Below are 72,089 nucleotides of genomic sequence, written 5' to 3' on the forward strand. Positions count from 1 at the left end.
TGGCCCTGCCTAGTGGGGTCCAGACTGAGAAGGGGAGGCACGTGACTTCAAGACTGCAGCAGCAGGATCCTGGGGTGCTGAGTATTAGAATCAATTAGCAGCATATGATATTCAGGTTATCAAGTGGATGAAAGCTCATGTCTTGGAGTCTGGAAGAAACAACTCTCATAAGTAGATTAAAAATGCAGGAACCAAAACTGAGCAAAAAAACCTCCAAAAAACAAAAGTGGAGTTAGTATGGAGGTTACTAGAGACCCCATCCAGAATGAAGATTTTAGTGCTCAGGTGACCTAGGGTGCAAGCACCATAATGTTTAAAAGTGTTAAACATTAGGTAGAGAGTCACAGCTGGGTTATTTGAGAAGTGAAGGCTGGGCCAATGTGCCTCTGTAAAGAGCTAGCTGGAAGGCCAAAATGAAGTCTTTTCAGTCTCAAAAGGGAAAACTTATTAGTAAAGGTGTCAACAAAACCAAAAGTCCCTGCAAGGGGGCATATATGTAAAATCTTATCTGCCAATCCTCCCTGGGTATGTATCCCTACACTGGATGGGTTTCAGGAGAGGGGTTTAATAGTCCATTCAGGATTTTCCACAAGGGATTAAGGGGTCTTTCCCTCTTCCCTAAAGCTCTGATGAGGGCGATGAGTTTGGCCTTCTGACTAGAGTTTTCAAAGGAGAGTGGTTTAGCCTCCAAGATGCTATTGAGACTTACTTCAGAATAACCTGCTATCCTTTTCCTGTTTTCAAGAAAATTGGACCCATTAATAAAGCATTCATTGTCTAGGTTGTGAGAGGAATATCCCTCAAGTTAGGCCAACTGGGAGTAGAATCTAAAGCTTCCTCACAATTGTGAATGATACCCAATTGAGAGCTGTCAGAGAGCAGGGTGGCAGGGCTGAGAGTGTGGCACACCCAAAGTGTCAAATTGGGAATGTCTACAGGAGAGTCTAATACCTTGCAAGCCTCCTACTATTAGGTTACTTATGACCTTTAACTTAAAAAAATGCTCTGAACCTGGTGGGGAGTTAGAACCTCCAATGGTTGGCCTAGGGTGGGCTTGAAGGCTTTCTTAATTAGAATTAGGTAGCCACTACTCTAAGGGAGGAAGGTCACCTTAAACACACCAAGTTTCTACAAAATCTAGTCATGCCCAGGAAAGTATGAAGTTATTTCTTTGAAGCAGGTTCAGGGAGTGATAAGATTGTTTGCTTCCTCTCTGTGAGTGAAAGGGAATTGGAAATTAATTCATGGCCCAAATACTTAACAGACTGACAGGTAATGTCAGTTCTTAGACAAAGAAACTTGATAGCCCTGGGGGGCCAGAAAGTTAAGGAGTTTTATGGCTACAGCCAGAGAAGCCTCTCAGATTGGGCTGTAGATCAAGTTATTATCTACATATTTATATTGTGCTCATGGTTTCTACTGACTGTCTGGTTATAGAAATTTGCTATAAGAGGAAAAAGCAGGAGTGTGATTATAATAGCATCAAAGTGTCTGATAGCACTTACATGACAGGGGAAAGCATCCTTAGTTTATTAAACAACCAATCATGCAGTAACAATTCCAACTCATAGCCAGATTCAGGAATAATCAGGTGGGAAACAAAGAAACAGAATTGGGAAACTCAGTCAGAAGGATCCCACCTTAGCCAGAAACTAAGAGTGTTCTTCCAATTCTTGCCCAGATAAAACAATTGCCTGTGACAATTCAGGAAGGCATCCCTTTAAGTAACTTGTGGCATTTCTCTGGAATGGTGGGTTACTGACTTAATGATCCATCAGACAATCATATTCAAATTGAAAACTCAAAAAATATATGAATTACAGTCCCAAGAGATTTAACTCTAATAGAAAATTCTACATATCATAACTTGGGGCTAGATAAAAGTTTACCAGGACTCACACACACACATGATATTTTTACATGTTTTCCTTCCTTCTTCATGGTGCAAGGACCAATCATTAAACAAGCTTATTAATTCTTATTAAATACATGATTTATTTAGGAACTATACAACCTAAACAGGCTCATTTCTCAGGGCTGACAACCTTGCTTATACCCTGATGTTTTCAAGAAAACTGGCAAGTTTATAAATTAAGGAAAATTGACAACCCCCCAGAGAACAGGCTGAGTTTTCTGTTGCCCACCCCAACTAATTTGGATTTCATGGACTATGCTGTTTGATACTTCTCCCCTATTCTGTGAAGAGGGGAAAAGGTGCTACATACCGGCAGAAACTAGATATGGATCCACACTTAACACTATATATCAAGATAAGATCAAAATGGGTCCATGATTTAGGTATAGAATGAGATCATAAATAGATTAGAGAAACAGAAAATAGTCTACCTCTCAGACCTGTGGAGGAGGAAGGAATTTATGACCAGAGGAGAACTAGAGATCATTATTGATCACAAAATAGAAGATTTTGATTACATCAAACTAAAAAGTTTCTGTACAAACAATACTAATGCAAACAAGATTAGAAGGGAAGTAACAAATTGGGAAAATATTTTTAAAGTTAAAGGTTCTGACAAAGGTCTCATTTCCAAAATATATAGAGAACTGACCCTAATCTATAAGAAATCAAACCATTCTCCAATTGATAAATGGTCAAAGGATATGAACAGATAATTCTCAGATGATGAAATTGAAACTATATCCACTCATATGAAAGAGTGTTCCAAATCACTACTGATCAGAGAAATGCAAATTAAGACAACTCTGAGATACCACTACATACCTGTCAGATTGGCTAAGATGACAGGAACAAATAATGATGAATATTGGAGGGATGTGGGAAAACTGGGACACTGATAAATTGTTGGTGGAGTTGTGAAGGAATCTGGCCATTCTGGAGAGCAATTTGGAATTATGCCCCCAAAGTTATCAAACTGTGCATACCCTTTGACCCAGCAGTACTTCTACTGGGCTTATATCCCAAAAAAATACTAAAGAGCGGAAAGGGACATATATGTGCCAAAATGCTTGTGGCAGCTCTTTTTGTAGAAACTGGAAGATGAATAGATGTCCATCAATTAGAGAATGGTTGGGTAAATTATGGTATATGAAGGTTATGGAATATTATTGCTCTGTAAGAAATGACCAGCAGGAGGAATACAGAGAGGCCTGGAGAGACTTACATCAACTGATGCTGAGTGAAATGAGCAGAACCAGAATATCTCTGTACACTTCAATGTTGTATGAAGATGTATTCTGATGAAATTGGATATCTTCAACATAAAGAAGATCCAACTCACTTCCAGTTGATCAATGATGGACAGAAACAACTACACCCAGAGAAGGAACACTGGGAAGTGAATGTAAATTGTTAGCACTACTGTCTATCTACCCAGGTTACTTATACCTTCGGAATCTAATACTTAATGTGCAACAAGAAAATGGTATTTACACACATATATTGTATCTAGGTTATATTGTAACACATGTAAAATGTATGGGATTGCCTGTCATCGGGGGGAGGGAGTAGAGGGAGGGGGGATAATTTGGAAAAATGAATACAAGGGATAATATTATTAAAAAAAATTCTAAAAAAAAAAAAAAAGGTGCTACATACCCTCGTACTTGAAAGTAAACTAATAAGGCTTTCCACTTTATCCCTCTTTATTCCACACACAGTAATTACCAATTTTAGGTTTAACATGATGACAATAACTTCAAATAACTTAGTAACAATTTTAAAAGTTTCCTAATAGCCAAATAGTCTTAGCTGTAACTTCCTCTTAATTTTCTAGCAAAGATGGAAATAATGCATAGTTCCCTAAATTACATTTACAAAACAGGGTTAACAAGGCTAAAAAAAAAAACTTTCCATCTTCTTTTAGCTGTTTAGTTGATCCCAAAGCTGTTGTATCTTTGGAAATTCTCAGGGAGGGTTTCAGTTTTCCCTTGAATAAGTTTCCCTTTTGTTTTAGGGAGAAAACAAGACAATTCATAAAATTCAGATAGAAAGAATCTACTGTAAAAATAAATAGTCTCATATCATTTACAGCAAAGTTTCCAATTTTAACATACAAACCACTTTAAAAGTTACTGACTTAACTTTTGTATATGAGATTCCCTAAATTTTAATGAAATGTTCCAGAGTCAGGAAAGGATTAAGGACCAATTTTTATTAACAAGGTCCTCAGAATTCTGACTCAAAATTCATAATTCAAAAGCAGGCTGCTTGTTGGCAGAGGCTCACCACGAGGATGGTCAAAGATGGAGTCCGGAGTCTTCTTTGTGTCTGTGGCTGAGACTTTCAGTTCCCAGTCATCTTCAGACCTTAAATACCTCAGTATGATTACATCACTACAGCAACTGAGCATGTGCCAACTGCAGCCATTATATCACCATATCACACTATATGTCAACTAGAATGATTAACTAAAGAACCATCATTCCATTAATCACACTGAGTAGGTGCTTAACCATAAGCACCCTGCTGTCTTTGATTCTAGTATACCTTTCCACAGTTCTGGCCCTTAACAAACAGCCAACTGCTTTTGCTTTCTTAAAGTTCCCAGACCCTTAAATCTTCTATTAATGTAGAAGGCTAGTGGGTCTGCCCATATTGGCTCACCATCCCTAACAGATATAGTGGACTAGAAAGTCCATGCCCATGTTGGCTTGCCATTTCCCGAATAATTATAAAAACCTATTGGGTAAAAATCAGGAATCTTGATGGAGAATGCATGCAATAAGAACAAGGCATTTTTAAGTATACTAATTACCCCTTAAAATGAATTAAGGATATACTTGAGGTAAATACATTAGTATGACAATTTCTGTTATTTACTGCTCTGTTTCAATAAGTGCCTTAGTAATGATCAAAGATTGCAACTATTCATAATTCTGTTGATGTTCATGGGCATCACAACTAGGCTATTTACAGTTTTGGGTTGATAAGTATATTGGTATTGAAGGTTGGAGTGGGTATCAAAGTATAGAATGTACATTAACCCTGGAGGGATAATGATGTAAACTGAAGCTAGCTAGTAACATTGTTACACTAGCCTAAAAGATGTATTAAGCTGGCAGTCAGATGAACAAAATGAAGACTGCAAAGCAGACTTTTCACCTGGCCTCAGGTACCCACACTCTTGATTTTCACTGCAGCTGGATTCTATGATGTTAACATTGTCAGTGCAAATAAATTACAACTCACAAATTCCTTTAGTGGGTTTTAATTAGAACTCCTTTAAAAGTGCTTTTACTATCATATTTCAAATAACAAATCTCACTGAACTGAGTATATTTTCTTTCTCTGCATCTTACTCCTTCATCCCTGTATCCTTACTGCAGTCACAGAAGGAGGGAAGGGGGATGGGGAAGAAAGAGAGATGAGAGATTCTTTCCTCTCTGCACTATCCTTGTAGTCCTGGGAGTCTGACTTAATTTAGTTGAATTTGCTCCCAAATTACTTTACACACACACACACACACACACACACACACACACACACACACACACACAAACACAAAAATCATTTATCTGAAACCCCATGTAACATTATCAAATATGAAGCAACTATATCTAGTAAAGCAGTTAACATTCATATATCATATTTTATGCTAAGCATTTTTGCAATAATATGATATTCACAACAATTTTTAATTTTCTTTACAAATCAGAAAACTGGGAAGAGATAAAATAATTTGCCAGAAATCACACAGCTAAAACATATCTGCACCTTAAGCAGAGAATGGTGAGTTTACCAAATGCAGAGGCTGACTGTCTTTCTCACCTCACACTGCCATGCTTGGCACTGCTAGGGGCACCCAGATTCTTCCCAGGCAGTTGCTGGACAGCACCTGCTGAAAGATAGGCTGAGGTGACTAGTGCCAGGATCTCCCTTTGATGGTAGTTTCAGATGCCAGGGCTCAGGGAAGCTGACCCTAGTGCCTGACCCACACTCCATCCCCACTCCTTGAAGCTGGGTTGAGGAGGTATTTGGGCAAGGTTGTGTGAGGTCCCCATGGCTGTTACTGCTTCCAGCATTTCTACAGGTGAGGCCGAATTTGAGTTTCCCCACAATTCTTCAGCATTCTCTTTTCTTAATCTGCTCTGAGATGAGTGGGACTAAGAGAGGTACATGGGCTATATCAATATTGTTAGTAATTCTCACCACTAAAATACATTCAGGATTCCAGGTAGTAAAACATGCTAAGTGATTAGAGTTGTGGATAGGGCCCCTTAATACCTTCTGGAGTACTTTCCCAATGGAGCAGAAGGAGACTCTGTACAAGATAGGAGTCAAGGAAGAGTTAGCAAAAAGTTGCTCTTTGCCCCATTTGTTTTTTCTCCCCCCCCCCCCCCGTCCCCATTTCTTCCAGCATGGGGTAAACTCCTAGAATTATCCCCCAATTATCAGGAATTTTTTTCTTGCAGTCTCAAAATGATGAATTGCCAAACTCCTTAATCATCATTATCAAAACCCTTTGAATAGGCTAAGATGTTATTTTAGCAGATTTATAATTTTAATTAGCTAACTTAATTTTTGAAGCTCCCAGCTTGGCCAGAACTGGGGTCCTGCTGGCTGCATTTAAAATCTTTCCAGGTAACAAAATGCAGCTTACAGAAGAATCATGACAGACATTCTGCATATAGACATAGAAAAAAAAATGACATGGAAGAGAACTGTCCTATTTTACTAAAAGCCATAAAATTTCTCTTCTGTTGTGAAAAAAAGTGGCAAAGATTAGTTCTTTGCCAAAAGCCACATTGCCTCCTCCTCCAGAGTCCCAGAGAAGGTGAAAAAGTGGCAAAAGTTCCCTAGGAACTTTGCCAAAACTTGCAAGAATTTCCAATTCTGGGTGTCTCTAGTTAAGAAAAATTTGCTGAGCATGGAGCTGAAGATGACCTAGGCAAGTCTTTCAATTTCTTGGTGTGTCCCAGCTATAGAATTGAGGGAGAAAAGAATGAGGGGATTACCTTGACAGGGAGGGGATGAAGCTGGGGACACCAGACTCTCCCTGTAAGAGCCACCAAATTTTGAGGTTCAAAATGAGACTCCAGAAGATTGAAGTTGCAGATTGTGAAGTATCTCAAAAGAATTTGCAGGCTTGAACCCATCTCCAAGTGAAGGGGCAAAGTTTATTATAATTGTAATACCAATTGAAGTGGGCTACATTTCAAAAGGATTTAGCAAAGAACCAGGATCAAGAAGATAAATTTGTGGGAAAAGACAGAAAGATCCAATTTTTCTTGTTACTTACATGCTAATTTTATGACTTAGAAGTAGAACTGAGGAGTGGTTTGGTATGTATCTCAATATTGAATTTTATGACTTAGAGGTGGGGTTGAAATAGTAGTCTGGTATGCATCTCACCAGTTGTCTCAGAAACCATGTTATCTGGCAACTATAGCACTTCTAACAATTACTGCTATAGTCCTCCTAGAAGCTGTACCCATCATGACAGGTACTGTCCAAATATAAACATGAGACAGTCCCTGCCCTCAAAGAACTTTTAAGTGTACTAGTGACTACATCACAGTGAAGGAGAGTGCCCTTCAGGGAAAAGGGTCTTAGGACAGGCAAAGGGATTATGAATAGAGCCATAAATAGAAAAGCACATTCTTTCCAGTTGCATTGGAAGTACTGATTTGACTTCCTTAAGAAGTAGGTGTTTAGCAGAGGAACTGATCCCTGGAGTCAGACAGGGAGAAGGCTCTGATAGAAATTAGTTTAACTCCATAGTCGTACACTCTAGGGTGGTTGTCCAGTCTGAAATCCAAATTATATCAACTCCTGAGACCCATCCTCTGTAGAGTTCTGGAGCAGTCTCACCTTGCCATGCCCTGTCAGAAATTCCAGTCAATTTTCCTTATAAAATCAGGAGGGCTACTGCCCTCCTTTGAGTCAGCCTGCCATAGCACTCTGCTTCGTGGTATTTTTCCCCTTTTCTTCTCCCCATGCCTTCATTTTGTCTGTAATCTCTTCCTTAAATAAATCCACATTTTGCCAAAAAGACTGGACATTCTGAATTCTCCTCATGACTGAACCCCAACTTTTGGTGCCTATCATCATCTGGTGTCTACATCACTCACAATAATTTTGGTCTTCAAATCACATCATTTATCACATTGATGCAGTTTGAATGATCTCAATTCCTGGTGGTCAAGAGGTTAGTGGAAATAAGAGAGTTGTTAATAATGCCCTTTAAATCGGCCCCAGGTTTAGGAGGGAAAGAATTCACTCATTCCCGAATTATTATTTGCAAAATGAAAGTTTATTGTTGGATAGAAATCAGTTTCCCAAGAGACTGACTTCTATAGTGGCAGATCTATGGAAAATGGAGTTTTGGCACTGAGACAATGCTTTCTCAGTGAACAGAATGGTCCTGGCCAATTGCTTAGTCCATCTCCAAAGACCTTGGTTGAGAAAGGCTGTTATATTGGGTATATTGGTGAGAGCTGGGACAGCCTGAGCAGATCAGATCAGGTGGGGGCTGGAACAGAGCAGATCAGGATTCCTCAATTGAATGAGAATTTAAAATTTCTATTGGAGTTGATTCTCTCATCCTGAAAGGTTTGGGCTCTGTCTCCACTCTTTGGAGCCTGGGAGATTCTGATCAAAGGGGACACAATCTTAGAGTGATAATCTTAAAGGGAACATTTCCCCTCTCCCTTCAACATCACCATGATTCATTCACTTTCTGTTTCTCCTAATTATTTTGTCTTTATGTTGAGGAGACTCTAACAAGATTAGAGTCAGTGTCATGGTTTGGTGAAAGAATTTGCACACTCAGTCTTCAAGTTAAGGGGCAAAGAGTTATTATATTGCTTAACAATGGGCTAACTTTCAAAGGAGTTTGGAAAAGGGAATCTAACATAAAGGCAGAATCAAGGAGAAAATTTTGTAGGAAAGAGTGTTGTGTCACAGTTCTCTTTTATTGTCCTGACTCAGTTTCCCTAATTGTCCTGACCCAGTTTCCCTAATTGTCTTGACTCAATTTCCCTAAATTAGTTCTGCCTCAATCCCCTTAGTTGCAAACCCCCATTTTGGTTCATTAAGATTGGTATAACTCAGAGGTAATAAATTGTCAATGTGTAAACTCAAGATAAGACTATCTCAGATACCTGACACCTTTACTTCTGTTTTTTCAGACATCCTGTCTCTAGCTAGACACTTTTTTACCTCCCAATTAGTAAGAATTTATGGTTCTGCTCCCTTCTTTATGTCTGGTGTCTCCCCCCATCCTGTGGGAACCAGATTGATAGTCCAGCCCATTCCTGCTCTCAGTGCTGACTCTGCCCCTGCCTCAGTCTTTAGCTGAGCCATGTGTGTATATATATATGTCATTGAGAACTCACATTGGCTGCTGGATTCTTGGTGTTAGTCTCATTCAACCCTGGGACCAAACCATGGATCCATTTGGTCCCAGTAAATCTCTCCCTTTCAAATAAAATATTAAAAACTCTCTAATCTTTATCTTGCCTCAGTTTCTCTGGCATTACAAGAGAAACAAAGTTTAGATTGATATGTTAATAGTATAGTTTAGAGGTACAATTTCAGAGTGGTAGGGGTGGGGTAGTTTCCAACATTGAGTTCTCTAGCTTACTAACCAATAGAATCAGTATTAAATTACTGCTATTGGCCAGCATTGTTTGTGTCACTCCTGAGGACTGGTAGCCTTAGGATTTCTCAGGAATTGTTACTTTCTCATGGCTTGTCATTTATACTCCCTCATTTTATCTCTTCCGAACCCTTTATCCAAGTATGTTTCCTAACTTTCTTATTCTATCATCTTTTTCTTTGATTATAGGGTGTTTTTGTTTCCTGGATCACCCTTCACCTTATTTCAGCCATCTAAGAACCTTAGATTTTTGAGGAAGTGGCAGTTTACCCAGGAGGATTTTGTTCCTCTAAAAGCAGGAGGGGCTCTTACCCTTTTCTGTGTCATGGACTCTATGGGCAATCTGGTGAAACTTATAAATCCCTTCTTAGCATAATGTTTTTAAATGCATAAAACATAAGAGTATTACAATGAAAACCAATTACATAGAAATACTTTTATTAAAATATTAATGTTTTTAGTTCATGGACTCCAATCCAAGTTAAATGTCCTTGTTCAACAGGAGTGTCATGTGTTAGACATAGAGGAACCTGTTTTCTTTTAGTGAGATGACTGAATTTCCCAATAGCAAGTTCTTTATGATCTCAAGATATGACATTCATGTTTTCTCTTCAAGCATAGTACAAAGCTAGGTTCCCTTAACTACTCAGGTCAGTCATTAAGTGTAACCTGCCTTTGGAGCAGAGAGTTCAGGGAGAAACTTGACTATCAGACAGAAAATATTTTTGATTCCCATGTTAAACCCCATCTTTGGAAAAAGGATATGTAGCCAGAAGTAAAAGGACAGAGGCTTGAAGAACAGAGCAAGAAGCAAGGAGACACAGAGGCCTCAAAGATGAATGAGATTGCAGGGAGGAGGCAAAGGGTTGGAGCACTTGCTGAGAGAGAAACCATAAGAACCTATCAGAAAGTGTGCATTAATCCTGGGCTGAAATCACACTGTTCTCAGTAGTCAAGACTGGCAGTATCAGCCATTTGTAGCTCAGGGTAATGAGAATAGTTGAAACAAATCAGGTTACTTCTTTCACCTCCTGTAAAACTGTTTATCCAAGCTTCAGTGAGTATGTAAACTGGTTTATTTTTTATCTGTTATTTTCAATTTAGATTTCATTTGCTAAGAAATCTTGATGGCCAGCAGAAAAATCAATCCATGTATACTTTATCTAAGATTTTGAAATAATGGATACGATAAATAGCATTCCTTATTTTAGGGATATGGAAAGTTTGGTTTGGACTGAGTGTGGACTTAGGAGCTAATTTTGGACAGCAATATTGGCAGCAAAGGGGTATATGAAATCCAAATTTATTTGTTAGTCTTATAGCAGGTCAATATTGTTCTGTCACTTTGTTCTAAATTAGTTCCTATGCTCCCAATGTAAGCCAAACTTGACATCCCCCTAAAATAAGAGATGTTCTCTCTTATGTTATATTTGCATAAAGCTTTAAATACACTGTTTAGCACTTCTGCTGGGCAACAGAGTTGGTAAATCAAATCTAAATTAAAAATAACAGATAAGAGATGAATAAACTGGTACTTCATGCTAGTGAAGAAAAGTGGCCTTGCTAGGATGTAGAAGGTCATTAGATCAGCCATCATTCTTTGGCTGGTATGCATAACCCCAAGCTGTGGATCCCTGGCACTGCAGCTTTCTCTCTTGCAATTGAAGTAAAGGCTCATGGCTTTTCTCTCAACAACTGGCCTTGTCCTGCCTTAGCATTGTGTTTCCAACCCATGATTACATTTCTCTCTAGCTTCTAAGTTTCTTGCTTTCTCAGTTCTTATGTCCAGCTCACAAATTCTTTTTTGGGGGGAATCAAAGTCCATCCAGGAGTCAGGTTCCTTTTCCAAGTCTTTCAAATCCAAATGTAGTTTTTGTAAGGAAGAACACCATGGCAATAAAGACCAAGGATCCATGGCACTAAGTGCCAACAGATATTGTGGGATATCTCCTTTTAAAGGATTGATAGAACATCTGCTTTGAATAGATTGGGTGAAGGCCAGGGATTGTGGCTTTCAAAGCTCTGTGATTCAACAATATTGGTTAGTCATTGTTTGTGTCATTCAAAATATAAGTGTTTGATGACATTCAAACAAAGCATTAGATATACATTTCTTAAATCTTAAAAAAAATCACACATTCCTATTGGGGAAGGAGGAAAATTTTGAAAATTGAAAAGTTGTCATATAGTAGCTTAGAAGTATAAGATGAAAGATTTTGTAAGACAAATTGATTTTGTAAGACAAAGAAAAAAATCAATATATATTAAGGGATGAATTGGAATGATTGAAAATCTGGGGATATTTCTTGAAAGTGAGTTTGGAACTATGCTGAGGATATAAAGAATGGATAGCATACCCAAAATGGCAGTCAAGTTGGAGAAAAGGGTCAAGAAGAGGACAGAGAAGGAAGAATCATAAGTGAAGGAAAGGCAAAGAAAATAAGGGGAGTGATAGAAATGGAAAGAAAAAGGAAACTGCAGAAAGAAACAAGATAGAGAAGGATAGAACAAAAAAAGAGAGTTAGGAGTAAAAATAGAGAACAGAAAGAAGAAAGAATCCTTCTTGTTTTGGACCTGAGATCCAGAAAGGACTCCACAAATGTCAATGTGAATGTCTTCTGTCTTCAGTAACTGGGTATGGAATCTTGAGGAAGAAGAGTGCTAGAGGGAGCATCTCTCTTATAGAGCAGCCAGTGACCTGCCCTCCAAGTGAAGAATCAAGCTGGTCATCCTCTTCACTAGTGCTTCAAAGGGAGGCCAACATCACTCAAAAGGGGTATTCTAAAAGAAGAAGAAAACTTCTTTTGGACATAATGAATTAGATGTTCCATGGACATATCAAACTCCATAAAATAGATCTCAATAACTTTCCTCTCAAATACTCCTTATTCCTAACTTCCCTGTCACTGTAGAGTACCACCACCATATTCCTAGTTATTCAGGCTCATAAACTGGCTAAATTCTCAATTCCTCACTTGCACTCAACACCTCATATTAAATTTGTTGTTTCATCTTGTCATTACTACCTTTATGACACCGCTTCTCTTATAGCTACCATCCTAGTGAAGCCTTGTAATGTCTGGACTGCTGCAAATCTTCATATCCCAGTCTTTCCCCACTGAGATATAGCCTCTCTTCAGATGCCACAGTGAACTTCTTAAAGTACAAGTCCCACCATGTCATTTCCTTGTTACCTCCCTCATTTATTCAAGCTCCAATGGCTTCTTATCTCAAGGATCAAATATAAAGTTCTTTGGCTCCTTCCTATCTTCCTATACTTATTTCACAATATTTCCTTCCATATATCCTATGATACAGTAACATTGGCCTTGTTGTCTCCTCAAACATGACATCGCCTATCTCATTACCTTTTCACTGGCTGTTCTCCATATCTAGAATTCTTTTTCCCTTTTCACCTCTCTCTCCTGACTTCTCTGGGTTCTTTCAAGACTCAACTCAAATATCACTTTCTCTCTACATCCTTGAGGGTATTTGCCTTTCTTTGACTCCCTAGTGCTTAACACAGTGCTTCACATATAGCAATAAATACTATAATAAATAAATAGTAATAAAAATAAAATAAATGCTGTAATAAAAATTAATTATATAAATATATAAGTAGAAAAATAATATAATACATTTTTGAAAGTTTAATGAATGCTTTTTGAGTGATTTACTCTTTTTCAGTGGCATTGATTACAGAACCAGAGAGAATTTTGCATATTAGACTTTGCATATTATGTTCATCTATCTATCTATAGGAGGATTGCTTTAATCTAGAGTAGGATCTCTTTTCTAATGTGCTGATTGTTTTTAGGACTCCATGCCTGCTTGTCCTTTTGGGTTCCTTCTTCTCTCCTGAGAATGTCAGGAAAAATAGGGCAGTTGTAAGAATTTGGTAATTTATGAATTGTGTAGAAATGAAACATTATAATTTTAGATCCAGGAGAGACCTTCACTAGTAATAACTTAGTTCATTGGGATTATGTAACTTGTCCAAGGACACACACAGCTAGTTATGCATAGAATGGTAAAAGAAGCAACCAATTATTTTTCTAAGGGTTTTGTCTCTAATGAGAAATATGCTTACTACCTTTGTGACATTGGGTAAGTCACTTATTTGAGCTTCTGTTTTCTCATGTATAAAATGAGGGAGTCTGTGCTAGCTCTAAATCTATAACCCTAAATTGAATGAAATTTGCTACTATTACAAAAAGAGACCTAAGTAATAGATTCCTAAAATAGAGGAATTAAGGGAAAGGGAGTCTGGGTCTTCACCTCCCCTAGAAATGTCTCCTTACTCTTTTCTTTCTGGTTTTGTGAGGAGTCATCTAAAGTGAAGGAAAGGAAAATAGACAGTCATTAATTTTATGACTCTGGCCAAGTTAATTAATTTCTCTCAGTCTCAGTTTCCTCATCTAGAAAATGGGAGTAATAATAGCACCTACCTCACAAGATTATTGTGATGATCAAATGATACAATATATAAAGATCTTTGTAAATCTTAAAGCATCATGTAAATCTTAGCTATTATTAAGTAAAAAACAAAAAAACCCAAAAAAACAACCCTGCTGTATTGTTATTGTACTGCACTGAAAAAGTTATACTAGAAAAATCCCTGTTGTAGATATTAGGATTCCTCTGGGAACTAGAACTCCAAGCTTCAGGAGAATGAACTGGAGGAGAGGAGATGTGGATGGGAAAATGTAAAATCAAAACTCATTGAGACACATAGATGGGAAGGAACATGGAACTTACTTAGCTCTTCAAGGAATTGTCCTAAAACAGAAAGAGAAACAAACAGGTCACTGTCAAATGTCTTGTTTAGATAATTCTTAGGTTGGGCTGACTTTTCTAAAAGCCTCCCTGACTTCTGTCTTTTTGGAATAGTCAAAGATCAAGCTTTGCTATCTTTCCACTCAAGAATCTAGAAATGTTTGCCCTTTTATTTTTCACAAGTATTTCCCAGGACCCTTAGGGAATCACATGTATATATTGTGTGCATTTCTGAGAATCCAATATTCTTTAATCTTGGCCCCAAGTCCCAGCTTTCCTCTGCACCTCATTTAAAGAGATTCTACTTTTGATTGCCACTAAGTTCCCCACTTTGACAGTCTACCTGCTAATCTTCGATGCAGCCAGTTGTAACAGATGATCATGGCAATGAGGGGTCCCAGAACTGGCACTATCACAAAAAGAGTTATCTTCCAGCAAGGCACTCTCAGGAAATGGGGATCTAAATACAGAATCACAGGATAAGAATGACAGAATCTCAGTGAGGGAAGAGACTTTGGAAACTATCCTGTGACTCTGTAACTCCACCTTAATTCTTCCCCCCCCAAAAAAAATTCAAATTTTTGTGAAGGGATTCAATTAAGATAACTGGAACTTTCTTCAGTGACCTATTCCACATTTCTAAGCATGATTATAATAACCATATCAAATGTAAATTCTTTCCCAACCTATTTATCAATTAATTAAAATTTATCAAATTATCAAAATCTTACCTAGCCTTCAAAGTTTAGCTCAGGTACCATTTCAATTCTTTTTTCATCTACTCGGCCCACAGTTATGCTTCTGTCTTTTGAATTCAGAAGGGACCTTAGCAACAATTAGTACAGATAAGAGTTTTCAAACTCTCTGCCTATGAACAGCATTGAGACCTACAAAAATCCCCCAAATCAGATTCAAATGTAATTCAGTAGTGGTAGTGGTGGTGGTATTTTTCAGTCACATCTGACTCTCATGAACCCATTTGTGGTTTTCTTGACAAAGATACGGAAGTGGTTTTATCCTTTACTTCTCCAGCTCATTTTATGGGTGAGGAAACGGAATCATACAGAATCAAGTGACTTGCCCAGGGTTACACAGCTAGTAAGTGAATGAGGCTAGATTTGAACTTAGGGAGATGAGTCCGCCTGACTTCAGACCCAGAACTATTATTTACTGTATCACCTACCTGTCCCAGCAACAAATTCCCTTACATGAATAGCATTGAGACCTGCAAAACTCACCAGATTTGAATATAATTGAGTAATATTTAACGAAATAAAAATACAATATAACATTGATAATGTTAATTTGTGGTTTTCTAATTTAGTCCTATTTGACTTTGATACCACTAGTTTAGATCCCTCTTTGGCACATATTAGGAGCTTAATAATTGTTATTGAGTGACTGTGTGATTTGGGAGGTGATGAAATTGAAATCCAGTGAGACAGAATGATTTGTCCAAGATCATAGCCAATAAGTTTCAGAACAGGATAGGATACAGACTCAGGTCTCCCGATTCTAAGACCAGTAATAAGCAAGTCACAGGATGACTTATTCTTAACCTTATGGAGTCTTCTTCATATGATTCCTTTGCTTCAGCTAGTACATAGCACCTTTGTTCACCTAATGTTTCCTCTTCTATTGTTTCTTTGCTGATTAAAATCCCATACTTGATACGATTCAAGATTTTCCTTCTCCAAAAAGTCTACTTTGACTAAGTCCATTCCATTCTGATCTCTTATCCTTGCTCCATGTCTTTACTGTGTTATAGGGAGCCAGTTTGTTTTGATTTACAAAATTTTAGACTACATTGTTGGTGTGGAATAATCATATTTATATTCCTTCTTTACATCCCATCTAACCCCATCCCAATGATCAGTGCAGTGCTATATATTCAAAGTGACATATAATATCATGGCAATGAGAGGTCCCAGAACTGGCACTGGAATTTTGCCAGTGTCAAGAACCATATCTTTTCCTTCTGTTTCACTGTATAGTTTAGAGTTTTGTACATAGGAAATAATGACCAACCAAGTTCTACCTCACTTTTGAAAAGTAAAATATATATTTTCCTCAGCTTACTGACCTTATATTGATCTCCTTCATGATATATATATATATATATATATATATATATATATATATATATATATATGTAAAATCTGTTGAATGAAATACAATAAGGAAATAACTGTGTTCTTATGTCAATTTCCTACCATCAAGCCCCTTGCATTTATTGTCTGCCAGGGATTCTATCTCACTGGTGCCTGAAATATATACAGGAAAGATGAGATAGAGAGAGAGATAGAGAGAGAGATAGAGATAAAGATAGATAGATAGATAGATAGAGAGAGAGAGAGAGAGAGAGAGAGAGAGAGAGAGAGAGAGAGAGAGAGAGAGAGAGAAACGAACTTACCAAAAGTTCGGTGGAGATTCTCTAAAACACAAAGAAGAATAAAAGTTATTAATTTAGGTTTGATAAACACCAGGTCCAGACTGCTTCTCTTTTTAGGGAATCTGTTATCTATTTTCTTTTAATTATTCCTGGAGTTATTCAATTTTGAGAGAGAGGAAGTAATTTGGAAATAGAGTCCAGGAAAAAAAATGTTTTCTCTAAAGGGAGTGGATTGGATGAGAAGGACCTCTGGTAAGACCATCGAGAGTTTTTAAAAATAATTTTCTAAACTGAAAGAACTTGTCTTTTTATTCTAAATTCTTTCTACTACTCCAAAATGTGTTGGTGAACTCAGGGTTATGGAGGAGGGTTGGAGAGACTATGAATCATCTCAGCATCTACAGGGCATCTACATCAACATTAATCAAATTCTGTCCTCACCTTCCTTACCCCTTCCCCACTGGAATTGAATGAAACAAGATAGTTTCTAAGACTGATGGTAGATTTCCAATTTCACACTTGGAACTACAATGAAATAAGGATACACAGAACTTACCAATCTCTGCTTGGAGTTTACCTAAAATACAGAGATAGAAATATATGTTGATTCCTGTGTTATTTTGAGACTGAGCCCAAGATAATTTCTTCTTCCCATATAGCATTTGTATTGATTGATATGTGTTTTTGTTTTTGTTTCATGTCTTAATGAATATAACAAGAGCTGCGAGTTGAGGCTTCTACCAGGTAGAAGTAGACCACAACTATGAAATGTGACTTCAGGAGCATACAACATACTGCTTCAGTTTTTTGTCTTTTTGGCTAAAGCCTAAAAACCCATACTTTTGTGCTGGAACCGGCTCAAACTGGAGAAAGCCAATTCTGAAATTTTCAGTGTGAGCATTTACAACTGTGAAATTGACAAAAGTTATAAATTAGGACTTGATTTATTGTTTTATTGAATGTTCAGACTTAAGTGGTTGAGAAAATGTCAGTAATATAGATTTAAAAGCAGATACAGCACAAATTTTTGAAGAGCTCATAGATATTTGCCAGTCTTACATATTCACCCCTGCCTTTGAACTTCAATTTGATTTCATTAAAAAGGATTTTTAAGTAGGACACAATGGGAGATTCCAAAATTAATAAGGTATATTAAGGGATAGAATATGAGAGTAGTAGATTGGGAGTCAGGTGGAAAGCAAAGCCCTAGTTAGCTGGGGAAAAGACTTGAACTGAAAACTGGGATTGTGACAAAGCAAACTTTGTTTATTTCATAATTTTGCCAACATCAAGAACATATCTTTTCCTTTTGTTTCAGTGTATAATTGTTCATTTTAGAGTTTTGTACATAGGGGATACATAGGAAATAATGACCAAACAAATTCTAATGACCCCATTTTTGAAGAATAAAATATATATATTTTCCCAGCTTACTGACCATTATATCGATCTCCTTCATTATCTATCATGTACTATAATACCTCTCAGTCTGTGCTGCATGTAGAGGAAACCAAGGCCAATAGTGATTTGCAGGATAAGAATAGGCAGGACAGCAATTAGAACCAGCATTCCAGGGTTAATCCAATAAAAAGGATCTGAAATAGGGAACAGTACTAAAGGTTAGTTTCCTGGCAATCTAAAGTTCTAAAACTGCTACTGTAGCCACAAGAGATCCTAAAAGATCATTTCACTTATTTTCCTGCCTTTTGAAAGGAAATGTTTAAATCTAGAGAGTCCTTTAGAAGTCATCTGCTCCAACTATTTACAAATGCAGAAACTGAATGAAGTTACTGGTCTAAATTCATATTGTTTATAAATGTAAGAGATCTAAATTCAGTCAGTCAACTAGCATTTATTAAGCAACTATTATGTGTTGGGAACTGTGCTAATTGCTCAGGGATACAAAGAAGGGAAAAAAACTCAACAACATGTTTCTTGTACTCTGGGAGTTCATAGTCTAATCAGAGTTGCAAAGAAAGGCTTCCTGTAGATGATGGGAATTTATCTAGGATGTAAAAGAATGCAGGGCGATAGTCTAGGGAATGTTTTTCATGCCTAGGAAAACTAAGGAAACCATAGAACACTTAGATATATCATTTTATATGTCATTGTTTCATCCACTCAATTCTTTAGAATTAGATTAGTTTACAATCAATTTTTATTCTATTATCTACGGTCCTTTTTATTACATGTAATTTTTATTGCATCATGATATGAAAAAGATACGTTTATCATTTCTGCCTTTCTGCATTTGATTGTGAGGTTTTTATATCCTAATGCATGGTCAATTTTTGTATAGGTGCCATGTACCACTGAGAAGATATTCTATCCTTATTCAGTTTTCTCCAAAGATCTATCATACTTAACTTTTCAAAAATTCTATTCACCACCTTAATTTCTTTTCTTGTTAGATTTATTTAGTTCTGATAGAGATTGAGATCACCCACTAGTATAGTTTTGCTATCTATTTCTTCTTGCACTTAAATTTCTCGAGGAATTTGGATGCTATGTCATATGGTGCATATATATTTAGTGCTGATATTACTTGATTATCTATGGAACATTTAGCAAGATGTAGTTTCCTTCTTTATATCTTTTAATTGGATCTATTTTTGCTTTTGCTTGATTTCAGATCAGGATTGTTACCCCTGCTTTTTTTTTTTTTTTACTTCAGCAGAAGCATTATAGATTTTGTATGTATCTCTCTGCTTCAAATATGTTTCTTGTCAACAACATATTGTAGGGTTCTGGCTTTTGATCCAGTCTGCTATCTGCTTCCATTTTATGGGAGAGTTCATCCCATTCACATTCACAGTTAAAATTACTATTTCCTGCAATCCTATTTTTCTCAAATTATAGTTTTCTTTCTTCTTTCCCTCCTCACTAATGTTTTGCTTCTGACCACCACCTCCCTCAATCTGCTCTCCCTTTTGTTTCAGCCTTTCCCACCTTTCTTATGCTTTTCCCTATTACTTTTGCTCTCCCTTCTATAAGCTTCCCCCTTTTCTTTCCCCTTTCCCTTCTACTCCCTTGTAGGATGAGACAAATTTCTATACTAAACTAAGTATGTATGATATTCCCTCTTTGAGCCAAATCTGGTGAGATTAATGTTCAAACAATGCTCATGCTCCTCCTTTCTTTCCCTTAACTGTAATAGGTCTTTTGTACCTTGTAATTTACCCCATTTACCTTTCCTTTCTTTTTTTCCTATTATAATCTCTTTTCCACCCTAGTTTCTTTTTTGGAACTTATACTTATGGCATGTCATCTTATTGGTGAACATAAATGAAAAGAACATATTTGATCAAAGGAATATTTATAAAGTACTTATGCAGTGTTTAGCACATAATATAGATGCTTGTTCAATTAATTCCCCACCATGAAGATACCTGCAGATTTTGTACCGCTTTCTATTGCATGGGATGAAGAGCTAAAGAAATTCTCCTTTTTCTTTTTGTAGCTGACATTTAGATAGCACTTTAAGGTTTGCAAAGTATTTTATGCACCTTATACATTTCCAAATCAAATAAGCATATACTTTGATACTCAACAACTTTAATGTAAATTTTATTAATAATTAATAATTTTATTAGAGAATCAGAAGGTGATGTTCACAGGGAGTATTTAAATGCAATTTTAAAAAATCTAAGAATTTTATTAGACTACAATTTTAATGAGTCAACATTATGATAAAACTTATGATTTGAGGCTGTAGAAACATAGCTTCTAGGAATAAGGAGGTGATAGTTCCACTGTACTCTGCCCTAATCAAACCATATCTGGAACACCATATAGAGTTTTCATGTTGTGTTTGAGGAAAGGTACTGATACTCTGGAATATGCAGAGGAAAGTAACCAGAATAATGTGGGTTTTGAGTTCATGTTATATGAGTACTGGCTGAAGGATTTGGAGGTATGAAGTCTAGAGAAGAGATCACATCTCAGGAGAGATTAGGCTTATTTTGTTTGGTTCCGGATAACAGAACCAGAAGCAATGGGTAGAAGTTGCAAAGAGGCAAATTTAGACTTTATATTAGGAAAAACTTCCTAATAATCAGAGCAATCCAGAAGGGAAGGGAAGGGAAGTGGGCTCCTTCTTTTTGAGATCAAGCAGAGACTGTGTAACCACTTCTCAAATAATTTAGTGGAATTTCTTCCTGCTCTGGAATTCTGTGACTCCTGGTGAAATATGTTACTATTACAATACATAATCCATTTTCTGGTATACTGTCACTAAGAAGATTCATGCGAATTCATATGCCATTCATGTAAAGTTGTTTAGAGATAGGAGAGAAGGAAATGAATGAATGAAAGAAATGAAGGAAATGAAGAAGAAAAGTTATTTTAACTATTAAAAAGATATAAGCTATTGCTGCTCTTATAGAAAAATATTTTGATGTTTAAAGGAAATAGGAAAATTTTTGCTTCAGTAAAAACTTGCGAGGTATATATGTAAAGAAACAGCTTTCAGATGGGATTTAAGTTATTTTGGACAGAAAATAAATTGTGGTATAAATATAAAAACTCAAATCACTATATGAATTATGTGGAATATGTTGTTTGTGGACAGTGTGATGATGCTTTAAAGAGGCAGAAAAAGAATTATTATTAAAAATGAACAGAAGTGAATACAAAAAATGCAGGTTCAAGGACACAATTGTATTGGATATATTGGACTATACTGAAGACTTACATCTGCATGGGAATATAGTCTCTCTCTCTCTCTCTCTCTCTCTCTCTCTCTCTCTCTCTCTCTCTCTCTCTCTCTCTCTCTCTCTCCTCTCTCTCTCTCTCTCTTTTTTGAGGCTGGGGTTAAGTGACTTGCCCAGGGTCACACAGCTAGGAAGTGTTAAGTGTTAAAACCAGATTTGAACTCGGGTACTCCTAAATTCAGGGCTGGTGCTCTATCCACTGCACCACCTAGCTTCCCCGAATATAGTATCTCTACTCAATTTCGAAAATGTCTCATTGCAGTTTGCATCCAATGGTTTAATTACTACAATTTTTTTTTTTAAATGAGAAATTAAAAAAAAACTGTATGGTAAGAGCTCTAGAAGTTAGAATCGGTCAGCTGACAGACTTCTACTGATTCTTGATTGGTGAGAAAGAGAATTGATTACCTTGACTAAGAGCTGCAGGGATAGTTATTGACAAGAGATGAAGCTTCTCCTAAGTGCTTATTGAACTCTGCTGCCATCTATGGTTGAGGAAAATTTGAAGCAAAAACCCAGAGCAACTACTTTTTGCCCAGATTTATTTGCCTTGATTTAAAATGATCAACTGGAATGTACTGCTGTGAGTTTTGTTCTCTTCAGAAGATAGAACATCTGGGTGAATGAACATAGAGATAGCCCGTCTGATGAGCTTAGTACTCTGGCATAAAGGCAATTGCTACTCACATTGAAGTTAACACTTTCTAAAATATCCTTTTAAGTGTGGTTGTAAATTGTAAGAACTTATAGAGGATTTATTTAGTTGGAGAGTGGTAAGGACCAGCAGACAAGCAGTTAACAGAAAAATAATTTTTTGTTGTCCAAATGATCCTGAAAAGACTAATTACATTAAAGTTTGAATTTCAGAATAAGTTAACCAATCACAAAGATTTTCCTCTATCGTCTGCTTCTATGACAGATTCCTATGTGTGCACCTACTTTTCCCTATACATACTGAACACATTGACGGGAGAACAGGATCAAATGTAATATAGTTTATCATATATGTGCTTAATTTTATATATAATGACAAGTTGTAGTTATATAATGCTTTAAGGTTTGAAAAAACTTAAATATATTAACTCATGTTATGTAAAGTAGCATAATTATTTCTTTTACCTTTTTTCTTAAAAAATGGTTATGTTTGAGATTTAAAAGTGTATTATTATGAATGACTGGTTGTATAAATAGAAAAATCTTATCAGTGGGGGGGTCACAATTGAGAGTTATGGATAGATGCTTGAACCTGGAGTCAGGAAGTCCCAAGTTCAAGTCCAGTCTCACTAACTGTATGACCTTGGGGAGTTACTTTACCACTGTTTAATAATAATACTAGTAATAACAACTAGCACATACAAAACACTATGTGCCAGGTATTGTGTTAAGAACTTTTAAAAATTATGATGTCATTTGATTTTCACAACAACTCTGAGAAATAGGGCTCTATTATTATCCCTGTTACAGATGAGGAAACTGAGGCAAGCAAGTTTTAAAATGAGGATAATGATAATCAAATTAAAAGAGAGATTGAATAATATTGTTGATGACTAGCCCACTAAATGCATATATCTATATGTATATACATGCACACATCTAAGTATGTATGTGTGTAAGTATATATGTATGTATCTATCAGGAACAACACATAGACAGAGCTGAAGAAAGAATTAAATGAGAAAAAGAAACCTCACTGGGATTGCACTTGTATGATTGTATACTTCCAAACTAATGTCTGGTCCAAAAACTCATCTTTTCAATTTAAATGTTCTTCTAGTGATAATGTATGTTGAAAAACAATGGAACATCACAATTTGCAAAGAATAAAAACTGTAAATGACTCAAGGGCCAATGGCAAAATATTTCAAATAGCAGGTAGTGTTTAGCATATTTATGACTAATTACCCTTCCCCCCAAAAGTGGTATAAAAATATCACCAGGGATCAGAAAAGGAGGTGCACTGGTGAAGTGAAAACAGTAGAAGAAAACAGTTGTATATACTGTATTCCTTTGATTCTTGTAAAATGTAAAAAAAAAAAAAAAATCTAGAAGAACTCATCCAATATGTTGGGTGGGTTCCTTTTGGAGGGTTTAAAGTGTGAGAAGAAATTCACAGAGAAGGCATGAGTAAGATTATTTCACTGAGGGAGGAAATACCTGTATCATGACATTATAGGTTTCTTAAAATTCTCCTCTCTACAGCTTAAATTTCTTTTGTTCTGTTTCCAAGAAGAGAATACAGCTAATGAGATTATCATTGACAAGTGGCTGGGATTACAGGTCATTCACTTCCTTTTTCTTTGACCTAATATCCTCAAAAGTAAAATGTTTCTTATAAGTTCCTTACTTAGTTGTTTAAAAAGTAAAAAAAAAAAAAAAAGATGAAGACTATGAAGATTTGGCTCTCTGCCTGTTACTTCCCTATTATCAAGGGCAAATCATTGAATCTCATTGGTCCTCAGTTTCCTCAACTATAAAATTAGGAGATTGGAATAAAAAGCTCTCTATAGGGGCAGCTGGATGACACAGTGGATAGACCCCTGAATTCAGAAGGACTTGAGTTCAAATTTGACCTCTAACACTTAATACTGTGCAAATATGACTGTGCAAATCATTTAACCTCAATTACCTAGGTCTCTAGGTTTCTAGGGTCTCTTCTAGCACTAAATCCTAGCAAAGCATTTATTATTAATCAGTGGCTCTTTTACTTTATGCAGTTTTTTGTTAACATCCAGAACAATCTCTATTCTTAATTTAGCATGCAGTTTATATAGCCCAGTGGGGGAGCCTTTCAAAAACAAAATAATGAGCAACCTTCCTGTAGGCAGAGAGCATAGAGGAGAGGAACTGAGCAAGCAGCTGGAAAAGCTGCAAAATACTTTGCGGTATGGTATCTCTTCAAATTCACCTGTACAGAACACATTTACAAATAAGACTTTTTATTATATTTCTATTTCCATATCTCTAAAGGAGCACACAGAAATAGAGCTTTGTTGGTTTGGGTATAGTGAATCTTTACCACACACTATTTTTCCATTGCATTTATTAAGAGCCATATCCATGCCTATAGAAGCAATGCTGCTTCTGGTCACTATACAAGTCACACTTTTTATACAAAAGAACATAATTATGTAATGCTTTGCACCAAAAGTGGGAAGAGAAGAGTAGGAGGTAGTTCTTGCTATTGAAATTCTCACTACTCTTTTTTCTTGTTCTAGAATAGCATTTACTTTTTAATTTCTCTCTCTTCTCTCCAAATCATAATCACCCAGCAGCTGGGACAGAAACATTTTCAAACCACTGATTAAACTAATAATGAATATTTGTATAATGCTTTCAAATTTACAAAATACTTTACATATTGGACTTTCACAAGAGTTCTCTTGAGATAGGTGGATGCAATCACAGTCATTTTACAAATGAGAAAACCAAGGCTAAGAGGTTAAAAGACTTGTGCAGTTTGACAAGGTAATAAGTGTCTCAGATTGGACTTTTAACTCTTATGTCTTCCTGACCCCAAATCCATCTTGCTATCCTTGTAGCTAACTACTCTGAAACAAAATTTGGGACACCAAATGATCTAGGGGGCATTTGTCACTCAGGTTGTGGAAATGACAAACCACAGAATATTATTGGACTCTGGAAAAAGCCTGCATTGCAGTCATCCTTAATACCTTTCAAACCTACCCTCCCAGGTACTGCCATCTGAATTGGGAATTCTGAACCTTTTAATTCAAGATGGAGATGATAACAAGGAAGACACCAAAAAGAGTTTCCAAGGTTGTTGGCTAAATTCAGCCCTGCAAAAGAAAAAAAAAAAAAAAAAAGCAGCAGAGAGGGATAAATCTAGAAATAAAAAAAATCTAAAAGGAAGCAAAAAAGTAATCAAAATGACTAACCAAGAAAACAAAAAAATGATTTGCCTGCTAAAAATGGAAAAAAGTAAAAAATAAAAAGAATCCAAGCCCTGATTCAATAAAAGAAGGGGAAACGAAAAGTAAATTTGAATGAAATCTTACGCCAAGTCTTTTTCTATGTTTTTTTAATTTAGTACAGGTAAATCTGACCATGTCATTCCCCTTACTCAATAAACTAGGATGAAATATATACTCTTCTTTTTGGCTTTCAAAGCCTTTAAAAATCTATCTATTCTTCTTCTTCCTGTGCTTTATGTATGGTCTAATCAAACTGGTTATCTTACTGTCCCTCACACAAAATATTTTCTCTTCCATCTTTTCACAACTGGTTATCTTGATATGGGTTAAAGATTCCTTTCTAATTCCCAGCCCCCATGAATCCCAATGGGAGATATCCAGGCTTTCCCAGCCCCCACTGGATCTGAGCTAACTTGGGCTGTCCCAGTCCCCACTCTAATGATCTGCTCAGGTTTCCCCAACCCCCACAAACAGCTTCCTCCTTATCTAAAAACCCATTGATGTCTATTCTAATTCTAACCCTGGCTGAAACCAGCTAGGAGCCAACATGGGACTCCACCCACAGACCCCTTCACCAAAAGCCCCCCATTATAAAAGAGGGAAACTGGAGCCCACTCTTTGCAAGAGCCCCAAACATGGCATCCTTACGGTGGCCATGCCAAGGGTTCCTGTCCGCCTAGTGCCAGCCTTGACCCTAGCATCTTTCTACCTTTACCCTTACTTCTAAACCCCAAATAAACCTTTTTATTAATCTAGGTTTTTGGGCCTGTAAATTCCTTTATAGGGGACTCTTGTGCTGCCACTAGACCTCATTTAATTCCTTCTCCTTGAGCCAAATCCAAAGGTGTTGCAGGGGAGCTCTATTTGACTCCCTGTACCCCGAACCTGCCACTAGACCTCAATTAACCCTAATTTCATCTAGGTACCCCTTACCTAACTCTCATCAACCCCACATGCCTGACACACACTCTCTCCTTACCTCTACCTCATGGCAGACACCTCAAATTCCACATTCCCTTCCCTGATACATCTGCTCCAAATAACATCAGTTTCTCTTGATACATCTGCTAGCAGTTGTCCTCTTTTCCTCTCTATTTATTAATTTGTAAATACATATATGCATAAATACTCAATAAAAGGTAAGCTCTTTGAGACTTGTTTATTTGATGCCCATTGTCTAACAGTGTGTGGCATATAGTGGGTCTTTAATAAATATTTGTTGAATGACTGACTGATGATCCCTCCTACTTATTTTTCTACGCAACTCAGAGGAATATTTTTAATAAATGCAATGGTTTTTAATAATTATAGAACTATATTTTTTAAAAGATGTAATCCCATCTCATCCTTCCCCCTTTCAAAATATATTTATATAAATGTAAATTATTTTTAAATGGGGATAAATAAGATACTGGTTATTTTTTGTTTTATATAACCAGAAGTTAATGAAATATCCATTAAGGGATCTTTGTCATTTACTTGATATCCCATATATAGTTTTTATATTATAACTAAATGAAAAAAGATACAGATTGCAATTTAAAATCATGAGCATGAATTTTAAATGCCTTAACATTTTAAGTATCTCTTCTCTATGCCCATCTTGTCTTATGGTAGAAAAGTTTTCAAAAAAAAACTGATGGGGGCAAGGGTACCTAAGAAAAGGTTAGGCAGGAATGGATGAGGTTTCCTTGTTCTCCAAGGCAGGAGTTCACAGGGAAGGATAAACTCAAAGGCTATGGTAAAAAGCTTTTATTGTTAAGGAAAACACCAAGACAGATTCTCTTGAGAGAATTCTCAAGAGAGAAGTGATCTGCTAAGAGAAATGTTCTGAAGATCCATTTTATATATGAGTTTAAGAATTAACATCCTGTCAAACTTCCTCCAAGCATTATGCAGGACTATTTGGGTTTGTATATCAAAGGAGATATTTTAAAACTTTTTAAACTTTAAAGTTTTCAAAGCACTTTTTATACATCATTACAAGCATTTACTACTATATGTGCCAGGAAGTATGCTAAGGAATGGGAAAGGCAAAAGAAAGGCAAAACCTTGTTCTTACCTTCAAGAAGCTCATAGTCTAATAGGGGAACACAATATACAAGCAACTATGTACAAATAAGATATATGCAAGATAAATTGGAGATGATTAATAACTAATAGAGAAACAGCATTAGAATTAAGAGGAAGGGGCAGTTAGGTGGTAGAGTGAATATGAAGAGGGAGGGAAATTATTCCCTTTACTGAAGTTGTGTTCCCTTTAAGATTATCACTCTGAAGCTGGGTTCCCTTTAAGATTATCACTAAACTGTGTTGTGTCCACTTTCTGATCTGAGATCAGGATCTCCCAAGGCTCCATCTTCCTAGGATAAGAGAAGCAATACTATTCAAGGGCAAACCAACTCCCATAGATCTTTTTGAAATTCTAAATTCTCATTCAATTGAGAAATCCTGCTTTGATCAGCTCAGGCTGTCCCAGATCCCCACCAAGATGCCCATATAGCAGGCTTCTTTCAGTTCAGCTCCTTGCAGAAAGCCCAAGCAATTTGCTAGGACCCTGCCCGCTGATCAGTGTAAAATTTCATTTCCCAATAGGACTCTGCCACTATAGAGGTCAGTCTCTTAGCAAACTGGTTTCTATCCAACAATAAACTTTCATTTTGCAATTAATAATTTGGAAATAATAATTTCATTTTAAACCTGCAGCCAATTAAAAGGGGATTTTAAACAACTCTCTTATTGCCACTAATCTCACCACCACCGGAAACTGAGGGGATTCAAACCTCATCACATACAGCATCAGCCCTGAATTCGGGGGGAACTGAGCTCAAATCTGATCTTAGACACTTAACACTTCCTAGCTGTGTGACCCTGGGCAAGTTAACCCCAAGTGAAAAAAAATTAAGAGGGATTGGGAAAAGTTTCCTACATATGGAAGGATTTTAAGGTGAGACTTGAAGGAAGCCAAGAGACTGAGTAAAGTTATGGAATATAGTGTATGAGGAAAAGCAGAAGGTATCCAGGGGAAGGGGGAGTAAAATGTAAAAACCTGGAAAGGTAAGTGAGGGGGAGGTCAGTTTATGAAAAAGCTTTAAAATCCAATCAAAAGACTTTATATTTAATCTTGGAGATGAAAGAGAACCACTGAAGTTTATTGAATAGGGAGGAGGGAGCTGACATGTTGAAACCTGCACTTTAGGAAGATCAGTTTGAAAGCTGAGTGGAGAATAGACTAGGGTGGGGAGAGAGACTAGCCAAAAGGCTATTGCAATAGTCTAGGTATGAGGTGATGAGAGTGAGCCAGGGTGGTAGCATATCAGAGGAGAGAAGGCAATATATGCAAGTTATTAAGAAGGGAAAAATGGACAAAACTTGGCAACTGATTGTATTTGGGAAGGGGCTGCATATAAAAAGACTGACACCTAGATTGTAATCTTGGTTGCCTGGGAAGATAGTGGTGCCAGTGAAAGTAACTAAGAAGTTGGGAAGAGGAGAAAGCTTGAGAGATAAAATGATAAGATAATGAGTTTAATTTTGGAGATGACAAGTTTAAGAAATCTGCAAACTATTTGAGGCAGTCAGAGATGCAAGACAGGAAGAAAAGAGTGAGTAGGGCTAGATAACTAGATCTGAGAATCATTAGAAGAGAGTTGAATTGAATCCCTGAGAGTTAAAGAGATCACCAAAAGAAATTATGTTGAAAAAACAAAACAAAACAGAAAAAGACCCAGAATAGAGCCTTGTGGGATAACTGGATTAGCCAGCATGACTTAGATGAAGATCTAAAGGAGATTTAGGAGTACTCAAGTAGGAGGAGAACAGGACAGAGAACACTGTCCCAAAAACCTGGACAGAGGAGAATATGATCTCATTTGAGTTTCACAAAATCTTTGTGAGAATGAAGAAATGGATTCAGAGAATTAAATAATCTGTCCACTTAAACCTTGTAAGAGTTTGGTTCTAAACTTTAGTCTTCCTCAATCTGAATTTAGTGCTTTATCTACTATTTCACACTGTCTTTACCTTGTAACATTTTACAATTTAGGAAAAATCTATATCAGAAATTAAGAGTTAGAAGAGAATCATATTGTTCAAACCTCACATTTTACAATGATGAAATTGGGGTAGAGAGAATTGTAGTCACTTGTCTAAGATCATACAAGTAATAAATAACAGAACTGTCATTCAAACTCTGGTTCTCTTACTCCAAATCAATCCCTATTTACACTAAATTATCCTGATCCCAAGTCTTTATGCCAGATAATTTCTGCTGATATTTGCAAAAGTCTGGAAAGCATTATCTTGTGTGAAGAGAATTTGATTTTACTTAATACAAAGTTAGTGGCACTTTCTTTGTAGAAGACCTAACAGCATTTCTATATCCAAAATACTAGTACTTGCTATCCTTTTCTAAAGGATCATTGCCTCTTAGTTTAATCTTGAATAACATTTTAAAAAAGGAATATATTTACATGGTTTTTAGATTTTTCATAATAGGAAATTAAATAATGGGAACCAAAGAAATAAAATCTTGGCTAAAAATAAATGGTGCAGGGAATGGGAAGGAGAAAGATATAGGTATGACTCCTTCCTTTCCTTCTACTAGATTCAAAATATTTCTTTTTATCTGTTAATTCCCTCTAGAGAAACTATATGTTAAATTTATTTTTGTCTATAGTTCCTGCAGATTAATAACATAATTTCTAGTAATATTCTCAATAACATGCAACTCCACTAAAATAACTTGATATTATATAGCATTTGTTGTGACAAAATTTGAGTAGCATATGGATTGAAGTCTTGTGAATTCTATCATTATTCATTTACAAATTAGAACAAAAACACATTTTGAAAAAAAAGAGAAAACGGTTGCTTGAATGATTTGTGGCTTTGTTCAGCCTATATTGATATAAATAATTGTAAACTGATTATATTTGCAATTATTTGCTATTTTGTATTTTTATGCCCTTACTACTCAGTTTCTCCATTGATTCATTTATTAGAAGATGAATGAAATTTCAAAATAAAATATTAGTTACCAAAATTATAGCATTTAATTTCAAATAATGCCTGACCTTCCACCTTCAGCTCCATTGCTGCCTCCTCTTGGTATGAATGATCTCGGAAGAAACAGGTATATCCTCCCTCATCAGAGAATCTCACATGCTGGATCTTTAGGATCATCTTCCCTTCTCCTATGGCCTCCTTCAACAGTATTGTTCGCCCCCGATATTCAGGTGCTTGCTCTCCATCTTGATCCTTCCCATTTCGGTAGAGGTGAACGACTCTAGAAAAGGGAGGGCGATACCAGCCCACCTCCATTCCTGTTGCATTCTTACCAGGTGAAAGTCGGCATGGTAATTCAACTTCATCCCCTACCAAGGCCCGGATTGGATGAGCTGGTCCTATCACTGAGAATTGTCCTGTTCAGTGAATCAAGAAGATATAATTAAGGGAAAATAAGTGAAATTTCAGTATAGAGGCAATCAGAAGGAAGGTGGTGCTAAATTGTCAGACAGAATTTAAGATCTAGAAAGGGATCTTAAACTTCTACTTTTTTTTCCCCCCTCTCTGTGTCTCTCTGTCTCTATCAATTTCCAAGGATTAAGATGTCTTGTGATTTTTTGGCTTTAAATAATTGCTTTTGCTGTTTCAGAAACTGGAGTGCTTTTTTGGTTACCTCTTTCAATTCAAACTCCTTAGACCAAATTTGAAGAGTTGTTGTTGTTGTTGTTGTTGTTGTTGTTGTTGTTTTTTCTGAGATAATTGGGATTAAGTGACTTGCCCAGGGTTACACAATTAAGAACTGTTAAGTGCCTGAGTCTAGATTTGAATTTAGGTCCTCCTGACTTCAAGGCTGGTGCTCTATCCTGAAGAGCAATTATTTGCTATTTTGTATTTTTATGCCCTTACTACTCAGTTTCTCCATTGATTCATTTATTAGAAGATGAATGAAATTTCAAAATAAAATATTAGTTACCAAAATTATAGCATTTAATTTCAAATAATGCCTGACCTTCCACCTTCAGCTCCATTGCTGCCTCCTCTTGGTATGAATGATCTCGGAAGAAACAGGTATATCCTCCCTCATCAGAGAATCTCACATGCTGGATCTTTAGGATCATCTTCCCTTCTCCTATGGCCTCCTTCAACAGTATTGTTCGCCCCCGATATTCAGGTGTCCTGAAGAGTCTTTTTATTAATTGCTCCTTTCCATCAAACAGCTCTCATTTTTTCTCCAGTTCAGCCTCTCTACTCTATCTTATCCAATCTACTCCTTTTTCATGCTCCATTTCAACCTTCAAGACTTTGCTCATATAATCCTGCCCACTTTAGATGCCCTCCTTTATTAATTTATGTCTCCCTTCTTCTTTCAAACACACTTCATTTCTCTCCTACAGCAAAACATCCTACTTTATTCCCATTCTGATCTCTACTCTGCATTTTCAAAATGCAGATTCAGATTCACTACATTATTAAATATTTTTAATATGTGTTACTTTATTATTGATTACTTTACAAATCCTCTTACAGGTTTATAATATTTGTCCGCAAACAATAAGCTTCCTAAAGGTAAAAACTATGTGTATTGGACTGGGAGATTACCAAGGGAGGTGATCCTCTCCCATTAGATTTGAGGATCAGGGACCACCCTGTGTCTTATTTTTTTTTCTTTTTAAAAAATCTCTTTACTATGTCTAATAAAGGATTTTGCTTTAAAAAAGAAAGCAACTAGTGGACTGGAATGTTAGCTCTCAAACATGATGAAGAAATGGATCTCAATTCTAGAGTTCTCCTTGGAGAAGAAAAAGGAACAGAATTTCTTACCTGAGTAGCTGGAAGGAAGTTGGAGAAGGAGGAAGAAGGAGGAAATGAGGTAGGCAGGCAAAGAAGATCCTGGCAAATTCCACATTTCCATTGACACCGGAAACAGGGAACTAAATTATAGAAAACTAAAAAAGTACAGAATCTCAGACACATGTCCCTTCTGCCTACTGAAAAACTCTGAAGGGATGCTTTTAGAAAGCAGTTCAACTCCAATTGCCCCCACCCCTCCCTTCTTACACTGCAGCTGTGCCAATGGGATTGGCCCACATAACCCCTAGAGCCAACACAAAAGAGCTACAGAAAGGAGGGAAGATGGAATGCTTTCTCCTCCTTCCTATCGAAGGAATGGAACAGACACTGCCTGGTACTGAATTTTCTGACTTGTCAGAGGCTTAGGCATCTCATCTGCCAAATGAAATTTCCCTTCTCTGCCCTCTTCCCTGTGGCCTGCTTAGGATGCTGTGAAAGTTATAAGTAATTAGCTGGGAATCCTTACTGGATTTGACAAAGGTTTTCTGAAGCCTACAGAAGCTAAAAAAAAGTCATCATGCTCATATCTCAGTAAATTACATCATCTAAAATCTAAGTTTCTCTTTCTGTTTTGTTAGGTGAAGTAGATGGGGAGGAGATGGAAGAAAGTATATTCTGAGAGACATTGGTGTGTTTGCTGGAGCCAGCTTGTAATGACTTAAGGAGGTGATTGTTTAATTTTCAGTGTTATATCTCAGAAATTAGAAGGCACATTCTGTGCTAAAAATCAGAACTTGATTTATTGTGTTTAGAAATGATGGAGAAAATATCAATAATATAGATTAAACTTTAAAGTGTGTTATTATATCTGAGAGCTGATTGAAAATCACTTTTCTGTTATGTCCCTGCTAGGAGATCTTTTAAAAAGATCTTTTTGAAATTATCCATTGGCAATGACAGTGGGGAGAAGGGCAGGGAAGAGCAGAAGATTTCTCAATAAAAAATGGCAGAAAATATTGGGACTTGTGCTTGTTTTTCATTATTTTGGAGATCCCAGGAAGCATCTTGCTTATTCTCTGCTTTCTCCATTTTTTTTTTCCTATTCTCTTTCCCTTGTTCTTCCACACACTGTGGTTATAGAGGGTCAGTTCTATGTCTACAATGTATGATTTGAAGGGCTTTGAGAAGGCCTTGTTGCTCCACAAACTCTTGTATTTAGGACTACTACATCAGAAATTCTACTATATTAGGGTTTAATTTTTTAGAATTTCTTCCTGTCATTCTTTTTTTTTTTTTTAATTTTTATTTTATTTTATAATTATAACATTTTTTTGACAGTACATATGCATGGGTAATTTTTTACAACATTATCCCTTGCACTTACTTCTATTCAGATTTTTTCCCTTCCTCCCCCAACCCCCTCCCCCAGATGGCAAGCAGTCTTATATATGTTAAATATATTACAGTATATTCTAGATACAATATATGTGTGTAGAACCGAATTTTTTGTTGCACAGGAAGAATTGGATTCAGAAGGTAAAAATAACAGTTTACATTCATTTCCCAGTGTTCCTTTTCTGGATGTAGCTGGTTCTGTCCATCATTAATCAATTGGAATTGGATTAGCTCTTCTCTATGTTGAAGAAATCCACTTCCATCAGCATACATCCTCGTACAGTATCATTGTTGAAGTGTATAATGATCTCCTGGTTCTGCTCGTTTCACTCAGCATCAGTTGATGTAAGTCTCTCCAAGCCTCCCTGTATTTCTCCTGTTGGTCATTTCTTATAGAACAATAATATTCCATAACATTCATATACCATAGTTTACCCAACCACTCTCCAATTGATGGACATCCATTCATCTTCCAGCTTCTAGCCACTATGAAAAGGGCTGCCACAAACATTTTGGCACATACAGGACCCTTTCCCTTCTCTAGTAGTTCCTTGGGGTATAAGCCCAGTAGTAGTATGGCTGGGTCAAAGGGTATGCACATTTTGATAACTTTTTGGGCATAATTCCAGATTGCTCTCCAGAATGGTTGGATTCTTTCACCACTCCACCAACAATGCATCAGTGTCCCAGTTTTCCCACAGCCCCTCCAACATTCATCGTTATTTGTTCCTGTCATCTTAGCCAATCTGACAGGTGTATAATGATACCTCAGAGTTGTCTTAATTTGCATTTCTCTGATCAATAGTGATTTGGAACACTCTTTCATATGAGTGGAAATAATTTTAATTTCATCATCTGAAAATTGTCTGTTCATATCCTTTGACCATTTATCAATTGGAGAATGGCTTGATTTCTTATAAATTAAAGTCAATTCTCTGTATATTTTGGAGATGAGGCCTTTATCAGAACCTTTAAATGTAAAAATGTTTTCCCAATTTGTTACTTCCCTTCTAATCTTGTTTGCATTAGTTTTGTTTGTACAGAAACTTTTTAATTTGGTGTAATCAAAATGTTCTATTTTGTGATCAATAATGGTCTCTAGTTCTCCCTTGGACACAAACTCCTTCCTCCTCCACAAGTCTGAGAGGTAAACCATCCCATGTTCCTCCAATTTATTTATGATTTCGTTCTTTATGCCTAAATCTTGGACCCATTTTGATCTAATCTTAGTATGTGGTGTTAAATGTGGGTCCATGTCTAGTTTCTGCCATACTAATTTCCAGTTTTCCCAGCAGTTTTTGTCAAATAATGAATTCTTATCCCAAAATTTGGGATCTTTGGGTTTGTCAAAGATTAGATTGCTATTTTTATTCACTATCTTGCCCTGTGAACCTAACCTATGCCACTGATCAACTAGTCTATTTCTTAGCCAATACCAAATGGTTTTGGTGACTGTTGCTTTATAATATAGCTTTAAATCAGGTACACTTAGACCACCTTCCTCTGAGTTTTTTTTCATTAGTTCCCTTGCAATTCTCGACCTTTTATTCTTCCATATGAATTTTGTTGTTATTTTTTCTAGGTCATTAAAATAGTTTCTTGGGAGTCTGATTGGTATAGCACTAAATAAATAGATTAGTTTGGGGAGTATTGTCATCTTTATTATATTCGCTCGGCCTATCCAAGAACACTGAATGTCTTTCCAATTATTTAAATCTGACTTTATTTTTGTGGCAAGTGTTTTGTAATTTTGCTCATATAATTCCTGACTCTCCTTTGGTAGATATATTCCCAAATATTTTATACTATCGACTGTTATTTTGAATGGCTGTCATTCTTTTTTAAGACTCAAAGATTGTCTAGAAGTGTCCCCACATTAAGCTAAATCAGGCTAAGGTAGTAGTAACTCCCTTCCTGACTTGAGGTAACTTGAAAGACAAGGTAACTTGAAAGACCAGGCATTTTGAGATTGTCTGGAGGGAATTATAGTTTGTGCAATTAAATGGAGGAGATTCTGAATGTGTCTGTTGGGAGGAGGTGTCTGGGGAGGGTGGTGAGGGATTGCAGAAATAAATCTTGCTTCCTTTGTGATTTTGCCTAGCTCTGTCTCTGGAACCTTGTTTCTAAAACACCAGCTAATTTTAATGAATGCAATGGACTAGATCACCATCAGGATAGATTTTTTTTTCAAATCTCCATCATTTCATCTCTCAGTAACAACAGTTCACATTTCTATAGAATTAAATGTATTCTGCTCACACCCTCCCATTGAGTTAGGTAATATCAATAATGTTATCCCTATTTTGCATATAAAGACACTGAAACTCATTGCATTGAATGAATCACAGATGTCAAAGCTCTTCCTACTATACCATATATTGCTTCTCAAGAATCTACAGTAGCTTCCTTTTGTTGACTACGGTCCAGGCAAACTTCTCAGCCAATAATACTTTCTTCCATTTCATGATACTTAATGCTTGCAAAGTGCTCTATTCACAATAATCCTTTCAGAGAAGCAATATGAATATTATTGCTCTTTACAGATGGTAAGAAATTGAAATTCAGGGAACTAAAGGGATTTGCTTAAGGTCACAGGACTAATAATATTAGATTTAGAAGTGAAATCCAGGTCTTTTAATTTTAATTTAAGCTCTCCTAGGGGAGAGCTCTTTTTTTTTTTTTCTCAAATTCCTTATTACCCATCAATATCCCTCTAGCATGTGTCCCTTACTATAGCTCTTCTGCTGATCTGATTGTTCTTAAATATGACCTCTCCACTCCAGCCAAGCTAACATCACTTAAATATATATTCTCTAACTCAAATTTATAAGAAATTAAGTCATTCTCCAATTGATAAATGGTCAAAAGATATGAACAATTTTCAATAAAGAAATTGAAACTATTTCTAGTCATATGAAAAGGTGCTCCAAATCATTATTAATCAGAGAAATGCAAATTAAGACAACTCTGAGATACCATTACACACCTCTGAGATTGGCTAAAATGACAAGAAAAGATAATGAGGAATGTTGGAGGGAATATGGGAAAACTGGGACACTGATGCATTGTTGGTGGAGTCGTGAATGAATTCAACCATTCTGGAGAGCAATCTGGAATTATGCCCAAAAAGTTATCAAACTATGCATACCCTTTGATCCAACAGTGCTACTACTGGGCTTATATCCCACAGAGATCTTAAAGAAGGGAAAGAGACTCACATGTGCAAAAATGTTTGTGGCAGCCCCCTTTGTAATGGCTAGAAAGTGGAAATTGAATGGATACCCATCAATTGGAGAATGGCTGAATTGTGGTTTATGAATGTTATGGAATATTATTGTTCTATAAGAAATGATCATCAGGATGATTTTAGAGAAACCTAGAGAGACTTACATGAATTTATTCTAAGTGAAATGAGCAGAACTAGGAGATCATTATACACAATTTTACACAACATTATACGCAACAACAAGATTATACGATGATCAACTCTGATGGATGTGTTTGTCTTCAACAATGAGATGATTCAAACCAGTTCTAATTGTTCGGTAATGAAAAGAATCAGCTACATCCAGAGAGAGAACTATGGGAAATGAATGTGGACATAGCATTTCTACTCCTTCTATTATTGCTTTGCATTTTTGTTTTCCTTCTCTGTTTTTTTTTTTTTTTTCTTTCTTGATCCGATTTTTCTTGTGCAGCAAGATAACTGTATAAATATGTATGCATATTTTGGATTTAACATATACTTTGACATATTTAACATGTTTTGGACTTCCTGCTATCTGGGGGAGGGAATGGGGGAAGAAGGGGAAAAGTTGGAACAGAAGGTTTTGCAAGGATCAATGTTGAAAAATTGCCCATACATATGTTTTATAAATAAAAATAAATAAATATTTTAAAATATACATATAATCTCTATTCTTCAACAATCTCTGTCCATTTTTTCCTTGACTGCCTTGAAATTCAACTGTTGAGAGGAAACTTTCCCAGATTAAGCCCATTATATTCTGATCACTACTTTATTTTTCATATTTCTTATCACTTGTGTACTCATTTGTACTTTATTACTTTGCACTTATTTGACATAGTATTTTTGCTTGAGTATATAAATTTTTACTTGTTTGCATATTATTTTGTACTGATTCTCAATTATTAAAGTAAAATATGTGTACCTATATATTTAGTTCCCCTAATTGACTATGAATTCTTTCAATAATTCATACTCTTGATATTCATTAGATTGTGAGCTTCTTGAGAACAGGTACTTCTTTTGCCTACATTCTATCTCTAGCACTTAGACATTGCCTGGCACATAGTAGGAACTTAAGTATTTCTTATTGACTGACTGGTAATATAAATAAAACTTAGATTTGTTTCACATCTAGGATCTCTTCAAATGGGAATAACAGTTCCTTCTGGAAAGATGCTGAAGTAGATCAGGGATAGGACAGCTGTTTATTTCCTGGGCCACAAAAAAGATGCTTATACAAAGAAGACTCATAATTACACAGTGACAAGTAGTTAAAGTACATTATAAGTATTGTAGAGGTTTTCATTTTGTCCTTTTCAGTCCAAAAATCATTCTCCTTTGAAGAGAAAAAACAGAATAAGCTGAATATTTTTTCATTCTCTTGCTGAACCAAAAAGGACTCTGTAAGTTTCTCATGAGAGCCTGAACTTAGCCTCATACACTAGATCAAAATGATAAGCATGAACATAGTGACCTTGCCTATTTTTGTTCTTCTGCTTACTTAGGCATCGCACCTGTGAGGTGCTTCTACAGATAAGATTCCATGAAAATATTGACTCTAGAAGGTCCCCTTAAGCCCATTCCCATCATTGTATGCATCCTGTTACTCTTATTGTGCCACAGTCTCCTTTTATTGTTATGCCTCAGTTTCCCTAATTGTCCTGCCACAATTCCCTTTTATTGTCCTGCCTCAGTTTCCCTAAATTGTTCCTTAGTTCCTTGAATTGCTCTGTTTCAATCCCCCTGGTTGGAACACCAACTCTTTCCTAATCTTTAGGACTGATATAATTTAGGACTGGCTGCTCTAAGATTATAAACTGTAAAAGTTTAATCCAGATAAGGAGAAAGACCTTCTATCTTAGACATCATTGACTCCAGACCTTTCCAATTTATCATAATGTCCCATGCCTTCTCCCATTTTGTCATTGTTCTTCTTAATCCCAATTTTACAGAATTTATGGTCCTGCCCCCCACCCTGTGAGAACCAGATTGATGGTCCATTCTCACTCTCAGTGCTCTGACTCTGCCCCTGTCTCAGTCTACTGGTCCCTTAGAGCCATGTGTGTATATATATTTCATGGGAAACTCACATTTCCTGCTGGATGCTTTGAGACATCAGCCTTGGAGGCAACATGCCCCCAGCATAATCTCTCCCTCTCAAATAAAATATTAAAATCTCTATCTTGCTTCAGTTTACCCGTCATTACACTCCCACTATTATATACATCCCAAACCCATTCCCATCAGTTTGTATCCTGTTTTTGCTTTAGGCTGTGAGGAATATACAATTTTCTGTATAACAGCTGCCTGATAACCTAACTGCATTCTTTTTGCTTCTATATGACTTAGTTGTAATCCTATATAAATGCTGTTTCTCAGTTACTCTGGACCTAATGATTTTTGAATATGAGTTTGATTTTGTTGGCTAGCCTAAACTCTCCACAATTAAAAGATTAAAAACCAATCTCTGTCTTGCCTCAGTTTCTCTGGCATTACACTCTGTCTCCAGTTATTCAGTCTGTGTTTCCAGGCCCTATGGCTGCTATTCATAAATGAGAGTAGATAAAGATTTTCTCTGTCTCATCCCTTAACACTTAACATATGCCAGCCATGCAAGTAGGTATGTAATCCATTTAATAGTGTTGAGATATGAGAAATGAGGGTGAGAGATCTCCAGGTTGGTGCCACAGGTTCTTGTGAAAGAATTCACAGTCCCAATAGGTGAGGTTTGTGGGGGGAAAAATGGGTTTATTATACTGAGAAGAAACAACTTCCCAGTAGGCCAAATTCTGAAAGGATTTTTAGCAAAGGTTTGGGATTCAACCTTTGATTATATTGGGGTTTTGTGGCCTGAGGCTAGGGAGCAACCTCCAGATGAATTTGGGGATTATGCCCCAGGCCAAGATCTCCAACTGAATTGTAGGTAGAGAACACCATCTAGGAGTTTCCCCTAGGAACAGGAGGGTGGGGCCCCTCCCAGAGGCCAGGAGGGGTTGAGATTTTAGCATTTCTCTAACCCAGGTCCATTACTCCCTCCCCCAAAAGATCAGGGGGACACAGTTTACAACAATAAGACTTTCATTCCCTTTTACCAGATTAACAATTGCTGAAGTTCAGCTATATATTCACTTGTAGTGAATGGAGCCAAGAATAAACCAGGGAAAATGTCATTTCTTAGAAACCATGTATTTATAGTTGGGAAACAATTGGGCTAGGGGAGGAGGCAGTTTTCTAGGGCTAAATTGAAGGTCTAAATTAAATAAAACATTTCTGGTATATTCATCACTTGTTTGTGAAGGATATTAATGCAAGAAGGATCTAGGGAGTCATGATTCTAGATGTAACAATTCTCTTTAGCAATAGAAGCCTCCTATGTCATACCCGTCTTGTTAGAGGGATCATCTTGTATCACCCAACTCAATAGGCAGCTCTGGACAAAGGATGATTGTATGATCTTGCTTCATCTGTTCAGTAGTGACTTGGGCCCAATAACAGCTGAGAAGTTGCTTTTTAAAACAAATGCAGTGAATGGCTACTGGGAAGAACTGGTACCTCCAAGAAGTCTAGTGACCATTTATTCTGGTCAACCTTGTTGTCTGTCAAAGGTCCCACTCAGCCTGACTTCTTAAAAGATAAGTTTTTATTTATTTCTTCCTTTAACACACACACACACACACACACACATCATCTTAATTTCCCCCAAAATTCCTCCCCCTCCCAGAAAACTATCTCATATAACAAATGGTATTTTTAAGGAAAGAAAGAAGAAAGGAAAGAAGGAAGGAAGGAAGGAAGGAAAGAAGAAAAGAAGGAAGGAAGGAAGGAAGGAAGGAAGGAAGGAAGGAAGGAAAGAAGGAAGGAAGGAAGGAAGGAAGGAAGGAAGGAAGGAAGGAAAAAAAGAGGAAAAATCTCAGACTTGCGTGACATTGAAAGACCTTGCTGCCATGATGCTGCATTTCCCTGTAGAGTATTACCAGCATCCTCATGAGCTGATCATCATGCAAGGTAGGGGAGGAGAGGAAATTCCGATACATTAAAAATAAAAAATACAAAAAAAATTTTTAAAAGGATTATCTTCTCCTCTGACACTTGGTTCTTGGCTTGCATTCTTCCAAACTGGAACTCTTAAACAGCTAGCTGTCTTCAGTTTTAGCTATTTAAAGTCTTCTGAGCTATGACCAATTTCTAACCCAATCGCTAAGTTTGTACTTCTGACTCAGAATGAGGTGTTTATATTTTGTGAGAATATCACTGGGTATTAATACTTATTATCACATCAATATCTGGAATCTGAAACTATATCTCATGATTATATTTATCGAACTGGGAGTGTAGGATGGCAGGAAGCAAATCTCTCCTCTTCTATTAACAAATATTACTTTTACCAAAAGGGTTTAGACATAGGGCAAAAGAGAAGGGAATGAGAGTGGATGCTGGAGCAGTTCCCTTTCTTTAGCGTTCTTTAAGCTTGGAGCAAATTTCTGATTTTATTTGAGGTCATACTGCCCTGAGTTCTTTAAATCCTTACCATGGAAGAAACTTGTGAGCAGGTGAAGTGGAAACAAAGCCAAGTAAGGAAGATGTAGAAGGGAAGAGATTTTGATCTTAGTAGATGATGGAGAATGATGGAAGTTGGAGGCTATTTAGCAAGTTGTTTTATGTAGAACTTTGTCATTGTGGCTTAAGCTGAGTACCATCAAACATTACTATGTTGCCACTTCAGAGAGATAGAGGGTCTAAGGCTCAGAAGACTGCATCTAAGAGCAAACTAGCTACCATTAGAGATGTGGAGAGGGAAGGGAAGAGGAGGGGAGGAGAAAGCACATCAGACATTTTTTTGATGCTAGTCCAGAAACTAGAGACTATTTCAGGCAATGTAGGGATCAACATTGGATGTTTTTCCCCACCCATTCAAACCAGTGAGAATAGGATATAGTTGGAATGGCCTGAAACCATAATTGTTATCAGGTTAGGAATTCTGTAAAAGCGTGGGAAGAGTTTTATTCCTCTCTCTGTCTGACTAGTATTTATTCCAAGATTTTTCTTTGTCCTTTAAATTGCTTATAATTCCTGATTTGCATATTATTTTAGAAGCTAGCTTGTCTCTGATAGAAAATTAAGGCTGGTGATAAATGATTTGTGTATTTTCTTAAATGCAAACAGAAGAGCAAAAAGAGAAAGCGCTACAGTGAATCAATTTTAGTATACAGAGATAAGGAGGACCAAGGTTTAAACTTTGGCTTAAGTTCTGCCTAAGAATAGAAGGAGATCTAGAGTTAAAATTTTAAGGGATTCTTTTGGCTTTGATTTATGATTTGCTTTTGATAAATTTCCCTAATAAAGCATAATTTAAACTGGGGTTTTTCTGGCTTCAGGCAAAAGTGAACTGTGCTATTAGCAATCTGAGGAAGGAGTAATGTAAGGCTGAAGAAGTTGGTAAGACATATTACATTCCCCATTATTTTTTCCTCATCCATTCTTTGTGGAACTAAGGCAATGACTAATGAGTAGGTTCCAACTAGAGAAGAAAGGTGGAATTTAGGGAAGTTTGTTGTTTTTTAGCCTTGTCTTTATGACTCCATTTTGGATTTTCTTGTCAAAGAGGCTAGCGTGGTTTGCCATTTTCCTTTCCTGTTCATTTTACAGATGAGAAAACTGAAGCAATCAGGGTTAAAAGACTTGCCCAGAGTTAGTAAGTGTTTGAGGCCAGATTTGAACGCAAGTTTTCCTGACTCCAGGTCTGATGCTCTAATCACTGGCACCATCTAGCTGCCTAAGAGTCACACTAAAAAGTGTCGTCTTCCGCATCCTCTAAGATTCTAAACCTTGCCTTATAGTGCCACCTACTGGTTCTTCAAGCAATAGTAATATTGCTATCTCTTCCCTCCACAAATCTCACCCCCCCCAGTCAATGGCAATGTAAGTCCTCTCTTGTAATAAAAATCATATAGTCCAGGGCTGCTTAAACTTTTTCTACTTGTGACCCTTTTTCATTTGAGAAACTTTTGTGCAACTCCAAGTATATAGGGATATAAAATAGTTATAGAAATAAAACATTTACCAACAATAAAATGTATTAATTTATATTATTTATTATATATAATATTATATACATAATTATAATTATTTATATATAATATGTATAAAATATAATATTTATATATAAATATATAAAACATACATATTTATTTATATATAAACAGAGAAATTTATTTTAAAAATTTTGGGTATATATGTATAAATAATTTTTGCCATTTATTAAAGATGAAAAGGTTTGAAAACAAAGAACTGTTAAGGGCTTTTAATGACGTTAACAATTTTGATAGTTCCCAGAAGCACATTTAACTCTGGCGATTTTTTTTTTTTTGGACTATGAATGCCTCCTTATAGATCAGTCAATAAATAAAAGTATTATATTCATTGCTACCAGCTTTAATTTTTAATACAAATTCAACATTCTTGCTTCCACCACATCTGTACAGACTCCCAATACAATTTTTCGACTGTAAATTTTCATTTGTGAAAAATTCATCTACTTTAAGATACATATTTTTCCCTCTGTGTGTATCCTTCCAAAGGGTAACTGTTATGGGCCAGAACTCTTACTTAAAACAAAGATTCTTACAAAGTATTAAATAAGTGGGATTAATGAGACAATGGTTTAGCATGGTGATTAATAGTTCTCTAAATTCAATATGATTGATTTATTCTTATAACAAATAATGGTTTCCTAGTGATATAATGATTGGTTTATACTCAAAATAGAGCATTTAAAACTGCAACAAACTCAGCTAGAGTCAGAGCTGGAGACAGACTCAGAAAGGCCAGACACAGACTCAGAAGGCAAGCAGAGACAGATTCATTTCATCGTCTACCTTTGTGGTAGCTGGAGGGTGAAGCATAAGCTCTTAGACTCACAGACAGATTCACTTCATCTCACACCAAGGTGGTAGCAAGGTTCTCCTCCTTAGCTTCTCCACTGAAGCCAAAACTCTGCAAAACCTCAAGAAAGCTAGCCCAGGCCTCAGGCAAGAAAACTAGATTGTGAAGGAGATAATAAAGGATTTGAACTTTAACACCAGGCTATTCTTGTGATGATTATTCCACGGAAAAAAAGGCTGACCCGGAGACCTCCAGAAAACCAAACAGGAGCACTACAGGTAATAAAACAATAATTCCTCATATATATTTCCTTCATAAGCATAACATAATATAAACATAAAGTTACAATTATATCATGTTAGAAATACCAGTTGTTTCACCTAATTGAATTGAAAACTTTGGATTGCCTTTAAGCTTGGATTGCTGGAATTGATCATTGCTAAATTCAGAAATAATTTTGGAAACAGTATCATTTGGTAAAGGGATTCTATGAATTACATCCCCATGCTTTTTCCCCATGAACTATTTCTGATATTTTAATAGCAGCAGGGAACAGACCTCCTCTTGTGCGGGACATTTTGATTTTTGCAATTAAATCAGTTTCACAAAATGCAAGTAAATACTTTTTCTTTACAGCAACACATTTCTTAAAACACTGTTCTTTCTTTCTTTCTTTCTTTCTTTCTTTCTTTCTTTCTTTCTTTCTTTCTTTCTTTCTTTCTTTCTTTCTTTCTTTCTTTCTTTCTTTCTTTCTTTCCTTCTTTCTTTCCTTCTTTCTTTCCTTCTTTCTTTCCTTCTTTCTTTCTTTCTTTCTTTCTTTCTTTCTTTCTTTCTTTCTTTCTTTCTTTCTTTCTTTCTTTCTTTCTTTCTTTCTTTCTTTCTTTCTTTCTTTCTTTCTTTCTTTCTTTCTTTCCTTCCTTCTTTCTTTCTTTCTTTCTTTCTTTCTTTCTTTCTTTCTTTCTTTCTTTCTTTCTTTCTTTCTTTCTTTCTTTCTTTCTTTCTTTTCTTTCTTTCTTTCTTTCTTTCTTTCTTTCTTTCTTTCTTTCTTTCTTTCTTTCTTTCTTTCTTTCTTTCTTTCTTTCTTTCTTTCTTTCTTTCTTTCTTCTTCCTTCCTTCCTTCCTTCCTTCCTTCCTTCCTTCCTTCCTTCCTTCCTTCCTTCCTTCCTTCCTTCCTTCCTTCCTTCCTTCCTTCCTTCCTTTCCTTCTTTCTTTTAGATTTTAAAAGCTGTTCACACTATTCTTTTGGTTTATTGCAGTATGCTGCATGCTTGGGTAATAAGATGTCATTTTAGTTTGACTGGTGTACTGCTCTCTGAAACCAACACTTCATTACAAATTAAGCAAAGAGATTTTTTCCCCACACCATCATCATTATTAGAAGTAAATCCATATTGCAAAAATAATTCAACATATTTTCTTTTTCTTGTCAGTTTAGATGTACTAAAACCTGGTAGTGAAGACTCTGCTGTATTGTCATCAGTATTTTTACATCTTGTGTCATTTATCCATTACTGAAAACATTTTTGTTCTAAAATATAAAGGCATATTACTAATAATTTCTCAAACATATACTAGCTTTAGTTTATGAAAATATATTTGTGATTAATTTAAAAAATTAATGTTCATACTTACTATATATATATATGCACAATGATGATGGAGAAGTATTATTACAGGACTTTTGTCTTTACTTGCTGCAATTAATATGTTTCCGTAACAAAAAAAAAAGAGATGACAGCAATTTTAAAAAATCAAACATTCTAACACAATACAATCCAAAAATACACTTACATGCTGAGGAATGATAATAGAAAAATACTGAAAGTCTTTATTTTTTGTAATTATTTGGGCTTTAAGGGAACCCCAAAAAGGTTGGGATTCCATTTCAAAAGAATGTGCAGGCTTGGACCCATCTCCAAGCGAAGGGGTGAAATTAATTATAATTGTAATACCAATTAAAATGAGCTAAGTTCCAAAAGAAATTAGCAAAGAACCAGGGGCAAGAAGAGAAATTTATAGGGAAAAATTAGAGAGACCAGGTACTTCATGTCACTAATATGCTAATTTTATGGTTAAAGGTTTTGAGAAGTGATCTGATTTTGACTTTGTGTTCAGATGCAATATCCATAAATCTCTGGGCAGAGCTCATATGGTGGCCATAATGGAGGAGGAGGGAACTTTCTGGAGGTGTGCTTTTAGGCCTGAAAATGTCACTAGGTTAAGTAGTAAACAGCCAATTTTGTTTTGCATCTGCATAAACTTTAAGCACTTCATTATTATTGCTCCTTTGTCTCAGAAACTTTATTCTCACTGACCAACAGGCCATTATCTGACAGCCAGCAATATTTGTAGCTATAGTGTCCTGATCATACAGAATAAACTGGAGCAGGATAACCTAGGGGAAGAAACTACTTCAAGACCAGGTTGCTTCAGGGTCACTGCTACATCTTCCTTAGGAAGATCATTATTATGTTTCTATAAAAGCAGAAAACTTTCTATGTGATTCATACAGATTCACACAGAAGTCTTGAATCTGAGCCAAGCTGTTTCTGGCAATGTCCCTTGATGTGTGATATACAGCATGCACAATGCAAAAATGTGGATCTTTTGTGTTCACAACATGAACAGTGAAGTCCCATGATGCAACATGGGCAAGCACTACCAGAAACACCTCAAATTTCTTATGTTTGATTTTGAATTAAATTTTGGTTTTCTTAAGTGTTCAGAAACCCTTTATTGTTGCCAATTTTTTCTCATTCCCCATATTCAGTTATGTGACCCAATAAGGCATCATGACTCATTGGTTTAAGAAGCTTTGATAGCTTTTGATTTTGAAGCAAAATGAAATCCATACATCACTGTATTTTGAAAATGTGTTATTTCATTTTGTAACTTTAGTTAAGGAGTTCTCAACTTGAGGCCTATAGACTCAATTTTTAAAATAAAAATTTTTCAATATAATTGGTTTCCTTAGAAATCTTATATATTTTGTTTTATGCATTTGAAAATTCTGAGGGATCCATAAATAGCGTCTAGGATGCAAAAAAGATTAAGTTCCCTTGCTCTAGTTCATAGTCTTCTGAACTTGATTGGTTTATTGCATTAATTTGAGTTCTTAAGTAATTCAAAAACTATTTTCCTTTAAAATACTGTAGTCATTGTACAAATTCTATTTCTGCTCATTTCACTATGTAGCAGTTCATAAATATCTTTTGAATTAGTCATTTTTGCCATTTCTTTTTCTTTCTTTCTTTCTTTTTTATTTTTGCTGAGGCAATTGTTGTTAAGTGATTTGCCCAAGGTCACATAGCTAGGAAGTGTTAAGTGTCTGAAATCAGATTTGAACTCAGGTCCTCCTGACTTCAGGGCCATCTAGCTGCCCCATTTTTGCCATTTCTTAAGCAGAAATTACATTCCATTACATTCATATATTATTGAGAAACAGCATGGAATGACAAAGAGATAACCATCCTTAGAGCCTAGAAGAAGTAGGTTCAAGTTCTACCTCTGAAATACTCTGGCTGTGTGACTTTGGGCAAGTTACTTAACTTCTCAATGCTTTTCTTGAAGAAAGGAGTTTCTAAATCTGAAAGTTCCTCATACTAACGAAGTGATAGGTTCAATTCCTAACCCTACTACTCTACTTTTTCCAACAGTTTTTCTGTTGATAAATTCTATTTCCAATTTTCTGGGAACAAAAATGGTTGCTATAAGTATTTTTATAGATATAGGTCCTTTCTCACTGATCCCTTTGGTGCATAAGTCTAATAGTGGTATTACTGGGTCAAATGGTATGCACAATTCAATAACTTTTGAGATATGGTCATTAATTATTTCCCAGAATTGTTGGACCAATACAAAACTGTACCAACAGTGCTTTTTTTTTTTTTTTTTTTTTTGGCTTGTACTCCGATAGCCCCTTCAACAATGGGCATTTTCCTTTTCTGTCACCTTTGTCAATCTGATGGATGGATGTGTTGAACCCCAGCTTCTGCTAGCTTTCCAGTATTTATTAAATTTTTGATATAAACATTTTCACTTCAAATATTAGCAAACACTACAAATCAGAGCTTGATTCATTGTTTTGTTGATGGTCTGGATTTAAGTAAATGATGGAGAAAATGTTAATAATACAGATTAAATTTTAAAAGGTGACCTGTAGCAAGCTGTCGTCTCTAGAAGCTGCTGGATCGCTCTCTGGGAAGAGATCTGCTGTGTCTTCTACTCAAATCTCTCCGACAGATTCTTCTTCCTGTAACGAACCGTTGTCTCCAGGCAGTTGCTGTTAACTCTTGTCCAAAGAAGTGACTTCCCTTCCTGCAGAGAGCCCCATCAAGCCTGATGCAATTCAGAGTCTTCCTTCTTGAATCCTGGCTCTGAATCTCCTCCAGCTCTTATCCTTCTCCAGGCCGATCTCCTCTCTGGGCCCAGTGCTATCTCTTTTATCCTCCCAGAGAATGGGCGTGGGATAATGCAAGGGCTTCTGGGAAGAACCACCCCAGCCAATGAGCTTGCCCCCTCTATCAAGTCAACCTGAGTTCTCACCTTGTAATTGTCCAGAAAACCTGAATTCTCACCTTGTCACTGTCCAGACAACCTGAGTTCTCACTTAGTAATCCTAACATCTCCCCCTTTCTTTTGATTTAGAACATAGGACAGTCATGACCTTGAAACATAAATCCATCAATATGGGAAGTATTACAGATAATTACATAAATGACCTTGAAACATAAATCCATCAATATGGGAAGTATTACAGATAATTACATAAGCACATAGTAACATAGTAACATAACACATGCTAGAAGTATATAACATAATCATAAATTGAAAATTTATAAATGTCCATAAGTCCATTGTCCATTAGTCTCATCTTGTGTGAGGAAGTCCAATGATTCCTGCTGGTTTTAAAGTTCTTTAAATGCTCTTTCGGTGTAAGATGTTTCTTAGATCTTCTCCTTTATTTTGAGGTCTTTCTCTTTTTCTGTCTCTCTCTGATGGACAAGGCGAATATGACTCGTTGGCACCCATCTGATTCTTTCTCCTGCTGAAGAAATACAAGCAAACCCTCTCTCCCAGGCAGTTAATCTATCTAATTATCTTCTATTTACCACTTTCTAAATCTCTTCTCATCATCTGACAATTACATTGGAGTTGTTTGCACTGGGCACAGCCCTGTTGGTTTAAAAGGCCTGTATTCTCCCCAAGTGTAATCCATTTTTGCAATCTGATTGCCTTTTGACTGACTTATCAGGTAATCCCTTTCTGCCATGTGATTGCTTCTCTGCTGATTGATTAAATCAGAGTCCTGGCCTTCTAAAGGTTCTTTGGGTGTAACTTTAGCTGCCATCATGCCCCAAGTCTTTTTTGCCTGGGGCCCTGGACCTGGGCCCCTCATCCCATTTCCCTGAATTATTCTACACTCTGATGCCCAATGGAGTCCTCTGTTGCATTTTGGACATGGGGTTTTAGGTCTTCTCTCACCCTGTCTTCTCACTGTATCTCCATACCTACACTGAGCTCTTAGATGTCCAATTTTTCCACATTGAAAACATCGCCGAGTTTCTCTAGAAGGCCCTTGCCAGGAGGGACCCTGTCTTTCCACATTCATCATTGTATGGGTGTAAAAAGCATTTGTTCCCACTGTAGCACAGCGTCTTATGATCTCCTCTAAAGGAGCATCTTTGTCTAATCCCCATATAATTCTTTTGCAAATCTCATTGGCATTTTCCTTAGCCAGATGTCTGGTCATTATTTCTGTAGCTGAATTTTCTCCAATAGTTCTTTTGACAGCAGTTTGCAAACGTCCCACAAAATCTGCAAAAGGTTCATTGGGACCTTGCTGTATTTTAGTGAAAGCCTCTCCACGATCTTTCTGTCCAGGAAGGACACCCCAAGCTTTTATTGCAGCCTTAGCAATTTGCTCATATATTGTCATGGTATAATTAATCTGTTCCGAATTCTCTCCATACTGACCTTCACCAGCTAAGTGCTCAAAAGTGAATTGTGTGTTAACTCCTATTTCCAAATTGCATCTGACTTGAATTTTACATAATTCATGAAATTCCGCAAGCCATAATAAATTTTCTCCAGGTTCCAGACATGTCCTTGCTATGGATTTCCAATCATTCGGGGTTAGGACTTCATAAGACAAACCATCTAGTAACATTTTGACATAAGCTGATGTAGCCCCATAAAGGGTACAACCTTTTTTCAAATCCTTAATTTTATTCAAATCTAAAGGTGCATATCTTCTCCTTTTTTTACCTACAGAGTCAGTATTTTCAATCACAGGATATGAATGTATAAAATCACTTATATCCTGTCCTTCTCTCTTAGCTTTAACCAATGCTTTTTCTAATCTTGTCATAGGCTTAGGCTTCTTCACAGGCAATTCTGTTTGTGTTTCTGCCTCTTCCCCTCTTTCTTCCTCCATCTCTGAAGGTGGGGTTGATGTGGGCCTGTCAATAATCTGTTCTCTAGGCAGGGTTGAAGCTTCTTCAAGAGAATCATACCATAATTCCTCATTTAAATCCTCTTGCTCTAGGGAAAGATCTTGATCTTTCCTTTTTTCCTCACACTTCCTCCTCTGTTCATTTTTAGAACTTTTCCTTCTCCTACAACTTGCTTGATAGTTTAAGGCTAATTGAACTATGTTGTAGATATAAAATACTTCTGCAGAAATTGAACGAGGCCCATTTTTTGCTTGAAATTCTTTCATTTCATATCCCACTAGCTTCCATTTATCTACATCTATCTTTTCTTCCTCTAAGAACCAAGGTGATGTGCGTCTTAATGCAGCCAAGAGTTTAGCAATCTGTACCCAGGTTACAAGTAAACTCTGCTCCTCAATTATCTTGATTATACTCTCTATAGTACCACTCCTGAATGGAGCTGAGGTTGCGTCTGGGGCTGAGGTTGAGTCGGCTGAGGTCCAGGGATTGAATATAGCTAACATCTGCCCCATTTCAGCTATAAGAGATTCCTGGTTTAGCCCTTAACAAGTTAAGTTCCTTATTTATCTATTAGCACGCTCACTTAATCTTTAACAAAGTTTCCTCGTTACTCACGGTTCTGGGTCAGAGAGACTGAGATCTAGATTGGAAGCTTTTCCACTGGAATCAGGACTGTGTCTGTCCCTGTTCGGGCGCCAAATTGCGAAGGTCTGGTCTAGCTCCTCTTGTCAGGATAAGCAAAAGTCCTTGCCCCACGTGTGGACGCCAATTGTAACGAGCTGTCGTCTCTAGAAGCTGCTGGATCGCTCTCTGGGAAGAGATCTGCTGTGTCTTCTACTCAAATCTCTCCGACAGATTCTTCTTCCTGTAACGAACCGTTGTCTCCAGGCAGTTGCTGTTAACTCTTGTCCAAAGAAGTGACTTCCCTTCCTGCAGAGAGCCCCATCAAGCCTGATGCAATTCAGAGTCTTCCTTCTTGAATCCTGGCTCTGAATCTCCTCCAGCTCTTATCCTTCTCCAGGCCGATCTCCTCTCTGGGCCCAGTGCTATCTCTTTTATCCTCCCAGAGAATGGGCGTGGGATAATGCAAGGGCTTCTGGGAAGAACCACCCCAGCCAATGAGCTTGCCCCCTCTATCAAGTCAACCTGAGTTCTCACCTTGTAATTGTCCAGAAAACCTGAATTCTCACCTTGTCACTGTCCAGACAACCTGAGTTCTCACTTAGTAATCCTAACAGTGACCTTTATATATTATCTCCACTCCCCCAACTGGTTGCTAATTATTTACAAGCATACCCTGGTTTCTTCAACCAATCTTATTTTTAGCTATCTTCTATATTTTCAATCACAAATTTTCTTCTATACTTCTATTATATATATTCTATACTTATATTATAGTTATGGATTTCTTCTCACTAAATCTTAATGATACAATGAAGGCAAATTCCCTTCTTTATGTTAGGTTTCTAGATTATTTTGCTTATCATCCATTTTGGGCAGATATTTTTGCTATGTTTTGTATAGACATTTGAAAGCATATTTATTTTGGCTTCTTTTTGTGATTTTTATCTACTTACAAACACCTGTAATGCTAATGTTCTTTTTATGTGGTTAGCTACTTTTTGTGGTATCTAGCTTGGTGGATATAAATAAGCAGTTTCCACCCCAGCTCATTATTTTTACTATAAAACCTTTGATTCAGTTAAAGCCTTTAGTTTAGTTTAAAGCTTTTGATTAGATTTGCAAGACTGTAATTGAAAACATTCTTACCAGGTCCTATTAAGGATTTTTCTATGCCTGGACAGTAGATAAACTTAAAAAAAACTTATTAAAGCTTTTTATTTACAAAACATATGCATGAGTAATTTTTCAGCATTGACACTTGCAAAATTTTCTGTTCTAAATTTTTCCTTCCTTCCTCCAACCTCCTCCCCTAGATGGCAGGTAGACTAATATATGTTAAAATATATGTTAAATCCAATATCTATACATGAATATTTATATAGTTATCTTGCTCCACAAGAAAAATCCGGTAAAGAAGGAAAAAAACTGAGAAAGAAAACATAATGCAAGCAAACATCAACAGAAAAAGTGAAGATGCTATGTTGTGGTCCACACTCAGTTCCCACAGTCCTCTCTCTGAGTGTATATGGCTTTCTTCATCACTGAATGATTGGAACTGGTTTGAATCATCTCATTGTTGAAGACAGCCCCATCCATTAAAATTGATCATCATATAGTTTTGTTGTTGCCATGTATAATGATCTCCTGGTTCTGCTCATTTCACTTAGCTTCAGTTCATGTAAGTCTCTTCAGGATTCTATGAAATCATCCTGTTGCTCTTTTCTTACAGAATAATAATCTTCCATAACATTCATATGTCATAATTTATTCAGCAATTCTCCAATTGATGGGCATCCATTCACTTTCCAGTTTCTAACCACTACAAAAAGGGCTATCACAAATATTTTTGCATATGTGGGTCCCTTTCCCTTCTTTAAGATCTCCTTGGGATAGTGGTAGGTACTACAGTAGTAACACTGCCAGGTCAAAGGGTATGCATAGTTTGATAACTTTTTGAGCATAGTTCCAGATTGCGCTCTAGAAAGGTTGGATTCGTTCATGGTTCCACCAATAATGTATCAGTGTTCCAGTTTTCCCACATCCTCTCCAAAATTCATCATTATCTTTTCCTGTCATCTTAGCCAATCTGATAGGTGTGTAGTGGTATCTCAGAGTTGTCTTAATTTGTATTTCTCTGATCAATAGTGATTTGGAGCACCTTTTCATATGACTACAAATAGTTTCAATTTCTTCACCTGAAAATGGTCTGTTCATATCCTTTGACCATTTATCAATTGGAGAATGACTTGAATTCTTATAAATTTGAGTCAGTTCTCTATATATTTTAGAAATAAGGTCTTTATCAGAACCTTTGAATGTAAAAATGTTTTCACATGTTATTACTTCCCTTTTAATCTTGTCTGCATTAGTTTTGTTTGTACAAAACCTTTTTAATTTAATATAATCAAAATTATCTATTTTGTGATCAATAATAATCTCTAGTTCTTTGGTCACAAATTCCTTCCTTCTCCACAGATCTGAGAGGTAAAGTATCCTATGTTCTAATTTATTTATAATATCATTCTTTCTGTCTGGATCATGAATCTTTTTTGACCTTATCTTGGTATATGGTGTTAGGTGTGAGTCGATGATAGTCTCTGCCATACTAGTTTCCAATTTTCCCAGTAGTTTTTGTCAAATAGTGAATTCTTATCCCAAACGCTGGGGTTTTGGGGTTTGTCAAACACTAGATTACTATAGTTATTGACTATTTTGTCCTGTAAACCTAACCTTTTCCATTGATCAACTAATCTATTTCTTAGTCAGTACCAAATGGTTTTGATGACCACCGCTTTATAATATAGTTTTAGATCTGGTACAGTACACCTTCATTTGCTTTTTTTTTTCCCCCTCCCCATTAATTCTCTTGAAATTCTTGACCTTTTGTTTTTGCAGATGAATTTTGCTATTATTTTTTCTAGGTCAATAAAATAGTTTCTTGGAAGTTTGATTGGTATAGCATTAAATAAATAGATTAGTTTAGGTAGTATTGCCATTTTTGTTATATTTGCTCGACCTATTCAAGAACACTTGATATTTTCCAATTATTTAGATCTGACTTTATTTGTGTGGAAAGTATTTCATAGCTTTGCTCATATTGTTCTTGACTTTTCCCTGGCAGATAGAGTCCTAGATATTTTATACTATCCAGTTATTTTAAATGGAATTTTTCTTTGTATCTCTTGCTATTGGATTTTGTTAAGTGATGTATAAAAATGCTGATGATTTATGTGGAATTATATTGTATATTGTAACTTTGCTAAAGTTGTGAATAATTTCTAGTAGTTTTTTAGTTGGTTCTTTGGGGTTCTCTAAGTATACCATCATATTGTCTGCAAAGAGTGATAATTTGACCTACTCTAATTTCTTTAATCTCTTTTTCTTCTCTAATTGCCAAAGCTAACATTTCTAATACAATATTGAATGGTAATGGTGATAGTGGGCAGCCTTGTTTCACTTCTGATCTTATTGGGAATGATTCTAGTTTGTTCTCATTACATATGATGTTTGCTGATGGTTTTAAATGGATGCTATTGATCATTTTAAGTGTTTTTAATAGGAATGGGTGTTGGATTTTATCAAATGCTTTTTTTTTTGGTTGCAATTATTGAGATAATCATATCGTTTTTGTTAGTTTGGTTATTGATATAGTTTATTATGCTTGTAGTTTTCCTAATATTGAACCAGCCCTGTATTCCTGGTATAAATCCTACTTGATCATAGTGTATTATCCTGGGGATAACTTTCTGTAATCTCATTGCTAATATTTTATTTAGGATTTTTGCATCAATATTCATTAGGAAAATTGGTCTATAATTTTCTTTTTCTGTTTTCACCTTACTTGGTTTAGCTATCAGCACCATATATGTGCCATAAAAAGAATTTGGTAGGACCCCTTGTTTTCCTATTTTTTCAAATAGTTTATATTTTATTGGAATTAAGTGTTCTTTGCATGTTTGGTAGAATTCACATGTAAATCCATCTGGCCCTGAAGATTTTTTCTTATGGAGTTGATTCTGTTCTTGTTCTGTTTCTTTTTCTAAAATGGGACTTTTTAAATAATTTATTTCTTCTTGTGTTAAGCTGGGCAATCTATATTTTTGTAGATATTCCTCCATTTCATTTAGATTATTAAGTTTGTTGGCAGATAGTTGGGCAAAGTAACTTATAATTATTGCTCTAATTTCCTCTTCCTTGGTGGAAAGTTCTCTCTTTTCATTTTTGAAGCTAACTATTTGATTTTCTTCTTTCCTTTTTCTATCAAATTAACTAAAGGTTTATGTATTTTGTTGGTTTTTTCATAAAATCAACTCTTAGTTTATTAATTCAAGTTTTCTTATTTTCATTTTATTAATCTCTCCTTTTATTTTCAGAATTTCAAATTTGATATTTAATTGGGTTTTTAATTTGGTTTTTTTCTTAGCTTTTTTATTTGTAAGTCCAATTCATTGATTTTCTCTTTCTTTATTTTATGCCGGTACTCATCTAGAGATGAAATTTCCCCTTATAACCACTTTGTGCCCCACAGATTTTGGTATGTTGTCTCATTTTTGTCATTCTCTTGGATGAAATTATTGTGTCAATGATTTGCTGTTTCATCCATTTATTCTTTAGGATTAGATTATTTAATTTCCAATTACCTTTTGGTCTATTTTCTCCTAGCCTTATATTACATGTAATTTTTATTGCATTGTGATCTGAAAAAAATGCATTTGCTATTTCTGCCTTTCTGCATTTGATTTTGAAACATGATCAATTTTTGTATAAGTTCCATGAACAGCTGAGAAAAAAGTAAACTCCTTTTTGTGTCCATTCAATTTTCTCCAAAGATCTATTGTACCTTTTTTTTTTTTAAACATTCTGCTTACCTCCTTAACTTCTTTCTTATTTATTTTGTGGTTTGATTTATCTAGTTCTGAGAGAGCAAGGTTGAGATTTCCCACTAGAATAGTTTTGCTATCTATTTCTTCTTGCATCTCTCTTAACTTCTCCTCTAGGGATTTGGCTGCTATATCACTTGGTACATATATGTTTAGTTTTGATATCTCTTCATTATCTATGATACCCTTTAGCAAGGTATAGTTTCCTTCCTTATCTCTTTTAATTAGTTTTTGCTTTTACTTGATTTGAGATCAGGATTGCTACCCCTGCTTTTTTTTTTACTTCACTTGAAGCATAATAGCTTCTGCTCCAGACCTTTATCTTCACTCTGTATGTATCACTATGTTTTAAATGTGTTTCTTTTAAACAATGCATTGTAGGATTCTGGCTTTTAATCCAGTCTGCTATCTGCTTCTGTTTTATGGGAGAGTTCATCCCATTAACATTCACAGTTAAAATTACTAATTCTGTATTTTCTGCCATCTTAGTTATCCTGTTATTTTTTTCTATTTCCTTTCTCCCTTCCCTCCTTCTCAATATTTTGCTTTTGATGATCACCTCCCTCAAATTGTTCTCCTCCTTTAAAGCCCCCCCTTTTTTTTACACCTTTCCCCTAATACTTCTGTTTCCCCTTCTATAAGTCTTTTCCCCCTTTCCCTCCCACTTCCCTATAAGTTGAGACAAGTTTCTCTGTGAAACCAAATATGTGTGATATTCTCTCTTAGAGCCAAATCTGATGTGAGTAAGAGTCATACAAAACTCACCCCCTCCATTCTTTCCTTTAATTATAATCATGAGATGTAAGTTCCCTTATTTTGCCTCATTTTTCCTCTTTTCCCAGTACTTTCCACCTCTAGTTTCTTTCCTCAAATGGAGGAAGAATTAGTATATTCCTCAGTCATTCAATCAAATATACCACTGATCCTTACAAACAAAAACAGCAAAAACAAAACAAAACAAAACAAAACAAAAAAACAAAAAACCCCCACAGTTCCAAACCTGTAACTCTATGCCAAGTCAGTAAATCCTTCCTAGATGCACTTTAAATAAAACAATATGGTTGTTATAGCCACAAAGAGAAATCTGATCCAAATAAGATGAAATTGAATTATCCTAATAAACAGCCAGACTAATTAACATCCCCCCCATTCTCAAAATTTCCCTTTCTACCTCTAGTTTCTTTTTCATATTATCATAATAGAATCAAATTATCCCCATATTCTCCAAGTATACTCATAACAGAAATATAGTTCTTAAGAGTTCTTTCCTTTTTACCTTTTTATGCTTCTCTTATGTTCAGTGTTTGAAGATCAAATTTTTTGTTCAGTTCTGGTCTTCTCATTAGAAATAGGTGAAATTCACCTATCATTGAATGTCCATTTTCTTCCCTGAAAGATAATGCTCTTTTTTAGCTAGATAGCTTATTCTTGGCTGTAATCCAATTTCCCATGCCCTTTGGAATATCTGATTCCAGGCCCTTCAATCTTTTATTTTAGAAGCTGCTAAGTCTTGGGTAATCCTAATTGTCTGTCTGTCTGTCTGTCTGTCTGTCTGTCTCTCTCTCTCTCTCTCTCTCTCTCTCTCTCTCTATATATATATATATATATATATATATATATATATATATATATAATCTTTAAATTCATCCCATCATACTTTCTTAGCCCAAACCTTTTTTTCAAATTACCCAAATAAAAATTTCAGTCATAAAAAACTTTTATATATATATATATATATATATATATATATATATATATATATATATATATATATATATAATAAGCAAACAATTTGACCTTATTAAGCCCCTTATATAATTGGTCCATAATGTATACTTTATATTTCTTCTGGATATTATATGATGATTTTCTCCTTAAATTCTGCTGTTTTTATTACAAATATCTGATATGAAGGTCTTTGAATGACATAGTATTTTGTATTTACTCCTGGAAGCAATAGGAAACCATTGTAGTTTATTGAGTCCCTATTCATGAATGATCCTGTGCTTTAGGAAAGTCATTTTGGTATCTGGAGGATGAATGCAATGTTGATAAGCAGCGAAAAACTAAAGATCCACTAGCAGGCTATTGCAGTAATTCAGGCATGGGGTGATACGGATTGCACTAGAGTGATTTCAATGCCAGAAGAGAGAAGGGAAGAGTATATTTGATACTCTTGTTGACTTTTGCTCCAAATATCAATGACTTAGTTGCAAAGAGGAAGTTGGTTTTGAAATGATCCCATGGGGGTAATAAATAATTTTCTATTCATTAAAATAAAGTCAACTTATATTTATGTGTTTGATGTGTTCACCACATCTAACACTTTCCAATTCTCTCTCTCTCTTTTAAAAAGGTGTGAGATTTTTGAGAAATCTATAAGCTTTTGACTGCTTTTATTTCTTAATTCTGAACTACATTTCCTAAAATATTATTTTGCCATTTTTATGCACATTTTTGCATTGCAATCACTGAATATTAAAGTATATGTTGATTTTGTTTGAAAGATACATTCTAATGCAAATTAAGACCACTCTGAGATACCACTACACACCTGTCAGATTGGCTAAGATGACAGGAACAAATAATGACAAATGTTGGAGGGGATGTGGGGAAATTGGGACACTAATACATTGCTGGTGGAGTTGTGAAAGAATCCAGCCATTCTGGAGAGCAATCTGGAATTATGCCCAAAAAGTTATCAAACTGTGCATACCCTTTGACCCAGCAGCGCTACTACTGGGATTATATCCCAAAGAAATACTAAAGAGCGGAAAGAGACATATATGTGCCAAAATGTTTGTGGCAGCTCTTTTTGTTGTAGCTAGAAACTGGAAGATGAATGGATGTCCATCAGTTGGAGAATGGTTGGGTAAATTGTGGTATATGAAGGTTATGGAATATTATTGCTCGGTAAGAAATGACCAGCAGGAGGAATATAGAGAGGCCTGGAGAGACTTAAATCAACTGATGCTGAGTGAAATGAGCAGAACCAGAAGATCACTGTACACTTCAACAACAATACTGTATGAGGATGTATTCTGATGGAAGTGGAAATCTTCAACATAAAGAAGATCCAACTCACTTCCAGTTGATCAATGATGGACAGAGGTAGCTACACCCAGAGAAGAAACACTGGGAGGGGAATGAAAATTGTTAGCACTGATATCTGTCTGCCCAGGTTACATGTACCTTCGGATTCTAATGTTTATTGTGCAACAAGAAAATGATATTCACACACATGTATTGTATCTAGACTATATTGTAACACATGTAAAATGTATGGTATTGCCTGTCGTCGGGGGGAGGGAGTAGAGGGAGGGGGGGTAATTTGGAAAAATGAATACAAGGGATAATATTATAAAATATATATATATATATATATAATAAAAAAATGTAAAAAAAAATAAAATTAAAAAAAAAAAAAAAAGAAAGAAAGATACATTCTATATTATTGTTCTATAAGAAATGACCAGCAGGATGAATACAGAGAAGCTTGGCGAGACATACATGAACTGATACTAAGTGAAATGAGCAGAACCAGGAGATCATTATACACTTCAATAGCAATACTATATGGTGATAAATTCTGATGGACTCTTCAACAATGAGAGGATCAAAATCAGTTTTAATTGATCTGTAATGAATAGAACCAGCTACACCCAGAGAAAGAACACTGGGAAATGAATATGGACCACAATATAACATTTCCACTCTTTCTGTTATTGTTTGCTTGCATTTGGTTTTTTTTTTCTTCTCAGGTTATTTTTATCTTCTTTCAAATTCCGATCTTTCTTGTGCAACAAGATAACTGTATAAAAATATATATGTATATTGTATTTAACATATACTTTAACATATTTAGCATGTATGGGATTACCTACCATCTGGGGGAGGGGATGGAGGGAAGGAGGGGAAAAGTTGAAACAGAAGTTTTTTCAAGGGTCAATGTTGAAAATTACCCATACATATGTTTTGTATATAAAAAGCCATAATAAAAAAAAAGAAAGATAAATTCTAATTCTTAATCTTCTGTGGAGGATTTGATGTCTGAGATTTTCTTTCCTGTTATTTAATAACAACAACAACAACAATAATCTATTATTTCTGGGATGGAAATATCATAAAATAGCAAAATGGCATAGCAGATAGAGCATTGGATATCTGAAATCAAGAAGACCGATTTCAAATACAGCCTCATACCCTTACTAGCTATGAGAATCTAGATCTATTACTTAATCTCTTTATACTTCAGTTTCCACATCTGTAAAATGAGGATAAAATAGCACCTACCTTCCAGGAATTTTGCTTTACCCCATCTTCAAATTTCTTCAAGTCAAGTCAACAAACATTTGTTAAGCACTTATGGATAAGGCATTTTGTTAGGCTTTGTGGACAAAGAAAGGCAAAAAATAGTACCTGTTTTCAGGTAGCTCACAGTCTAATGGGGAGCCAACATATATAACAACTATTTACAAACAAGATATAGACAGAATAAATGGAAATATAATCTTAGAGAGAAAGTATTGTATTAAATAGGAAGTTCTTGTTATTTGATCAATTGAAGTTATGTCTCATTCTTTGTGACTGTTGTGAGGATAAATTGAACTAACATGTGGGGCAGCTAGGTGGCACAGTGGATAGAGCATTGGCTCTGAAGTCAAGAGGGACCTGAGTTAAAAACTGGCCTCAGACATTTAATACTTAGTTGTGTGGCCCTGGGGAAGTCACTGAACTCTAATTGTCTCAGCAAAAAATTTAAAAATTAACAAAAAAAAATAACATTTGTAAAGTCCCTTGCAAAAATACTATGTAAATGTTAGCTATTGTTTTATATATATATGTGTATATATATATGTATGTGTATATATATATATATATATATACACACTTGTCTGTCTGTTTTTTAAAGATTTCATAACCTGTCCCTTTCTGCCCAGTGCCCTCAGCATCCCCTGTGGAGATAGATGTAGCTGGGCAACTACTCCTGTAGGTGCAATAGCCAGTTATGGGAGATCCAGAAAGAAATCCAGGCTACTAGTCTTTGGCACTGTTGAATAGTTCAACATCAGAAACTGATACTTTTTTTTTTTTAATCTTTGGAAATAACATTATAGAAGAGATAGCAACGCTTTTGTCTAAGGACCATGGGATCATTTTAGCAGACTTATAGCTGAAATCTTCCATATACATATTGTCTCATTCATCAGAATGTGAGCTACTTGAGAGCAGGGACTTATTGCACATAGTAAGCATTTGTTAAAAATTTTATTAATTCCTTCAAATATCACTTTCTACAGGAGGCCTTTCCTGCTCCTCTAAGCATGTAGAGCCTTACCATCTGATATTACTTTTAACTTACTATGTACACGTCTTGTGTGTACCTATTTGTGTATGTTTTCTCCTCTATTAGAATATAAACTCCTTGAGGGCAGGAATTGTTTTTGGTTTTCTTTGTACCTCCATCTCTTTTAAAAAATAGTATTTTCCTTTCTCCCCCAATTACATGACAAAACAAATTTTAGCATTCATTTTTACAAGATTTTGAGTTCCAGTTTTTTCTCCCTTCTTCCCTCTTCTCCTTTCTTCTGAAAAAGGTAGGTAGTTGTATATAGGCTATACATATATTATCATGTAAAACATGTTTCCATATTAACCACAGTTGTGGAAGAAGAAAGATCAAAAGAAAAAACATGAAAAAGAATAAAATAGTGAAAAAATGCTTTGATATGCATTCAGAATCTGCATGGGTATAGCATTTTCTTCCTGAATCTTTTGTACTTGCCTTGGATTATTATATTGCTGAGAAGAGCTGAATCATTCATAGTTGATTATCACACAGTGTTGCTGATACTATGAACAATGTTTTCTTGGTTCTGCTCATTTCATTTATTCATCAGTTCATACAAGTCTTTCCACTTTTTTTTTTTTTCTGAAATCGGCTTGGTCATCATTTTTTATTGCACAATAACATTCCATTATATTCATATACCACAGCTTGTTTACCATTTCCCAATTGATAGTCATCCCCTCCATTTTCAATATTTTGTTACCATGAAAAAGGCTACTATAAATATTTTTGCACATGTAGGTCCATATGGTACTAGCTAAAAATAGAGTAGTAGATCAGTGGAATAACTTAGATTCACAAGAATAATAGTCAATAACTACAGTTTTTTAGAAACTCAAAAACTCCAGTTTTGGGGGTAAAAACTCACTATTTGACAAAAATTGCTGGGAAAATTAGTATGGCAGAAATTAGGCAGTGACCAACTTCTAATACTTTATACCAAGATAAGGTCAAAATGGGTTTATGATTTAGACATAAAGGGTGATAACTATAAGCAAATTAGGAGAGCAAGGTATACCTATCAGATCTTTGGGGAAGGAAGGAATTTATGACCAAATAAGAACTAAAGAACATTATGGATTTGGCTGGGGGGTAGAGCCAAGATGGCAGAGAAGGCACACATTCTTATGGATTTGGCTGGGGGGTAGAGCCAAGATGGCGGAGAAGGCACACATTCTTTAAGTCCTCTCATGCCCTCACTACCAATCTTTGAATTTAGCCTCCAAAATAGTACTTGACTGGTGAAATTCATGAAGATTAAAGGTGCAACAATTTACCAGCCAAAGATAATCTGGAAGACTGCCAGAGCAGTTTTGTCCTGAGAGGCAGGAACAGACCAGCAGCAGGCAGGGAGATAGGAAAGTCTGGCGTCCTGAGCAGACCATCTGTGGCTAGAAGAGCAGTGGAAATAACCCTGCTATAGGCTGACTGCTTTGCCTTAATTGTAAAGCAGTGGACCAGCAGAGAGATTAGAGCCAGAGGTACAGGGTACTCTAAAAATGCCATAATTGTGCCCCCCACCCCCAAACTGGAAGTGACTCAGCATAGACCAACACAACTGTGCAGGTGCACGCTGAAGCACGGCCAGGGCAGCTGCAAATCTACACGGCAGGGGGTGCAGCCTGGGGCAGCCTCTAATCTGCACAGTGAGGGGCTCAGCCTGGGGCAACAGAACTTCCACAGTGCCCTAGAAGCCCTAGAGCAAAGACACTTCCTGTCAGTGCAGGGCTATTTTCTGGTCAGCTGCTAATACCCACAACCCCACAGCCAGCTTTGGAGTGGGGTAGTGACACTTTCACTACTCAGAGTCTTGCCTCAGGGCAGTTGCAGGGCATCCCTGCAGCCCAAATGCAGACCTGAGTCACTTTCATTGGGGAACTATTTCCCAGAGCACTCACGAACCTGGCCACTCTTAGTAGGTGGTTGACAGGCTGTCCATACACCTATCCCTGTTCTGCAGAGGAAGCTAGTAATCTTCTGGCCCTGAACAGACCCTACAAGCTTTAAAAATGAGTAAAAAAAGTAAAAGGACGATTGATAGTTTCTATACAGAAAGAGAGCAGGTTTTCAATTCTGATGAGACTAATAGCAGACAGTCTCCAGACACTTGCTGGTCCCCAATACAAAAAGTTCTCCTAGAAGAGACTATTAAAAATCTTAAAAGAGAGCTAGAAGAAAAATGGGGAAAGGAAAGAGAAGCTATACAAGAGAGTAACAACTTCCTGAAAGGTGAACTGGAAAAGGTAAATAACTTCCTGAAAGGTTAATTGGAAAAGGTAAAAAACTCACAGGAAATGCAGGGAAACAGAATTTGTGAATTGGAAAAGGTAAAGAACTCCCAGGAAAGTAGGATTTGTGAATTAGAAAAAGAAAATAACTCACTAAAAAAAAAATAGTGAAATGGAAAAAAATTCCATAGAGCAAAACAATTAATTTAAAAAATCAATTGGACATATACAAAAAGAAGTAAAAAAAGCTAATGAAGAAAATAACTCATTAAAAATCAGAACTGAACAAATAGAAACAAATTCTTCCCTGAGACATCAAAAATCAGTCAAGCAAAATCAAAAAAAATGAAAAAATAGAAAGAAATATTACATATCTACTTGGAAAAACAACAGACCTGGAAAATAGATCTAGGAGAGATAATCTGAGGATTATTGGACTTCCAGAAAATTATGATGAAAAAAAGAGCCTAGATACTATTTTACAGGAAATCATTAAAGAGAACTGCCTAGAGGTAATAGAACCAGAAGGGAAAATAGGCATTGAAATAATTCATCAAACACCTTCTGAAAAAGACCTTAAAACAAAACAAAACAAAACAAAAAAACTCCATGGAATATTGCGGCCAAATTTTAGAACTATCAGACTAAAGAAAAAATATTACAAGTAGCCAGGAAAAAAAACAATTCAAATACCAAGAGGCCACAATAAGGGTCACTCAAGATCTGGCTGCATCCACATTAAAGGATTGAAGGGCAGTCCTGATATTCCAAAAGGCAAAAGAACTTGAAAAGCAACCAAGAATAAACTACCCAGCTAAGCTGAGCATTTTCTTCCATGGAAGAAGATGTACATTTAATGAAACAGTTGAATTTCATTTGTTTCTAAGGAAAAATAAAACAGATCTAAACAAAAAGTTTGATCTCCAATCAAGAGAAGCAGAAAAAGGTAAAAGGAACTCTTGAGAACTGTATTTCTGTTATGGATATACATAAAGTCCACATGTATAATTTGATTTTACCGATATAACATAAAAAAAGGGAAATAGAAATGGAAATGAGATAGTATCAGAAAAAGGGAAAAGGGAAGATAAAAAGAGGTAAACTACATCCTATGAAGAGGCAAAGAAAACCTATCATATCTGAAGGAAGTTAGAGAGGTGGAGGAACATTGTGTGAATCTTACTCTCATCAGAGTTGGCTCAAAGAGAAAATAATTGACATATTTATTTTACAGAGAATTCTCTCTCACCTCATTAAAAAGTGGGAGAGAAAAAGGGAAAGGTACTAAAAAGGGGAAGGGATTTAAATGGAGGAGGGAGGGATACTAAAAAGGGAGGGCTGCATCATGCAAGTGGGGCCCATAACTTTAATACTGGGAAAGTGGTTGGGGGGGCAAGGAAAATAAAAGCATAATCCGGAGATATTATAATGGTAGGAAATACAGAATTAGTAATTTTAACTGTAAATGTGAATGGGATGAACTTTCCCATTAAGCAGAGGCGGATAGCAGACTGGATCAAAAGTCAGAACTGTACAATATGTTATTTACAGGAAACACATTTAAAGCAGGGAGATGCTTACAGAGTAAAGGTAAAAGGATGAAGCAGAATCTATTATGCTTCCCATGAAGTCAAAAAAGGAGGGGTAGCCATTCTTATCTCAGATCAAGCAAAAGCAAAAATTGATCTAATTAAAAGAGATAAGGAAGAAAACTATATCCTGCTAAAGGGTAGCCTATTCAATGAAGCAATATCAATACTAAACATATATGCACCAAGTGGTATAGCATCTAACTTCCTAAAGGAGAAGTTAAGAGAGTTGCAAGAAGAAATAGACAGCAATACTATAATAGTGGGAGATCTCAACCTTGCACTCTAAGAATTAGATAAATCAAACCACAAAACAAATAAGAAAGAAATTAAAGAGGTAAATAGAATATTAGAAAAAATAGGTATGATAGATCTTTGGAGAAAACTGAATGGTTATAGAAAGGAGTATACTTTCTTCTCAGCAGTTCATGGAACCTTTACAAAAATTGACCATATATTAGGACATAAAGATCTCAAAATTAAATGTAGGAAGGCAGGAATAGTAAATGCTTTCTTTTCAGATCACGATGCAATACATTCAACAAAAAGTTAGGGGTAAATAGACCAAAAAGCAATTGGAAACTAAATAGTCTCATCTTAAAGAATGATTGGGTGAAACAGCAAATTATAGATACAATTAATAATTTCACTCAAGATAATGACAATGATGAGACATCATACCAAAATTTGTGGGATGCAGCTAAAGTGGTAATAAGGGGAAATTTTATATTTTTAGAGGCTTACTTGAATAAAATAGAGAAAGAGAAGATTAATGAATTGGGCTTGCAACTTAAAAAGCTAGAAAGAGACCAAATTAAAAACCCCCAATCAAATACTAAACTTGAAATTCTAAATTTAAAAGGGGAAATTAATAATATTGAAAGTAAAAAAAAGCTATTGAATTACTAAATAAAACTAAGAGTTGTTCTATGAAAAAACCAATAAAATATATAAACCTTTGGTAAATCTGATCAGAAAAAGAAAAGAGGAAAATCAAATTGTTAGTCTTAAAAATGAAAAGGGGAAACTTTCCACCAACGAAGAGGAAATTAGAGCAATAATAAGGAGTTACTTTGCCCAACTTTATGCCAATAAATTTGATAACATAAGTGAAATATAGGCTTCCCAGATTAGCAGAGGAGGAAGTAAATTGCTTAAATAGTCCCATTTCAGAAAAAGAAATAGAAGAAGCTATTAATCAACTCCCTAAGAAAAAATTCCCAGGGCCAGATAGATTTACATGTGAATTCTACCAAACATTTAAAGAACAATTAGCCCCAATGTTATATAAACTATTTGAAAAAATAGGGAATGAAGGAGTCCTACTAAATTCCTTTTATGGCACAGACATGGTACTGATACCTAAACTGAGAAAGAAAACTATAGATGAATCTCCTTAATGAATATTGATGCTAAAATCTTAAATAAGATATTAGCAAAAAGACTACAGAAAATCATCCCCAGGATAATACACCATGATCAAGTAGGATTTATATCAGGAATGCAGGGCTGGTTTAATATTAGGAAAACTATTAGTGTAATTGACCATATTAGTAATCAAATTAACAAGAACCATATGATCATCTCAATAGATGCAGAAAAAGCATTTGATAAAATCCAACATCCATTCCTACTAAAAACACTTGAGAGTATAGGAATAAATGGACTATTCCTTAAAATAGTCAGGAGCATATATTTAAAACTGTCAGTAAACATCATATGTAATGGGGATAAACTGGAACCTTTTCTAGTAATATTAGGAGTGAAACAAGGTTGTCCACTATCACCATTACTATTCAATATTGCATTAGAAATGTTAACCTAGGCAATAAAAGTCGAGAAAGAGATTAAAGGAATTAGAGTAGGTAATGAAGAAACCAAACTATCACTCTTTGCAGATGATATGATGGTATACTTAGAGAACCCCAGAGATTCTAATAAAAAGCTATTAGAAATAATCCACAACTTTAGCAAAGTTGCAGGATACAAAATAAATCCACATAAATCCTCAGCATTTTTATACATCACCCACAAAATCCAACAGTAAGAGATACAAAAAGAAATTCCACTTAAAATAACTGTTGATAATATAAAATATTTGGTAGATTCCTATCTACCAAAGGAAAGTCAGGAATTATATGAGCAAAATTACAAAACACTTGCCACAAAAATAAAGTCAGATTTAAATAATTAGAAAGACATTAAGTGCTCTTGGATAGGCTGAGCGAATATAACAAAGATGACAATACTCCCTAAACTAATCTATTTATTTAGTGCTATACCAATCAGACTCCCAAGAAACTATTTTAATGACCTAGGAAAAATAACAACAAAATTCATATGGAAGACCAAAAGGTTGAGAATTTCAAAGGAATTAATGAAAAAAAAAATCAAATGAAGGTGGCCTAGCTGTACCTGATCTAAAACTATATTATAAAGCAGCAGTTACCAAAACCATTTAGTATTGGCAAAGAAATAGACTAGTTGATCAGTGGAATAGGTTAGGTTCACAGGACAAAATAGTGAACAACTATAACAATCTAGTGTTTGACAAACCTAGAGATCCCAACTTTTGGGATAATAATTAGTTATTTGACAAAAACTCCTGGGAAAACTGGAAATTAGTATGGCAGAAATTAGGCATGGACCCACACTTAATGCCACATACCAAGATAAGATCAAAATGGGTCCATGATTTAGGCATAAAGAACAAGATCATAAATAAATTAGAGGAACTAAGGATAATTTAGCTCTCAGACTTGTGGAGGAGGAAGGAATTTGTGACCAAAGGAGAACGAGAGATCATTATTGATCACAAAATAGAAAATTTTGATTACATCAAATTAAATACCTTTTATACAAACAAAACTAATGCAAACAAGATTAGAAGGGAAGTAACAAACTAGGAAAATATTTTTACAGGTAAACGTTCTGATAAAGGCCTCATTTCCAAAATATTTATAGAACTGACTCTAATTTATAAGAAATCAAGTCATTCTCCAATTGACAAATGGTCAAAGGATATGAACAGACAATTTTCAGATGATGAAATTGAAACTATTTCCATTCATATGAAAGAGTTTTCCAAATCACTATTGATCAGAGAAAGGCAAATTAAGACAATTCTGAGATACCACTACACACCTGTCAGATTGGCTAAGATGACAAGAACAAATTATGATGAATGTTGGAGGGACTGTGGGGAAAACTGGGACACTGATACATTGTTGGTGGAGTTGTGAAAGAATCCAACCATTCTGGAGAGTAATGTGGAATTATGCCCCAAAAGTTATCAAACTGTGCATACCCTTTGATCCAGCAGTACTACTACTGGCTTTATATCCCAAAGAAATACTAAAGAAGGGAAAGGGACCTGTATGTGCCAAAATGTTTGTGGCAGCCCTTTTTGTAGTGGCTAGAAACTGGAAAATGAATGGATGCCCATCAATTGGAGAATAGTTGGGTAAATTATAGTATATGAATGTTATGGAATATTATTGTTCTGTAAGAAATGACCAGCAGGATGTATACAGAGAGGATTGGAGAGACTTACATGAACTGATGCTGAGTGAAATGAGCAGAACCAGGAAATCATTATACAGTTCAACAATGATACTGTATGAGGATGTATTCTGATGGAAGTGGATATCTTCAACAAAGAGTTAATTCAGTTCCAATTGATGGACAGAATCAGCTACACCCAGAGAAGGAACACTGGGAAATGAGTGTAAACTGTTTGCATTTTTGATTTTCTTCCTAGGTTATTTTTACCTTCTGAATCCAATTCTTCCTGTGCAACAAGAAATTCAGTTCTGCACACATATATTGTATCTAGGATATACTATAATACATTTAATATGTATGAGACTGCCTGCCATCTAGGGGAGAGGGTGGAGGGAAGGAGGGAAAATTCGGAATAAAAGTGAGTGCAAGTGATAATGTTGTAAAAAATTACCCATGCATATGTATTGTCAAAGTTATAATTATAAAATTAATTTTAAAAATGTAAAAAAATGACATTATGAAATGCAAAGTGGATAATTTTTATTACATTAAATTAAGAAGATTTTGCTCAAACAGAACCAATGTAGCCAAGATTTAGAAGAGAATCAGAAAACTGGGTAACAATTTTCATAGCCAATGTTTTTGACAAAGATTTCATTTCTCAAATATATAGAAATCTGAGTCAAATTTATACGAATATAAGTCATTCCCCAATTGAAAAATGGTTAAAGTATATGAACAGGAAATTTTCAGATAAAGAAATCAAAGCCATCTCTTGTCATATGAAAAGAAGGTGCTCTATATCACTACCAATTACATAAATGCAAATTAAGACAACTCTGAGATACCATTTTACACTTTTCAGATTGGCTAAGATGACAGGAAAAGGTAATGAAAAATGTTGAAGGGGATGTGAGCAAACTGGGACACTAATACATGGTTAGTGGAGTTGTGAACTGATCCAGCTACTCTGAACAGTAATTTGGAACTATCCAAAGGGCAATAAAACTGTGCATATCCTTTGATCCAGTAATCTCACTGGACCTATATCCCAAACATATTATAAAAGAAAGAAAAGGACCCAGATGTGCAAATTTGTTTGTCTCAGCTTTTTTTATTGTTGCAAGCAATTGGAAATTGAGTGAATGCCCATTAGTTGGGGAATAACTGAACAAGTTATCGCATATGAATGCAATGCAATATTATTTTTAATAAGAAATTGTGAACATACTGATTTCAGAAAAGCCTCAATGCTTATGTGAACTGATACTGAGTGAAGTGAATTGCATCAATATGCATTAGGGAAATTAGTTTATAATTTTCTTTCTCTGTTTTAGCTCTTCCTTATTTAGGTATCAGTACTTATTTGTGTCATAAAAGGAGTTTGGTAGAATATCTTCTTCACCTATTTTCCCAAATAGTTCATATAGTATTGGAATTAATTGTTCTTTGAATCCTTGGTAAAATTTACTAGTGAACTCATCTGATTCTGGATTTTTTCTAAGATGGGACTATTTAGTCATTCTATTTCCTAATTTTTTAATATGAGTCATTTATATTTTTATAGTTATTCACTTATTTCACTCATATTGGTAGACTGATAGGCATATTTCCAAATGATTGCTTTAATTTCTTCTTCGTGTGATGGTGATTTCACTTTTTTCATTTTTTGTAACCTCCCACCCAGAGGTTACTGATTGCCAGTCTTGCCTAGTCCCAGGCCTTCAGAAATCTTACCTAATCATAGGTCCTCATAGATTTCTGGCCACTGCCTCTCTGAGCAGTGGTTCTCCTGTCTAACAGAGTGGCCAGACACAGCAGCTTGTAAGCACAACTTTATTCCATGTGTTCATATTCTGTACTCCTCCTGCACTCTTACTGACTCCTATTGAACTCCTATTGAACTCCACCTACTTCCTGGTCTGCATTGCTTATATAGGATCTATGAGCTCACAGGCACGACCAATAAGAGAAGGAGATGTCTCCCATTGATGATGTGTCCTCAATGCGATTAGAGCTTCTGCTCATGAAATTAGTGCTGGTTGCAGAAAACACATCTGGGTGTCTCAGACATTAAGACCCCTTTACTTCCTGATTGCACTGTGTGAGATTCCTCTCTGGACCCTTACAACTCCCTTTTCTTGTTCTAGTGAGAACGGCTCATCACATCAAACTAACTTTAACATCAACAATAATTTACTTAATGAGATTACAAGGTGTATAAAAATAGAACAAAGGCAAACAAAAGTAAGAACTAGGCCCAAGAGGGGCCAAAACCAAGAAAGGATAACATGGTGTTCAACCACTCAAGAAAGTCATGTTTAAGGAGGTAGGATGTCATAAGTCTGTGGTTTCAATTGTATACACCTGTTGGTATCTAGTAAAGAAAGACACAGAGGAGGGGTATACATAAGAAAAGTCATGTCTTGTAGCGCTGCCTCACTAACTTTGGCAGAAGGGTGTGTTGGTTTTTCACACACTAATTTAGAGGCATTGCCTTACAAGTGGAAAACAAGGCAAAGCCTCTCCCCATCTGAAGGGCTGTTGGCATTTGGCTGATTTTTCTGGGCCAGCGGTGGTGTTGACATTGTTGTTTGTTCCTTCTCTTCTTGATTTTCCAGGTCATGAATGTTTCTGATTGGGATCCATTCCTCTGCTGTTGGGTCTGCATCTGGAATGACAAGAGAACACTTGGGACCCCACACCTTGACCCAACCCGAGCCCTTCCAGATGCCTTCTAAGCCCTTCCACATCACTGTGGAAAGAGGGTTCTCGTTAGGGTTTTTTTTACTCTCCTAACTAATGCTAATCTGTCCTTATTCCTAGGCCTATCAGAGAAAATCTGGTAAATATACTATTAATCTTACCTCTATTTTGAGGTCCTCAGAATCCTCCAGCTACTATCTCATATGGAAGTAGTTGAAGCATAACAGAGTACCCGAGAGTTTAAATGAACCAAACTTAGATTTTATTCGTGGAAATCACATCTACTCTATGATCTCCTGCACATACCTTAGTAGCAACCTCCCAGTCCAGTCTCCAGGTGGTAAGAGGGGGGAAAAGGAAAGAGAAAAAGGGAAAAAAAGGAAGGGCTCTTCCTGTCCAGAGCTTAAATAGGGTCAATGAGGTCACAGACATAAGCCAATCAATGATGAAGGTTACATCCCGAACTTGACTGAGACTTCAGAGAGAGATCTAGTTTCCCGCCATGGGTGGAGGTCCCACCCAGGAAGGAAGTCCCTAAGTACTCAATTCTTAAGCACATATGAGGATAAAGACCATTGGTCCACTTACATCTCAATTATGCTTGCCTGACCTTTCTTTGAACCCTTACAGGTTCTTGCCCTTGTTGGCCAGTCTGTTAGTTAGCCACACTTTTTGCGTGTGCCAGAAACACATTGCTGGGGTAAGATTCAAAGAATATGAAAATTGCAGGGAATTACATGTATGTATTGCTGCATGTAAGTAAGCCTATGTGAGTTGGGTAAAGGGTTGTGCAAACCCCAATGCTCCCTTGTTTAGACAGGAACATCTTGAGGGTACGAATAGCCTGTCCAATAATGTCTTGGACAGCAGGATTATATGGGATGCCAGTAGAATGGGCAATGCCAAATTCAGTGCAGGACCTAAAGGCAAAAGATGTATAAGCTGGTTCATTACCTGTCTTAAGTACATGTGAGACTCCTACAATGGAAAAACAATGATAAAGATGGCTGATCACATGCTTAACTGCTTTCCCAGATT

At 35.9% G+C, this 72,089-nt stretch overlaps 1 protein-coding gene across 5 annotated transcripts; it reads right to left on the bottom strand.

Annotated features, from left to right (window-relative positions):
* Positions 1 to 9,999: 9,999 nt before the first annotated feature.
* Positions 10,000 to 32,414, bottom strand: MOG (myelin oligodendrocyte glycoprotein). Of its 5 annotated transcripts, XM_074311502.1 has the most exons (8): positions 32,219 to 32,414; positions 30,466 to 30,813; positions 18,228 to 18,341; positions 17,303 to 17,323; positions 16,768 to 16,788; positions 14,698 to 14,814; positions 14,337 to 14,357; positions 10,000 to 12,359 (listed from the first exon to the last, which is right to left on the bottom strand). In XM_074311502.1, the coding sequence occupies exons 1-8, from the start codon at positions 32,307 to 32,309 to the stop codon at positions 12,346 to 12,348; spliced, it is 747 nt and encodes a 248-aa protein (XP_074167603.1). In that variant the 5' UTR covers positions 32,310 to 32,414; the 3' UTR covers positions 10,000 to 12,345. The 5 variants fall into 5 exon arrangements, with proteins under 5 accessions (XP_074167603.1, XP_074167607.1, XP_074167606.1 ...); XM_074311506.1 differs by lacking the exon at positions 14,698 to 14,814; XM_074311505.1 differs by lacking the exons at positions 14,337 to 14,357; positions 14,698 to 14,814; positions 16,768 to 16,788 and having other exon boundaries at positions 17,266 to 17,323.
* Between the last annotated feature and the right edge of the window lie 39,675 nt (positions 32,415 to 72,089).

Source organism: Sminthopsis crassicaudata, chromosome 4 (genome assembly GCF_048593235.1).
Source record: "Sminthopsis crassicaudata isolate SCR6 chromosome 4, ASM4859323v1, whole genome shotgun sequence".
NCBI classification, from domain to species: domain Eukaryota; kingdom Metazoa; phylum Chordata; class Mammalia; order Dasyuromorphia; family Dasyuridae; genus Sminthopsis; species Sminthopsis crassicaudata.

Bases quoted from the DNA above. Each gene is read 5' to 3' on its own strand.
- MOG (XM_074311502.1), bottom strand. From the start codon at position 32,309: ATGGAAATGTGGAATTTGCCAGGATCTTCTTTGCCTGCCTACCTCATT. The intron at 30,814-32,218 runs GTAAGAAATTCT...TTCACTGAACAG, and splicing joins ACTTCCTTCCAGCTACTCAG to GACAATTCTCAGTGATAGGA. The intron at 16,789-17,302 runs GTAAGTTCTGTG...TTTGTGTTTTAG, and splicing joins TAAACTCCAAGCAGAGATTG to AGAATCTCCACCGAACTTTT.